General features: G+C 42.3%; 1 protein-coding gene, 1 pseudogene and 4 gene segments (V, D, J or C); all 6 read left to right on the top strand.

Moving 5' to 3' along the window:
• LOC117975706 (immunoglobulin heavy variable 4-61-like) overlaps positions 1-19557 on the top strand; it is a 25111-nt gene extending 5554 nt beyond the window's left edge. The window contains 1 exon segment of the V gene segment in view: positions 18911-19557. Coding sequence covers positions 18911-19557 — 647 coding nt within the window.
• On the top strand, positions 8133-9679 carry LOC117975708 (immunoglobulin heavy variable 3-30-like). The segment is given in 2 exon segments: positions 8133-8277; positions 8379-9679. Coding segments are annotated over 2 exon segments (375 nt in total).
• An 8501-nt stretch (positions 19558-28058) lies between the features above and the next one.
• On the top strand, positions 28059-30014 carry LOC117977988 (immunoglobulin heavy variable 4-30-4-like). The segment is given in 2 exon segments: positions 28059-29270; positions 29353-30014. Coding segments are annotated over 2 exon segments (693 nt in total).
• A 12414-nt stretch (positions 30015-42428) lies between these two features.
• Positions 42429-43212, top strand: LOC129393791 (immunoglobulin heavy variable 3-30-3-like; annotated as a pseudogene).
• A 9249-nt stretch (positions 43213-52461) lies between these two features.
• On the top strand, positions 52462-59987 carry LOC100970186 (uncharacterized). The gene is made up of 6 exons (XM_063596154.1): positions 52462-53118; positions 53201-53764; positions 54061-54217; positions 56730-56751; positions 58087-58200; positions 59775-59987. The coding sequence occupies exons 1-6, from the start codon at positions 53073-53075 to the stop codon at positions 59985-59987; spliced, it is 1116 nt and encodes a 371-aa protein (XP_063452224.1). The 5' UTR covers positions 52462-53072.
• Positions 59988-66712: 6725 nt separating this feature from the next.
• LOC100987802 (immunoglobulin heavy variable 3-30-like) lies at positions 66713-69999 on the top strand. The segment is given in 2 exon segments: positions 66713-66857; positions 66959-69999. Coding segments are annotated over 2 exon segments (375 nt in total).
• Positions 70000-72089: the final 2090 nt, after the last annotated feature.

The following is a 72089-nucleotide window of genomic DNA, read 5'->3' as shown; positions in this document are numbered from 1 at the left end:
TTCCTCTGCATCCAACAGTTTCACTTGGAGCCTCTCGACATTTATGTTTCTGTGGCCACCCCTGAGGTCTCTGGATTAGAAAAGTTTATTATAAGAAGAGGAAACATTCTCATTTATCCCAAAGCAGATGTAAGTAATGGAAGCAAAAAATGCACAGGAGGCCAGGTGGGGCTGTAGATACTGTCACCCCAGAATGTCAGTCTCACCACTAGTGCTGGAGAGGGATGGGAGTTTGATGGAGCTTCCCTAACAACTCTGTGGTCCAAGATAAGTCCAGCAAGACCATTGGTGCCTCCCAGAGCACAGTTGTCCATCAGGGATGTCCAGTGCTTCCCAGCAGCAGCCATGCCTCAGTGTCTCCACTGTGCACAGCCACTGTCTGGGAGGAGCTCCCAGGATGGGTGTCTTTGGCACACACCAGGTGGCGGGTGTTAAGAGTGCAGTGCAGCAGCTGGCTGCCCGGTCTATTGGTTTCCCTGATGCTGGAGAGATGGGAGGTACATTCACAGGACCAGCACCCTGTTTGTGAATTTTTATATAAAAACCCTGATTTGACTTCATTTTCTTGGAGGACATAGATAACTAAAAACAGAATCTGCAAAGAAATTGTAATTTTCAACTTTACCCCAAATTCATTGTTTCTTAATTCTGTGCAAGATCCAGACATATGATTGCCTTCCTCATGATAATTTATTCTATGTAAAACCGAAATCATTTTTTCTCCTATTCTTTGTTTCTGTTCAAGTACAGAGATCTTGAGCAAAGTAAGTTGGGTTCTTTCCACACACTAATCCTCACCTTCCCCAGAGAATGAGCAGAGATTGTCCTCACTCTGAGTCTAAGGGAGGAGCTGTTTCTGCACAACTCAGAGCCTGCAGAGACCCCCAGGTGCAGCTTCAGTGAGTCAGACATTTCTCCATGTGGGCGACCTCCACTGCCAGTGATTGCTGCTGAGGTCTAATTGTGGGTTAAGCATTAGGACACTCTTTAGGTGATCACATCTCAAGCCTATTCTGAAAATCATCATGAACAGAGATAGTTCAATGGCCATTCTCCTGACATAAGTTTCTCTTTATTACTTGGTTCCAAGTATGCAGAAAAATGTGACCCTATATTTGTCTGAATCCAACATCAGAATCCACTGCATTACGCTAGGAGACTCACTAATTGAACACAAGTGAGCTCATTATTCTCATAGAAATCTAAGTATTTGGAAATTTCAATGTGTTCTCCAGAACCTGTGCATGCCAACAACTGTGTTTCTCGGTGCACTCTTGGCCTGATGAAGCCCTCACAGACCCTCTCCCTCACCTGTGCCATCTCTGCATTCTCCATCACAACCAGTGTTTCCTTCTGGAGCTGCATCCATCAGCGCCCCCATGGGAGGTACTGGAGTGGATCGGGTGCATAGGTCATGGAGGGAGCACAAATTACTCGCCTCTTCTCAAGAGTCCAGTCACCATCTCCAGATCCATGTCCAAAAAGTAGTTCTTCTTACAGCTGAACTATGTGAGCAACAAACACATAGCCACGTATTTTAGAGCAAAAGACACACTGAGGAAACCACAGTGTGAACTCATATCCAAGCCTCCCTGTGGGGGTGCATAGGATGGACAGGATTACTCAGGACACCAGGGTCCCTTAGGACACCAAGGGGCACTCAAGACCATTGTAGAGGCATGCAGGTAGCCGGGGGCTCTCGGGAACCATGGGGGAAAATCAGGACACCAAAGGGTGCTTGGTACAGCGGGGGGCTCAGGATTATTGTGGGGATTCAGAAAGAGCAGGTTCAAGGCTCAACCTCAGGGCATGTGCAGCTGGTGTGAAAAGGGGCTGGATGAGGCGTTTTGTGTCACCATCATGTTTCACCACCAGACACCCTCCACTACATCTGTTCTAATGCATGTGTTTGTATGATTAGAAAATGATATTGATATAAATATATAACCATAGCTAGGTGTGTCAAGTTGTCCTCTCCATCTTATATCAGCCTTGTCTGTAAGGACTAATTCCCCATAATTACTTGAGAACCTCATAAATTGTGGTCAACCATGTAGGATTCCTCTCTTTTTCTGCCTTCCTTCCTCCCTCCTTCTCTCTCTCTCACACAGAAACGTATATACAGCCACCCCACAACACACATAAATCTATAACTTTTATTACCTGATATATTGAAAAGTAATCTAAAGTTACATAAAAATCAGTAGTTCACTGTCAATATTGTAGGAGAAGGGAAGGTCTAGGAAGGAGGAATTAGAGAACAAGAGGATATTTTGAGGGTAATTGACTTGTTATCTATGTGGATAATGATAATGTCTATGACCATATTTGTAAAATTGAACACTTCATGTGGAGATTATTATTTTTTTATTTAACCCCATGCCATTATTTTGCCGTATTCTAGCATTTCTCTAAAAATACAGAAATGTTCAGCACTCATTCATGTGTATATTCAGGAGTCTGTGACTGTTCATGTATTTTATTTATCTCTGTCTAATTGCTTTGATACCAAATTTTACCTAGTATAATTAGTACTACCTTTAGCCTGATTATAAGCCTCACTCCTCCATCATCTCCTTTTTTGCCACACAAGCTGAATCTAGTTTGGACTCACAGCAGCTTCTTCATTCAATGCCAGTGGGAGTTTCAAACCCTATCAACCCCCCTATAAACTGTCATTAAGAAAGTTTATCAAACTCCACCAGTCACGTGATATTAGTTCGTTTTCACAATGGTATAAAGAACTACCTGAGACGAGGAGTTTACAAAGAAAAGAGGTTTAGTTGACTCACAGTTCTGCATGGCTGGGGAGGCCACAGGAAACTTACAATCATGGTGGAAGGTGAAGGCGAAGCAAGGCACATCCCACAGCGCAGCAGGAGAGAGAGGGGGAAGTGACACACACTTTTAAACTATCAACTTTTGTGGGAACTCACTCACTATGATGAGAACAACATGGGAGAACTGCCCTCATGATCCAATAACCTCTCACCTGGTCCCTCCCTTGACATGTGGGGATTAGAATTTGAGATGATATTTAGGTGGGGACACAAAACAAATCTATATCACATGTCCAGCTGTGTCCTGGAGTTGTTTCAGGGATCCAGTGTGTCCTGTTGATAGAAACAGTGATCATCATTCTAACTGGTGTGAGATGGTATCTCATTGTGGTTTAGATTTGCATTTCTCTGATGGCCAGTGATGATGAGAATTTTTTCATGTGTCTTTTGGCTGCATAAATGTCTTCTTTTGAGAAGCATCTGTGACAAAAAAAGAAACAGTGACACCAAGCTCACACCATCCATTGTAGTTGAGAACATGCAAAGCCAAGAGATCTCAACTGAGATTTAGTGTTTGTGTCATGTCTGATGAAGTCATAAGCTCAGAGCAAGTGAATATGGAAAAGTGTATTATCTGCACAGTATAGGTGTCTGCTGAGTGCAGGGCAGGTCTCGCAGGAAAATCTAAAATGGCTTGAAAGAAGAGGAAAGGAGACTGGCTCAGGGTTTTTATAATGGTTTAGTGGTGGCGGCAGAGTGAGGCTTCCCACTCACAGATCGGGGTTTATAAGGTTTGAAACTCCCACTGGCATTGAATGAAGAAGCTCCTGTGAGTCCAAACTAGATTCACCTTGTGTTGCAAAAAAGGAGATGATGGAGGAGTGAGCCTTAAGTAATCAACAGGCATGCACCAAAAGATAGAGTGACAACTTATTCTAGGTAGCAAGAATAAAAATAATGAAAAAGAAATAAAATAAGGGTTCAGTATGGATGGACAAGACCCAGATCTACAGAAATGAGATGACTTTAGAAATATAAGGAAATAATAATGAGAAAAAGGAGGAGGGGATGGGGAATTAGGGTCCTGGCCTAATGTCTTGGGTGGAAGCTTCTCACAATCAAGGACTGTCAGCTTATTCTGCAGGTCTTAGGTGAGACGTCTGCTTCAAAACATCAGAAACTCCAGGCAATCAGTGAGGATGCTCAGTTTAACATCTCCTATTTGAGTAGATTTACAGTTGTGTGGAATTCTTAATTGATTCTTTTTTGTTTGTTTTTAGAGGCAGGCTCTCACACTGTTCCACAGCTTTAAGTACAGTTGTGTGATCATAGCTCACTGTAATTGTGAGCTCCGGACTCACGTAATCTTCCTGTATTAGCCTCCTGAGTATCTAGAATTAGAGGGGAACACCACCCCTCACCTGCTTATTCTTCAAAATATTTTTTCATAGAAATAGCCTCTCTTTATGTTGCCCAGGTTGGCTTGAATTTCCTGGTCTCATGGGATTTCCCTCACTTTGCTTCTGAAAGTGGTGTGATTATAGGGAAGATCCGCTGCATCTGTCCTGAATTGATTCTTTAGTTGTAAAACAAGAAGCCAATAATTAACTGCCTGACTGTTTTGTGCAGTGAGTTAGTTAAAAGTTTCTGATAAGATTCCTTCCAATATAATTCAAGAGCAGTATTTTCTGCTGATGTTCCTTTCAGTTTCCCTATTGAAGATCAGAAGACACTGTGGAAAAGATGTAGTAAAAAGGCAGTTTTAACTCTTCATGATTGGAGTGGATATCACACAGGAATCACTTTCAGTATTTTGTAACACATGCATGCAATAGGACAAAGATGATCTGTGGGGGTAAACTCTATAAACGTATGGGCCTTTTAGCTACCAAGTCATAGGGTAATAACTGATGGACCCTGAGGAGTGAACCATGATTCCATAGTGCTAAGTGGGAGAACCCTTGGCCAAGGGAGTTTACATTTTATTAAAATTGATAATTTTTATGTAGCGATGCCATTTTTTAAACATTCCCAGAAGATTGTGAGTGGGATTGACTCTGTCTTCTATGAACAATGACAGTGCCCTCCATGGTTAGATAATATTTTAAACTAGATTGAGCTAGAGTGGTTGCTGTATTGAATCACTATATTTTTTTAGTTTCATGTTAGCTTTTTGTGTGTTAGCATTTGCTTTAAAATGATATTAATCAGCCCTCTAGTAGGTAGAAATTCATCTGAGGGTTTCTTCCCTTGTTGTCCATCTCAACAGGATTTCCAGAAGACGTAAGAACCCTCTCTGTTTCTAAAAATATTCCCAGGCTGGGCGCTGTGGCTCATGCCTGTGAACTCAGCACTTTGGGAGGCCGAGGTGGGCGGATCACTTGAGGTTAGGAGTTTGAGACCAGCCTGGCCAGTATGGTGAAACCTCATCTCTACTAAAAATACAAAAATTCGCCGGGCATGGTGGTGTACACTCGTAATCCCAGCTACTTGAGAGGCTGAGGTGGGAGGATTGCTTGAACCCGGGAGGCGGGGGTTGCAGTGAGCCGAGATTGTGCCACTGCACTTCAGCCTGGGTGACACAGCGAGACTCCGTCTCAAACAAAACGACACAAAAAATTCCAAAGTTGTGCACCCTCTAAAAGCATATGTACTTAATTCTCATTTTTAATTTATTAAACAGCTCTAATAAGTTCAACGATTCCTGCCTTCTCAGTTGATTTCATAACACATAGAAGGATATATCCTAAATGAAAGTTTGTGTTCTTAATACAAATTACTGGTTAATAACCTTTACTTTTACTATTGAGGTATTATCCATCAATGTTAATCAGTGCTCTCAGTGGGACTCATCTAAAGAATATACAAAATGTTTTCCTGATCATGACATAAAATAGATGTGAACACATTCTTAGCATTCAGCCATGTCTCCTGTCTATCATGTTATAAACCACATGCTAACTTTGATTTTATTGGGACTTGTTCTTATTTCAAACTAGTTATTTTTTATCTTCATGCAGCTAGATTATTATGTGTGGCTATTTATTCCGAGAGTGATAAAGACAACATTAACAATTTTCACTGCAGGCATGTCTAGGCAATTCCCTGTGCACAATGACCCTGGGGCGTTGGAGATTCTATGGGGACTCTTCCCTACCTGCCTAGGAGAGTTCTCTGCCTTCTCCCTCTAGCATTTTCCTCTTTGAAGAAGTACATCTAACTGTCATTAGAATAGAGACAAAGACAAGTCTTACCTGCTTCCAGCTGACGGGGGATGCTGTTTGGGAAGATCTCTCTTGGAGGCCTGTCTAAGGGACCCCAGGAAAAGGGAGCCATTATCCCAGGCTTCAGTTGCATGAGCATTTGGAGTTTGATGGTCTGAAAATGAGAAAAGACAAATCGGTTTATTAGAAGACATGTATGAAAACCTAACAAGGTGGTCAAGGTGATAAGGACAGTTTGAAAAAAATTCCAAGGCTGCTGACATGCCCAGATAACTGCGGCTGTAGTTATGCCTGCTAAGATTTGGGTGCATAGGGCTTGGCTTTTGTTAGCTCCCTGGGATTTATTTTCCCAAACAAAGAAACCTCCAGGTTAGGAGCACCCTCTTCATTCCCATCACCTGGCATGATTTAAAGGATAATTGCTTAGAATTAAAATATTGATACAGATCTTTTATATTCCCCATCCCTTTTTCTTTCTTCTGGGCTGTAGCCTGAGATCATTGATTGGCGCTCAGGAATAAGCAGAGTTAGTCTAAAATGCAGGCAAATACTTAAACAACTGAGGAGATTAGAATTTAAAGATAAGTGTATGATATGTTTTGAAATATAATGTTTCTCTTTCCAGTTTTGGTTTTTGTCAGCAGCAAATAATGATGAGACTGAGTTGTTTGCAAAATAAACTTTAGTCTTAAACTTGGCCTGATTATTTGCATAAAGTACAGCAAGAATATTAATAATAATTCTGTAGGAAAAGCCTGCAAGCACCAGGAGTTTCACAGTCTAACACTATGAGCGCGTGCATCCTCACGCAACTCACTGAATATTTCCAAGTCAGCCTGTTCCGATGTTAAATGCCATCCAGTGGTATCTGCCCAGGTACACTAATACATGGGTCCTGCTTCTCTCTGCAGCCTCCTCTCTCCTCAGATTTCAGGTTTTGTTTATTGTTTGTTTTCTCTCTGATATCAACATAGATATGTTGAAAGTTTTCTTTTTTTATTTGTGGTTGTTCAGGTTTGTTGTTACTGAGGTCAGAATAAGATCATAGTTTACACATTTTTACATTCCCATGCCGAGTAGCTGCTTTTCTCTATCAGATCCATTAACTGAGAGAACAATCAGATTTTGTTACAGGTGAATGGTTAAATAGTTTGGCATATATTTATGTACTGGAATATAATGCAGCCTGAAATCAAGTCATGCCTCACTCATTGAAAAAAACATGGCTAAATTCTCAAAGAATTGTGCTGAGTGAAAGAAACTAAGGAATGAAGAGTATATTTTACATGATACATTTGTAGAAATTTTAGAAGATGCCACTATTATAAATTAACATGGAGAAGATTTAAATGTTTCTGAGAATATGCTATTGGGAGTAATGGGGTTGTGAGTTAAATTTCAGAGGAGTAAGAGAAAGATTTAGGGATTAATTTATTCAAAAGCTGACTGAAGTGCGCGTGAATGGTTGCAAACATAGGTCTACATTTTTCAAATCATTCACCATAAATTTGAATTACTTATTAATTACACTCGAATAAAGCAATAACAAAGAAACTGATGAGATAATATTTGACTGAATTGTAGCAATAAATAGATTGATATTAACACAAGGAATATAACTGACTTCCAAAAACATACACATGAACCATGGTTGACTCTGCGTATTTAGGTAAATCACAGAAAGTTGTCATAACAAATGGGGAATCCTGCAGACTTCACTAGGCATGGTCCACGCTGCCCTGGAGTTATCTCAGGGGAGCTGCCTCCTCCAGTGGTTAGAGCACAGGCCCAGGTAATGGGACTAATTGTTTTTAGATGTGTTATCTTAGACACTGCACAACTGCTGTGTTCTCTATGTAAATTATCTCCTGTAAAATATAACATTGAAGCCTGCATTAAATATATTGTGTATATATGTAAGAATAAAATAAAGTTATGAGAGCTAAGTGTTAATCAAGGCACAATCATATAATATATAACTATATTTTCCTGAATGATGCAATTATTACCAATCTCCCCCAGGACACTTCATCTGCCCTGAGCCCAGCCTCTCCTCAGATGTCCCACCCCAGAGCTTGCTATATAGTGGGGGACATGCAAATAGGGCCCTCCCTCTACTGATGAAAACCAGCCCAGCCCTGACCCTGCAGCTCTGGGAGAGGAGCCCAGCACTGGAAGTCGGAGGTGTTTCCATTCGGTGATCAGCACTGAACACAGAGGACTCACCATGGAGTTTGGGCTGAGCTGGGTTTTCCTTGTTGCTCTTTTAAGAGGTGATTCATGGAGAAATAGAGAGATTGAGTGTGAGTGAACATGAGTGAGAAAAACTGGATTTGTATGGCAGTTTCTGATTACGGTGTCCTTCTGTTTGCAGGTGTCCAGTGTCAGGTGCAGCTGCTGGAGTCTGGGGGAGGCGTGGTCCAGCCTGGGAGGTCCCTGAGACTCTCCTGTGCAGCCTCTGGATTCACCTTCAGTAACTATGGCATGCACTGGGTCCGCCAGGCTCCAGGCAAGGGGCTGGAGTGGGTGGCAGTTATATCGTATGATGGAAGTAATAAACACTATGCAGACTCCGTGAGGGGCCGATTCACCATCTCCAGAGACAATTCCAAGAACACGCTGTATCTTCAAATGAACAGGCTGAGAGCTGAGGACACGGCTGTGTATTACTGTGCGAGAGACACAGTGAGGGGAAGTCAGTGACAGCCCAGACACAAACCTCCCTGCAGGAACGCTGGGGGGGAATCAGCTGCAGGGGGCGCTCAGGAGCCACTGGTCAGAGTCAGCCCCGGAGGCAGGTGCAGATGGAGGCTGTTTCCTGTCAGGATGTGGGACTTTGTCTTCTTCTGACGGTTCCCCAGGGAACCTCTTAAATTTAGAAAACTGTGCCTAACAATGCACAATGTGTCTTCTCTATGCATATAAGGACCTTTTCTCCCTGGCACAAAATGCAGATTGACGCTGACACGGATGAAAATTCCTCAACCATGGTCACAACCATCAGAGTCCAGAGTAACCTCAGGGCTTCCCGGTGAGTCTTCTCCAGTCAGACCCAGGACAGGGACCTCAGTGAGATTCCCTGACTGGAACAGTCTTTACGGGTCCTGGTCACAGACAATAGAGAGGCTGAACCAGGGTCAGCGTCATGTAGAACCTCACAGATTTCACGTCTGATCCTTCTCCGGACACGAAAGTATGCAAATCAGTATCAGGAACGATCTGGTGCTTCTTTTGTTCCTAATCCATTTACTTTCTTTTTTCATCGTTTTTCTCCTTTTTCCATTTGTTTTTCCTGCTTTTTGCAAAAGGAAGATGTTTTCCCTGTGAGATGTAGGGGATGACATCTCACAGGGAATGGGGGATGGCTGGAACATCCAATATCCTCAGGGCCGACCATCAGTAAGTGCAGGTTGGAAGTCTCAGAAAGAGCTGAAGCTGCTTAATCACCGTGGAGTTTTACCTTCTCCAGTTCTGCTCTGATGGAAACAGGGCAAGCAGGTTATCAATGATAATCTACCTAACATAGAGTCAACCGATTCCAGTTTTAATAACGTCTGTTAAAATTCACACCACCACCTGGATTAGTGTTTTGTCAAATCAATACACAGTATTGTCCAGCCAAGTAGACCCAAAGACGGACCGTTACTCATGGAGAAAAACATTAACCTGAGTTCTAGGTTCTTACAGTGTTAAGGGTGTAAAACTGATTATTAAAAATGAGGCTATTTTTCTTTTTGCTGTTGAGTTGTAGAAGTTTCTTTCACATTTGGACATTAAACTTTTTCAGATATATGGCATATTATCCAATTCTGTAGGTTGTAGTTATTTTGTTGCTTTGCAGAATCTTTTTCATAATCTATTCCCACTTGTTCAATTCTGCTTTTTTTGTAGGTGATTTGAATGTAAAATCCAGAAAAAGATTGCTAATTTTTTGAGGGTTGAGAGTTTTAAAATTACAGGTATTACAGTTAGATATTTGAGGCATTTGGAGTGAATTTTTGTGTTTATTCTAACCTAAAATTCTTAATTCTTTTCATGGGAAAATCCAGTTTTCATACCACCCTCTTTGGAAGACACTACAATTTAGACATGTCATATTGATGGTTCTCATGCTAAAAATCAGCTCGTCATCAATATGTGGGTTTATGTCTAAGCTCTGTGTAGGTATTTATGCCAGAACTTTCTATGTTTTTAATAAATGTTGAGGCCTGGAAGTGAAATGCCTAAAGCTTTCTTCTTGCCTTGTTACAGATATTAGACCAAAATATTCTAACCTTTTACTATTGAGTGTAATAATAGCTGTGGCCTTTCTTAACGGCTTTTATTATGTTCAAGTTGTTTTCTTGTCTTCCTACTTTGTTCATAGTTTTTATAATGAAACTGATTTTTTCAAATTCTTTTTCTGTGTCTGATGAAATGTTACTGAGATATTTTTTCTTTAGTTTTTTAATGTGGTGTACCAAACTGATTGATTTGAGAATGTTGAATCAAGTATGCATCTCATGCAGAAGTTTGAGTTGGTCATGGTGTACGGTCTTCTAAAAAGCTTTGGAGCTCAGTTTACTATTGTTGGGGATTAATTCATGTCTACTAATGATATTGGTCTGTAGTTTTCTTTTATTGTGGTGCCTTTGTCTATTACTGGTAATACTATCATGGTAGCCTCATAGAAAGAGTTTAGAAGGTATATGGCAGACTACCTTTAAAATAGATTTTATCAGTGGAGAAATGGTGATAGTTTTTTCTTCACTTTTCTGTTGGGAAGAATTTTATGTTGTTTAAAAGATATTCAGAATGACTTAACCTGGTTTATGAGCTTTCCTTCTATTCCTTTCTTCCATTCTTTTTGAAGAACTGCTTGCCTTTCCTATTTATTTTTAAGTTTGTTTTTAGACTTATGCAATCCATTTTTCGGTGAAACTTGGTGGAATTTTTTCTAATAAATTAGAAAAAATACATCATTTAATTGACTATTTTATTCAGGTTGATTTGTTTAATATTTGCTAAAGGCCAGTTCTTTAAGCTATGACATGTAATAAATCCCAAATGGCAGTACCTCATTGTTTACTTAGGTTTTGTACTTATATTTTTCAGAGGAAGAACCACTACTGTAAATTGTAAATAGCCAAGACATAATTGTATTGTATGCAAATCTGTGACTGTTTACAGTGTCATCTCTGAGAAACAGATAAAGTTTATTTACTATATATATATAAAGAGTTAGGAAGGTGGACTCCTCACCAATTTTTGAAAGAGTTACAGAAGGGCTGGCATTACCTCTTTAAATGTTAAGGTTCATTTTATGATGTAACAGATAACCTATCATGGAGAATGTTCAATGTGTGCTTGAGAAGGATGTATATTACGTGACTCTTGGTTGGAAGGTTCTGTAAATATCATTCAGATAAATTTGTTCCATAGTGTTGTTCAAGTTCAGAGGCACATTAAGAATTTTCTTTCTGGATTTGTTATACATTATGGTCATGAGGTATTAAGGTCTTCTGTTATTTTTGTATTGTTTTCTATTTCTTTATATCTCTTACAGTTTGCTTAATGCAGTTATATTTGTATTTGTACACATGTGTAAAACCAAAAATCATAATTGCTAAATGAGTTTTATGGCACAGTCACATTATAAGTAATATTTTTCCAAATGCTACCATTGCCACTAAACTCCTCCTGGAGTCGGACGTCTGCTCTGGGCACTGCCTTCTTCTCAGGCGTCCCACACTGGAGCTTGCTATAGAGGAGGAGGCATGAAAAGAGGGTCCCTCTCCCGGTGAAAACAAGCCCAGACCTGACCCTGCAGCTCTGGGAGAAGAGCCACAGCCCTGGGATTCCCAGGGGTTTCCATTTGGTAATCAGGACTGAACACAGAGAACTCACTATGGGGTGTGAATTAAGCTGAATTTTTCTTGTTGGTATTTTAAAAGGTGACTCATAGGGAACTAGAGTGAGTGAGAGTGAGTGGATATGAGTGAGAGAAACAGTGGATATGTTTGGCAGTTTCTGACCAGGATTTGTGTGTATTTTCAGGTGTTCAGTGTGAGGTGGAGCTGATAGAGCCCATAGAGGACCTGAGACAACCTGGGAAGTTCCTGAGACTCTCCTGTGTAGCCTCTAGATTCGCCTTCAGTAGCTTCTGAATGAGCCGAGTTCACCAGTCTCCAGGCAAGGGGCTGGAGTGAGTAATAGATAGAAAAGATGATGGAAGTCAGATACACCATGCAGACTCTGTGAAGGGCAGATTCTCCATCTCCAAAGACAATGCTAAGAACTCTCTGTATCTGCAAATGAACAGTCAGAGAACTGAGGACATGGCTGTGTATGGCTGTACATAAGGTCCCAAGTGAGGAAACATCGGTGTGAGTCCAGACACAAAATTTCCTGCAAAAAGAAGAAAGGAATCTGGGCCAAAGGGGACACTCAGCACTCACAAAACAGGTGCAGCCCCAAGGCAGGTGCAGATGGAGGGAGGGTAAGGGCTGCTTTCCTTCAGGATCTGTGGTTTCCTCTGCTTCTAATATTTCCCCTCTGAGCCTCTGTACATTTATGTTTTGTGCCCATCATGAGGTCCCTGGATTAGAAAACTAATTTGAAAGAGGAAATATTCTCATATGTCCCAAAAACAGATGTAAGTTTTGGAGGCATAAAAATGCATAGGAGCCGGGTGAGTCTGTAGACACTGCCACCCCACAATGCCAGACCCACAACTAGTGCTGGAGAAGGGTGGGAGTTTGATGGAGCTTCCCTGATGACCCCGTGGTCCAAGCTAAGTCCAGCAAGGCCATTGGTGCCTCGCTGAGCACAGTTGTCCATCAGGGATCTCCCATGTGTCCCAGCAGCAGCCATGCCTCAATCTCTCCACTGTGCACAGCCATTGTCTGGGAGGAGCTCCCAGGATGGGTGTCTTTGGCACACCCAGGTGATGCGTGTTAGAGTGCAGTGCAGCAGCTGGCTGCCTGGTCTATTGGGCTCCTGGATATTGGAGGGATTGGAGGTGCATTCTCAGGGCCAGCATGCTGTTTGTCAATTTTTATATAAAAACCATGTGATTTAATTCATTTTCTCAGATGACATAGATAATTAATAACACAATCTGCAAAACGTTGTAATTTTCAACTTTACCCCAACTTCATTGTTTCTGAATTCTGTGCAGGATCCAGACATGGTACTGCCCTTCTTATGAGAAATTGTTCGACCCAAACTGAAACCAGTTGTTTCTCATATACTTTGGTTCTCCCCATGTGCAAAGATCTTGATTAGAGCAAGTTTGGTACTTTCCACACACTCACCCTCACCTCCCCAGATAAAGAGCAGAAGTTCTCCTTAGACTGAGTCTGAGGGAGGAGCTGTTCCTGTACCACTCAGGGCCTGCGGAGACCCCCCAGGTGCAGCTTCACTGAGTCAGGTGTTTCACTCCCTGTGATTGCTGCTCAGGTCTAATTGTGGCTCGGAATTAGGACAGTCTTCAGGTTATCACAGGTCAATCCTATTGTAAAAATCATCGTTATCGCACACCGTGGTAATAATTCAATGTTCATTTTTCTAAACAGCAGTTTCTCTTTTTTATTTGGTTGCAAGTTTGAGGAAAGGAACATGTGATAATACTTTTTAATCTAACCTCAAAATCTACTGAATTGTTCTAGGAGACTCACAAATTGGACAGGAGTGAGCTCTTTATGCTCATAACAAATGCATGTATTTGGGAATTTCACCATGTTGTCCAGAACCTCTTAACATCAACAACTGTGTTTCGCAATGCACTTCTGGCTTGAGATCCTCACAGACCCTCTCCCTCACCTGCACTGTCTCTGGATTCCCCATCATGACCAGTGTTTCCTACTAGAATTGTATCTGCTTGCCCCTAGAAGATGGACAGGAGTGGATCAGGTGCATGGGTTGTGAAGGGAGCACAAATTACAACCCACTTCTCAAGAGTCCATATCCACATCCAAGAAACAGTTCTTACAGCTGAGCTCTGTGCCCAGTGAACACACAACTACGCATTTTGAAGCAAAAGACACAATGAGGGGCCTTCATTGTGAGCCTAGACACAAACCTCCCTGCAGGGGTGAATAGGAGCAGCAGGGGGCATTCGGGGCAGTATGGGGGCTTAGGATGATTGTTGGGGGTGAGGATGAGCAGGATCAAGGCTCAGCATCAGGGCAAGTGCAACAGGGCAGAAAAGGGGCTGTAGATGTGGGTTGTTCTCACCATCATATTTCACCACCAGACACCCTCCACTACATCTCTTCTAATGTCTGAGTGTTGATATGATTAGAAAATGGCATTTATGTAAATACTAATATGTACCCATATGGAGGTGCATCCAGTTGTCCTCTCCATCTTATGTGGACATTGTCCATCAAGCACTAAGTCCCTGTATTTACTTGAGTACCTCACACATTATGGTCAAAACAGATAGGGTCTCTTTGGCATGGTCTCTCCTCCTGCCTTCTCTCTCTGTCACACAAAAACACGTGAACTGACACACACACAGAGCTTCCCAACTTTAATTATCTGATGTATTGAAGCAAATTGATTAGTGTGCAGCTTTTCTGCTTTGCCTGCTATTCATGTTATGTAAAAATAAGAACCATGTGTTTCTCAGCTTGTTATTTCTCTAAGCTAAGTAGCATCTTTGTTTATTATACCCAGAGACCAAAAGTGATCCAACTGTTATTCAGCATCTTAACTGGTAAACAAATTGTGGAAAATTCACTTACTGGAATAATACCCACTGTTACAATCAAGTACTGCTGGATGCACTCAACACCATGCTTAAAATAACAAGTACCTGAATAAGTAAAATAAGTCAAACAAACAAAAGTGCATACATACGATTCCACTTCTATAATTTCTATAAAGTAAAAATGAACTTAAAGTTACATAAAAAGATCTGTAGTTGACTGGGGACATGGTCCAAGAAGAGAAGGTATAGAAAGGAGAAACTACAGGAGAGCAAAAGGAAATTTCTAGGATAATTGATTTTTTCTCTGTTAGTAAAAGTGAGGATTATGTCACTATTTGTAAAATTGTACACTTTATGTAAAGATTCTTATTTGCTAATTTCACCTCATTAAAATATTGCAAATTTTAAAATGTCTAATTTGGTAGAAAAGGTAGTAGAGAGAGATGAATAAAATACATAAAATTCAGAGAGTCCTGAATACACACATGAATGGACCGTGGGTCTCACTGTACTTTGAGGGAGACACTAGAATACAAAAACATAATGACAGGATTTCAGTACATGAAAGGAGCTTCTCAGACCCCAGGAGGCATGTCCAACTGCATCCTGGAGTTAACTCAGGGAGCAGGCCTGCCCTTTGGAAGGAGCCATGACACCAAGCTCCCAGCATCCATTGTAGCCGACACCATGCCAATGCCAAGAGATCTCGACTAAAATTTTCTGTGGATGTTGAGTCTGATTATGCCACACACTCACACCAAGTGAGTATGGAAAGGATAGTTACCTGTATCCTTAAGGTGTCTGCTGAGAGCAGGGCAGGTCTCTCATTAAGGTCCAAAGTGGCTTGATAGGGCAGGGAAGGAGACTGGCTCAGGGTTGTTATCATGGTTTGGTGGGGAGCGGGGCAGAGCATCCTACTTGCAGGAAGGGTTTTGTGGGGTTTCAAGGTCAAATTGGCATCAAATGAGGGAGCTCCTGTGATTTCTGACTAGATTTACCTTGTATGCTTAAAAAAAGAGATGATGGAGGAAAGAGCCTGAAGTTCTCAGCAGTCAGGCCTAAACATATACTCTGATGACTTACTCTAAATAGCAAGTATACAAATGATGAGTAAGAAAAGAGACAAGACTCCAATATGGGTGGACAACAGCCAGGTCTGCAGAAAACGAGAAGACTGTTTATAAGCAAAGAATAATGAGGAGAATATGGAGGAGGATTCTGGTCCAATGTCTTGTGTGTAAGCTTTTCATGATTTGAGATCATCAGCTTATTCTGAAGGTCTTAGGTCACCTGTTTTCTTCAAAATATCAGAAGTGCCAGAGGATATGAGGATGCACAGTTTAACTTCCTCTATTGAGTAGCTTTACAATCATGTGAAATTCTTAATTAATTAATTCTTTTTTTTTTTTGAGATGGAGTCTCACTCTCTTGTGCAGGTTGGACTGCAGTGGTGTGATCATAACATAGCTCACAGTGATTTTAAATTCCTGGCTTATAGAATCCTCCCACCTCAACCTCCTGACTAGCAAGTAGCTAGGTTTCCAGGGCGCTTCATCTACACTTGGCCATTCTTGTCATTCTTTTTTTTTTTTTTTTTTCTTAGGTGGATTTTCCCTCTTCTTGCCCAGACTGGAGTGCAATGGTGCCATCTCAGCTCACTGCAATCTCCCCCTCCCAGGTTCAGGTGATTCTCCTACCTCACCCTCCAGAGTAGCTGGGATCACAGGCATGTGACACCATGCCCCGCTAATCTTGTATTTTTATCAGAGATGTCATTTCTCCATATTGGTCAGGCTGGTCTCAAACTCCCTACCTCAGGTGATCCTTCCACCTCAGCCTCCCAAAGTGCTGGAATTACAGGCGTGAGGCACCGCAACTGGCCTCTTCATTTTTATTCATATGTTCCTTCAGCAGCCACTATGTCTTCCCACTGATTTCTTCAGTTTCTGCCTTTTCCTTTTGAATAAGGCATTATTCCTAAGGGAAGACGGGAGGTGGGCCTGGACAGGGACTTGGTGCATTCCTCTCTCCCCTCCCAGTTCTTATTGGTTTCTCCAGTGTCTGTAGAACAGCAGTTTTGATGGCTTTACCTCCACAGATAATTTCTCTTGCAATGTAGTGCTGATGGGGAGGTGTGTCCGGATGCACTTCACCTATAGTTGCTGTTTTGCTTTCCCAGACAGCACCATCCCAAGGGGTAGAGGGTGGAGCATTTTGTGATGTATCCCCAGTACTGAAGAAAAAGGCTTCAATAGCAGGAGGAATTCCTCAACTGTATACACTCTGATAATTTAAACAATAACTTCTCTATCACACTCAAATTGAAACCATCCAATGAATATGTCTACTTTAATCGTGTGCTAACTTAAATGGCATTTGGCAGCCTCTGTCCCAGAAAAGATTATCATCTGCTCCTGTTTATTTCCCTGCAAGTCCTTATCTCTCTTCAGATTTCAGATATATTGTTTGTCCTATAACATCAAAAATTTGATGTATATGTGCTAATTTGCAGATCAGTAAGTTTATTAGCTGTTGTAAGAATAATAACATATTTTTATGGGGTGCTTACATCTCCAAGCTGAGAAGCACCTCTATGTGTAATACTAAGAAACTAGAAATGATACAAATATCAAGAAGATATATAGATAAAAAGTAATGGCATGCTAATTTACTGTAATAACATCCATCATGAGAATCAATACATTGTTGATGCTCAACATGTTTGCATCATAAGTAGTTATGTGCGACAAGCCACACAAATAGAACACATACGATATAATTCCTGTATAATTCTTGAAACTCAAAACTAAAGCATTAAATATGAAGGACTGACTCAGAATATGGTGGGGAAGAAAATATTTGGGAAGGAGGAATTGTAGAGGAACACAAGGAAACTTTTAAGTGTAATTTGTTTGTTCATTATTTGGATGGCTTTTGGGGATGCACAGGTGAGCGCGAGTGGAATTACATTTTGTTTTGTTTGTTTGTTTGTTTTTCTGAAGAGATGTGGTCCTTCTCTGTGACCCAGGCTGGAGTGTAGTGGTGGGATCATAGTTCAATGTAGCCTCGAACTTCTGGTCTCCAACAATACTCCTGCATCTGCCATCTAAGTAGCTGAAACTACCGTTGTGTGCCACCAGGCTTGGCTTGAGTACTTATTAAACTACACACTTTTAGCAATATTTAATGTATAGTAATAATGTCTCAATAAGACTATTACAAATCAATGAATGAATAATTTGTTCAGTACAGATTCATGGAAAAATAGACATTAACATGATGAGTGTCTGACATTTATGAAAATACAGCTGCATGAAATGTGCTTCTCTTTACATTCATTAGGTAAACACAATAGTGCATACACATCACACCGTGCTTTCATTACAGGAAGAAAGTTCTGAAAAAGTCACTGGGGTGAACCATATTGTGCTGGGCTAGGTTCAGGGAGCAGTGAGGCCCAGTGTTGTGACCTTCAACCATAGAATCCTAAAAAAAAAAAAAAAAAAAAAAAAAAAAAAAAAGAGGCTGCCCCAAAGTCCCCATCAGTTCCTGGACTCGCCATGTGTCTGGGCCGTATCAGTGCATCCGGAGCCCCCTGGTGGCTTTAGTGATTCCTTGCTTGCCGTGCTGAGGTCTCCCTGTAGATTATGTTGGGTTTTCTGAGGCCGTTTTGCTATTTAAGACCCACTCCCTGGGACAGAGCGATTCCCTCTCAACCTGATGGAGGTTCTGAACTACAAATAACGTTAAGTGAATCCTGGTGTGTCTGAACTCACGTGATTGTTACATTAAGCTGCTGTTGCAATCTGTTTCCTCACCTGGGAAAAGAGGAGCCAGGACATAGTGAGTTGAGGCCCCAGGAAGAGAACTGAATTCTCAGAGGGCACAGCCAGCATCCTCCTCCCAGGGAGAGTCTAAAAGACTGGGGCCTCCCTCATCCCTTTTCACCTGTCCATACAGAGGCACCACCCACATGCAAATCTCTTAGGCACCCAAGGGAAACCATCACACATTTCCTTAAATTCAGGGTCCAGCTCACATGGGAAATACTTTCTGAGAGTCCTGGACCTCCTGTGCAAGAACATGAAACACCTGTGGTTCTTCCTCCTGCTGGTGGCAGCTCCCAGATGTGAGTGTCTCAGGGATCCAGACATGGGGATATGGGAGGTGCCTCTGATCCCAGGGCTCACTGTGGGTCTCTCTGTTCACAGGGGTCCTGTCCCAGGTGCAGCTGCAGGAGTCGGGCCCAGGACTGGTGAAGCCTTCACAGACCCTGTCCCTCACCTGCGCTGTCTCTGGTGGCTCCATCACCAGTGGTTATTACTACTGGAGCTGGATCCGGCAGCCACCAGGGAAGGGACTGGAGTGGATTGGGTATATCTCTTATAGTGGGAGCACCAACTACAACCCATCTCTCAAGAGTCGAGTCACCATATCAGTAGACACGTCCAAGAACCAGTTCTCCCTGAAGCTGAGCTCTGTGACCGCCGCGGACACGGCCGTGTATTACTGTGCGAGAGGCACGGTGAGGGGAGGTGAGTGTGAGCCCAGACAAAAACCTCCCTGCAGGGAGGCGGAGGAGCGGGCGCAGGTGCTGCTCAAGACCAGCAGGGGGCGCGCGGGGCCCACAGAGCAGGAGGCCGGGTCAGGAGCAGGTGCCGGGAGGGCGGGGCTTCCTCATCTGCTCAGTGGTCTCCCTCCTCGCCAGGACCTCAGCTGTCCCCAGGACTCCTCTTTCTTTATTATCTGTGGTTCTTCTTCCTCACATCCTTGTGGTAGGAAAGGAAGGAGGAAGGCAAATTTTCCTCTTACAGTCAAAGTGTCACTAATTACTAGGAACTTTCCTACAAGTTCCTGAATGTCCCATTTTTCCTTCTTAATTAAAAAATGTATATATTCTAATACTTCTCACCATCTCTTGATTTGTGTCATCAGTTGAATTGTGCTGTCTTTGAAATTCAAATGCTGAAACCTTAAATCCAATTGATCTATATTGGAATTTTAAGGATGGAATTAAGGTTAAATGTGATCAGAAGTCTGAGATTCTAATGCAATAGATCTGTTGTCTTTATAAGAAGTGGAAGAGTCACCAGAGACCTCTCACTTTTCCTGTGCACGCAGAGAAGAGGCCATGTGGAGACATAGTGGACTAGAAGGTGCAAGCCAAGAAGAAGCCGCACCAAGAACCAACCCTGCCAGCACCTGGACCTTGGACATTCAGACTTCAGAATTGTGAGAAAATCAATATTTGTTGTTTAAGCCACCCACTCCTGTGGTCTTCTTATGAAGACCCAGACAGACTAATACCACATAACTCTGTTAGCTCCTGGAGGGAGAAGCAGCCCCCTGAGGCTGGGCACATCTCTCAGATTTCCACATGAAGTAGGCAGAAATAGTAGTTCTCATATAAAAATGTGTCATGGCCCTGTTGGCCATTTTTTTTTGACAGAGTCTGGCTCTGTGGCCAGGCTGGAGTGCAGTGGTGCAATCTCAGCTGACTACAACCCCCGTCTCCTGGGTTCAAGCAATTCTCCTTCCTCAACCTCCTGAGCAGCTGGGACTACAGGTGTCCACCACCATGCCAGGCTATTTTTTTTTTTGTATTTTTAGCAGAGACAGGGTTTCACTGTGTTAGGATGGTCTCAATCTCCTCACTGCATGATCTGCCTGCCTCGGTTTCCCAAAGTGTTCGGATTACAAGTGTGAGCCACCGCACCTGGCCCCTGTTGGCCATTTTTGGGGCAAGGTCTCTGAAACCAGCCCTGGTGCCTGTACCACAAAATTTTCTTTTATCTTTCATGTGGATGTAAGAAATGGACAATGAGGACCAGCTGCATGGAGACTGACCACTGAACGTCTTCTGCTGTCTCCTAAGTAAGTCACAGGAAAACACACCAACATCACCAACATAACTGTTTTCCTTCAACTTCCTCGAACGAACTATAGAAATGATCCCTTAAAGTATAGTCTATTCCTTCAACTTTCACAATTTGCACTGAATCCCTTCCTAAGTTAGGAGCTACAGGGGGCCTGAGTTTTGTTCCCTTTCTCCCAGTCTTCCCCAAGTATCAAGGACAGAATAGATTTAAATTAAATTTGGCCGTCCATGCCCCCAATACCACATCAGTTTCTAACATCCTTGTCATGTACCCATCCTTCTGCGGGCACCCCACATCAGGTTGCCCAGGAATGGCCAGAAGCTGGCATCACCTTATGGGCTGAGGCTACAAGTTATACAGACGTGTGATTTCAGTCACACACACTCTACTGCAGGACACACCTGTGTTCTGAGGAGCTCAGGCGCCTGCTGATCTCAGGTCTTCTCTAATAAATTACACACCTCTTATGAATGAAGGTCCAGATGGCCCCATCAGCTGCAGAGCAGTGGATTAAAGCTCATGGGTGGGTCAGTCAGGCAGAAGTCAGACAATGGGATAATAGAAGTCAGACAATAGTCACTGAGGTTCCCGGTGTATTTTAATGGAATAAAACAATATTAGCAACAAAGGGGCAGTAAAGAAGACTGACTCTTGAAGGTATTTAAGGACCAGGAACTTTATTTGGGGGGAAAGTGAGAGACACCTTTACATGGAAAGCCCTAAAGCACATACAGCAGCTGACAGAGTGGCCACTGTGCACATGAGGGCTGAGGAGACGGATGGTAGGTTACGTTGCTCCAAGATGTTCCTGGGTGTGTGATGGTTAGACTCCTCATGCATATAGAAATAAGAGCTGGACTCAGGGAGAAACAAGGGACATACCCCATAGAAAAGGAAGAAAAAAAACAGATGGGCACCCCTGGAGAGAGCTCATTAGATTTGGTAGGTTTGAGATGAAAATTACTTCCAAAGGTTTTGATATTCTAAGCTAAATATGAATCTCTTCAATAAAGTGAGAATTAAAAGAAGAATGGAGCTAGGAGTTGAGAGAGGAAACAAATTATGAGAGAGCAGAAAGCAAATCCACCAAAACTGTCACATGACAGAAATGGAAAATGGCATTTATGTAAATAGTAATGTATACCCACATGGAGGTGCATCCAGTTGTCTTCTCCATCTTATGTGGACCTTGTCCATCAAGCACTAAGTCCCTGTATTTACTTGAGTACCTCACACATTATGGTCAAAACAGGTAGGGTCTCTTTTTATCATGGTCTCTCCTCCTCCCTTCTCTCTCTGTCGCACAAAAACACATGAACTGACACACACACAGAGCTTCCCAACTTTAATTATCTGATGTATTGAAGCAAATTGATTAGTGTGCAGCTTTTCTGCTTTGCCTGCTATTCATGTTATGTAAAAATAAGAACCATGTGTTTCTCAGCTTGTTACTTCTCTAAGCTAAGTAGCATCTTTGTTTATTATACCCAGAGACCAAAAACGATTCAACTGTTATTCCGCAGCTTAACTGGTAAACAAATTGTGGAAAATTCACTTACTGGAATAATACCCACTGTTACAATCAAGTACTGCTGGATGCACTCAACACCATGCTTAAAATAACAAGTACCTGAATAAGTGAAATAAGTCAAACAAACAAAAGTGCATACTTACGATTCCACTTCTATAATTTCTATAAAGTAAAAATGAACTTAAAGTTACATAAAAAGATCTGTAGTTGACTGGGGACATGGTCCAAGAAGAGAAGGTATAGAAAGGAGAAACTACAGGAGAGCAAAAGGAAATTTCTAGGATAATTGATTTTTTCTCTGTTAGTAAAAGTGAGGATTATGTCACTATTTGTAAAATTGTACACTTTATGTAAAGATTCTTATTTGCTAATTTCACCTCATTAAAATATTGCAATTTTTTAAATGTCTAATTTGGTAGAGAAGGTAGTAGAGAGAGATGAATAAAATACATAAAAATCAGAGAGTCCTGAATACACACATGAATGGACCCTGGGTCTCACTGTACTTTGAGGGAGACACTAGAATACAAAAACATAATGACAGGATTTCAGTACATGAAAGGAGCTTCTCAGACCCCAGGAGGCATGTCCAACTGCATCCTGGAGTTAACTCAGGGAGCAGGCCTGTCCTTTGGAAGGAGCCGTGACACCAAGCTCCCAGCATCCATTGTAGCCGACACCATGCCAATGCCAAGAGATCTCCACTAAAATTTTCTGTGGATGTTGAGTCTGATTATGCCACATACTCACACCATGTGAGTATGGAAAGGATAGTTACCTGTATCCTTAAGGTGTCTGCTGAGAGCAGGGCAGGTCTCTCATTAAGGTCCAAAGTGGTTTGATAGGGCAGGGAAGGAGACTGGCTCAGGGTTGTTATCATGGTTTGTTGGGGAGTGGGGGAGAGACTCCTACTTGCAGGAAGGGTTTTGTGGGGTTTCAAGGTCAAATTGGCATCAAATGAGGGAGCTCCTGTGATTTCTGACTAGATTTACCTTGTATGCTTAAAAAAAGAGATGATGGAGGAAAGAGCCTGAAGTTATCAGCAGTCAGGCCTAAACACAGAGTCTGATGACTTACTCTAAATAGCAAGTGTACAAATGATGAGTAAGAAAAGAGACAAGACTCCAATATAGGTGGACAACAGCCAGGTCTGCAGAAAATGAGAAGACTGTTTATAAGCAAAGAATAATGAGTAGGAGGAGGACATGGAGGAGGATTCTGGTCCAATGTCTTGTGTGGAAGCTTTTCATGATTTGAGATCATCAGCTTGTTCTGAAGGTCTTAGGTCACATGTCTTCTTCAAAATATCAGAAGTGCCAGAGGATATGAGGATGCACAGTTTAACTTCCTCTATTGAGTAGCTTTACAATCATGTGAAATTCTTAATTAATTAATTCTTTTTTTTTTTTGAGATGGAGTCTCACTCTCTTGTGCAGGTTGGACTGCAGTGGTGTGATCATAACATAGCTCACGGTGATTTTAATTTCCTGGCTCATAGAATCCTCCCACCTCAACCTCCTGACTAGCAAGTAGCTAGGTTTCCAGGGCACTTCATCTACACTTGGCCGGTTCTTTTCATTCTTTTTTTTTTTTTTCTTTTTTTTAGGTGGATTTTCCCTCTTCTTGCCCAGACCGGAGTGCAATGGTGCCATCTCAGCTCACTGCAATCTCCCGCTCCCAGGTTCAGGTGATTCTCCTACCTCAGCCTCCAGAGTAGGTGGGATCACAGGCATGTGACACCATGCCCTGCTAATTTTGTATTTTTAGTAGAGATGACGTTTCTCCATGTTGGTCAGGCTGGTCTCAAACTCCCTACCTCAGGTGATCCTTCCACCTCAACCTCCCAAAGTGCTGGAATTACAGGCGTGAGGCACCACACCTGGCCTCTTCCTTTTTATTCATATATTCCTTCAGCAGCCACTATGTCTTCCCACTGATTTCTTCAGTTTCTTCTGCCTTTTCCTTTTGAATAAGGCTGTTACTCCTGAGGGAAGATGGGAGGTGGGCCTGGACAGGGACTTGGTGCATTCCTCTCTCCCCTCCCAGTTCTTATTGGTTTCTCCAGTGTGTGTAGAACAGTGGTTTTGGTGGCTTTACCTCTGCAGATAATTTCTCTTGCAATGTAGTGCTGATGGGGAGGTGTATCCGGATGCATTTCAGCTGTAGTTGCTGTTTTGCTTTCCCAGGCAGCACCATCCCAAGGGGTAGAGGCTGGAGCATTTTGTGATGTATCCCCAGTACTGAAGAAAAAGGCTTCAATAGCAGGAGGAATTCCTCAACTGTATACACTCTGAGAATTTAAACAATAACTTCTCTATCACACTCAAATTGAAACCACCCAATGAATATGTCTACTTTAATCGTGTGCTAACTTAAATGGCATTTGGCAGCCTCTGTCCCAGAAAAGATTATCATCTGCTCCTGTTTATTTCCCTGCAAGTCTTTATGTCTGTTCAGATTTCAGATATATTGTTTGTCCTATAACATCAAAAATTTGATGTATATATGCTAATTTGCAGATCAGTAAGTTTATTATTTGTTATAAGAATAGTAACATATTTTTATGGGATGCCTACATCTCCAAGCTGAGAAGCACCTCTATGTGTAATAGTAAGCAACTAGAAATGGTACAAATATCAAGAAGATACATAGATAAACAGTAATGGCATGCTAATTTATGGTAATAACATCCATCATGAGAATCAATACATTGTTGATGCTCAACATGTTTGCATCAGAAGTAGTTATGTGCGAGAAGCCACACAAATAAAACACATACTATATAATTCCTGTATAATAAATTCTTGAAACTCAAAACTAAGGTAATAAATGTGAAGGACTGACTCAGAATATGGTGGAGGAAGAAAATAATTGGGAAGGAGGAATTGTAGAGGAACACAAGGAAACTTTTAAGTGCAATTTGTTTATTCATTATTTGGATGGCTTTTGGGGATGCACAGGTGAGCACGAGTGGAATAACATTTTGTTTTGTTTGTTTGTTTGTTTTTCTGAAGAGATGTGGTCATACTCTGCGACCCAGGCTGGAGTGTAGTGGTGGGATCATAGTTCAATGTAGCCTCGAACTTCTGGTCTCCAACAATACTCCTGCATCTGCCATCTAAGTAGCTGGAACTACCATTGTGTGCCAGCAGGCTTGGCTTGAGTACTTATTAAACCACACACTTTTTGCAATATTTAATGTATAGTAATAATGTCTCAATGAGACTATTACAAATCAATGAATGAATAATTTGTTCAGTACAGATTTATGGAAAAATAGACACTAACATGATGAATGTCTGACATTTATGAAAATACAACTGCATGAAATGTGCTTCTCTTTACATTCATTAGGTAAACACAATAGTGCATACACATCACACCGTGCTTTCATTACAGGAAGAAAGATCTGAAAATGTCACTGGGGTGAACCACATTGTGCTGGGCTTGGTTCAGGGAGCAGTGAGGCCCAGTGTTGTGACCTTCAACCACAGAATCCTAAAAAATAATAAAAGAGGCTGCCCCAAAGTCCCCATCAGTTCCTGGACTCGCCATATGTCTGGGCCATATCAGTGCATCCGGAGCCCCCTGGTGGCTTTAGTGATTCCTTGCTTGCCATGCTGAGGTCTCCCTGTAGATTATGTTGGGTTTTCTGAGGCCGTTTTGGTATTTAAGACCCACTCCCGAGGGCTCTGTTCTGTTCCATTGATCTATATCTCTGTTTTGGTACTAGTACCATGCTGTTTTGGTTACTGTAGCCTTGTAGTATAGTTTGAAATCAGGTAGTGTAATGCCTCCAGCTTTGTTCTTTTGGCTTAGGATTGCCTTGGCGATGTGGGCTCTTTTTTGGTTCCATATGAACTTTAAAGTAGTTTTTTCCAATTCTGTGAAGAAAGTCATTGGTAGCTTGATGGGGATGGCATTGAATCTGTAAATTACCTTGGGCAGTATGGCCATTTTCACGATATTGATTCTTCCTACCCATGAGCATGGAATGTTCTTCCATTTGTTTGTATCCTCTTTTATTTCCTTGAGCAGTGGTTTGTAGTTCTCCTTAAAGAGGTCCTTCACATCCCTTGTAAGTTGGATTCCTAGGTATTTTATTCTCTTTGAAGCAATTGTGAATGGGAGTTCACTCATGATTTGGCTCTCTGTTTGTCTGTTGTTGGTGTATAAGAATGCTTGTGATTTTTGTACATTGATTTTGTATCCTGAGACTTTGCTGAAGTTGCTTATCAGCTTAAGGAGATTTTGGGCTGAGACAATGGTGTTTTCTAGATGTACAATCATGTCATCTGCAAACAGGGACAATTTGACTTCCTCTTTTCCTAATTGAATACCCTTTATTTCCTTCTCCTGCCTAATTGCCCTGGCCAGAACTTCCAACACTATGTTGAATAGGAGTGGTGAGAGAGGGCATCCCTGTCTTGTGCCAGTTTTCAAAGGGAATGCTTCCAGTTTTTGCCCATTCAGTATGATATTGGCTGTGGATTTGTCATAGATAGCTCTTATAATTTTGAAATACGTCCCATCAATACCTAATTTATTGAGAGTTTTTAGCATGAAGGGTTGTTGAATTTTGTCAAAGGCTTTTTCTGCATCTATTGAGATAATCATGTGGTTTTTGTCTTTGGCTCTGTTTATATGCTGGATTACATTTATTGATTTGCGTATATTGAACCAGCCTTGCATCCCAGGGATGAAGCCCACTTGATCATGGTGGATAAGCTTTTTGATGTGCTGCTGGATTCGTTTTGCCAGTATTTTATTGAGGATTTTTGCATCAATGTTCATCAAGGATATTGGTCTAAAATTCTCTTTTTTGATTGTGTCTCTGCCCGGCTTTGGTATCAGAATGATGCTGGCCTCATAAAATGAGTTAGGGAGGATTCCCTCTTTTTCTATTGATTGGAATAGTTTCAGAAGGAATGGTACCAGTTCCTCCTTGTACCTCTGGTAGAATTCATATCTACAACTATCTGATCTTTGACAAACCTGAGAAAAACAAGCAATGGGGAAAGGATTCCCTATTTAATAAATGGTGCTGGGAAAACTGGCTAGCCATATGTAGAAAGCTGAAACTGGATCCCTTCCTTACCCCTTATACAAAAATCAATTCAAGATGGATTAAAGATTTAAACGTTAGACCTAAAACCATAAAAGCCCTAGAAGAAAACCTAGGCATTACCATTCAGGACATAGGCATGGGCAAGGACTTCATGTCTAAAACACCAAAAGCAATGGCAACAAAAGACAAAATTGACAAATGGGATCTAATTAAACTAAAGAGCTTCTGCACAGCAAAAGAAACTACCATCAGAGTGAACAGGCAACCTACAAAATGGGAGAAAATTTTCGCAACCTACTCATCTGACAAAGGGCTAATATCCAGAATCTACAATGAACTCAAACAAATTTACAAGAAAAAAACAAACAACCCCATCAAAAAGTGGGCGAAGGACATGAACAGACACTTCTCAAAAGAAGACATTTATGCAGCCAAAAAACACATGAAAAAATGCTCATCATCACTGGCCATCAGAGAAATGCAAATCAAAACCACAATGAGATACCATCTCACACCAGTCAGAATGGCGATCATTAAAAAGTCAGGAAACAACAGGTGCTGGAGAGGATGTGGAGAAATAGGAACACTTTTACACTGTTGGTGGGACTGTAAACTAGTTCAACCATTGTGGAAATCAGTGTGGCAATTCCTCAGGGATCTAGAACTAGAAATACCATTTGACCCAGCCATCCCATTACTGGGTATATACCCAAATGACTATAAATCATGCTGCTATAAAGACACATGCACACGTATGTTTATTGCGGCATTATTCACAATAGCAAAGACTTGGAACCAACCCAAATGTCCAACAATGATAGACTGGATTAAGAAAATGTGGCACATATACACCATGGAATACTATGCAGCCATAAAAAATGATGAGTTCGTGTCCTTTGTAGGGACATGGATGAAATTGGAAATCATCATTCTCAGTAAACTATCGCAAGAACAAAAAACCAAACACCGCATATTCTCACTCATAGGTGGGAATTGAACAATGAGATCACATGGACACAGGAAGGGGAATATCACACTCTGGGGACTGTGGTGGGGTTGGGGGAGGGGGGAGGGATAGCATTGGGAGATATACCTAATGCTAGATGACGAGTTAGTGGGTGCAGCGCACCAGCATGGCACATGTATACATATGTAACTAACCTGCACAATGTGCACATGTACCCTAAAACTTAAAGTATAATTAAAAAAAAAAAAAAGAGCAGCAACATGTTTAGAGTGGTGTCTATAGACAGAACACTGCTGTTATATTTAAGGAAAATTGGGGCAAGGGGGCAGAAAAGATCAATATGACTAGTTAGAAGACTATTAAGGAGAACTTTGTATATGAATTATGGATGTAAGAATTAGAAAAAAAAGATGATCATGTTCAGAATTTTAGCTTTTTTACAATTGTAGTGGAAAAGAAAACTCCTAGAGTAATGAATCAATGGTATCCTACAAAAAGAGAGGTGCCAAAAATACCATGAAATATTATATTAAAAAATTCACACGAATAGGTAGTTATAATATGTAAAGACAGACTTCTTTTTATTTATCTAAAAGAAAATTTTTTATGGAAAAGATAAATATTCAAATAAAACATTCCACTTTTCATCACTAAAAAAAAAAAAAAAAAAAAAAAAGACCCACTCCCTGGGACAGAGTGATTCCCTCTAAACCTGATGGAGGTTCTGAGCTACAAATAACGTTAAGTGAATCCTGGTGTGTCTGAACTCACGTGATTGTTACATTAAGCTGCTGTTGCAATCTGTTTCCTCACCTGGGAAAAGAGGAGCCAGGACATAGTGAGTTGAGGCTCCAGGAAGATAACTGAATTCTCAGAGGGCACAGCCAGCATCCTCCTCCCAGGGAGAGTCTAAAAGACTGGGGCCTCGCTCATCCGTTTTCACCTGTCCATACAGAGGCACCACCCACATGCAAATCTCACTTAGGCACCCACAGGAAACCACCACACATTTCCTTAAATTCAGGGTCCAGCTCACATGGGAAATACTTTCTGAGAGTCCTGGACCTCCTGTGCAAGAACATGAAACACCTGTGGTTCTTCCTTCTGCTGGTGGCAGCTCCCAGATGTGAGTGTCTCTAGGATGCAGACATGGAGATATGGGAGGTGCCTCTGATCCCAGGGCTCACTGTGGGTCTCTCTGTTCACAGGGGTCCTGTCCCAGGTGCAGCTGCAGGAGTCGGGCCCAGGACTGGTGAAGCCTTCACAGACCCTGTCCCTCACCTGCGCTGTCTCTGGTGGCTCCATCACCAGTGGTTATTACTACTGGAGCTGGATCCGCCAGCCCCCAGGGAAGGGACTGGAGTGGATTGGGTATATCTATTATAGTGGGAGCACCTACTACAACCCGTCCCTCAAGAGTCGAGTCACCATCTCAGTAGACACGTCCAAGAACCAGTTCTCCCTGAAGCTGAGCTCTGTGACCGCCGCGGACACGGCCGTGTATTACTGTGCGAGAGGCACGGTGAGGGGAGGTGAGTGTGAGCCCAGACAAAAACCTCCCTGCAGGGAGGCGGAGGAGCGGGCGCAGGTGCTGCTCAAGACCAGCAGGGGGCGCGCGGGGCCCACAGAGCCCGAGGCCGGGTCAGGAGCAGGTGCCGGGAGGGCGGGGCTTCCTCATCTGCTCAGTGGTCTCCCTCCTCGCCAGGACCTCAGCTGTCCCCAGGACTCCTCTTTCTTTATTATCTGTGGTTCTTCTTCCTCACATCCTTGTGGTAGGAAAGGAAGGAGGAAGGCAAATTTTCCTCTTAGAGTCAAAGTGTCACTAGTTACTAGGAACTTTCCTACAAGTTCCTGAATGTCCCATTTTTCCTTCTTAATTAAAAAAATATATATATTCCAATACTTCTCACCATCTCTTGATTTGTGTCATCAGTTGAATTGTGCTGTCTTTGAAATTCAAATGCTGAAACCTTAAATCCAATTGATCTATATTGGAATTTTAAGGATGGAATTAAGGTTAAATGTGATCATAAGTCTGAGATTCTAATGCAATAGATCTCTTGTCTTTATAAGAAGTGGAAGAGTCACCAGAGACCTCTCACTTTTCCTGTGCACGCAGAGAAGAGGCCATGTGGAGACACAGTGGACTAGAAGGTGCAAGCCAAGAAGAAGCCGCACCAAGAACCAACCCTGCCAGCACCTGGACCTTGGACATTCAGACTTCAGAATGGTGAGAAAATCAATATTTGTTGTTTAAGCCACCCACTCCTGTTGTCTTCTTATGAAGACCCAGACAGACTAATACCACATAACTCTGTTAGCTCCTGGAGGGAGAAGCAGCCCCCTGAGGCTGGGCACATCTCTCAGATTTCCATATGAAGTAGGCAGAAATAGTAGTTCTCAAATAAAAATGTGTCATGGCCCTGTTGGCCATTTTTTTTTTTTGACGGAGTCTTGCTCTGTGGCCAGGCTGGAGTGCAGTGGTGCAATCTCAGCTGACTACAACCCCCGTCTCCTGGGTTCAAGCAATTCTCCTTCCTCAACCTCCCGAGCAGCTGGGACTACAGGTGTCCACCACCATGCCAGGCTATTTTTTTTTATTATTTTTAGCAGAGACAGGGTTTCACTGTGTTAGGATGGTCTCAATCTCCTCACTGCATGATCTGCCTGCCTCGGTTTCCCAAAGTGTTCGGATTACAAGTGTGAGCCACCGCACCTGGCCCCTGTTGGCCATTTTTGGGGCAAGGTCTCTGAAACCAGCCCTGGTGCCTGTACCACAAAATTTTCTTTTATCTTTCATGTGGATGTAAGAAATGGACAATGAGGACCAGCTGCATGGAGACTGACCACTGAACGTCTTCTGCTGTCTCCTAAGTAAGTCACAGGAAAACACACCAACATCACCAACATAACTGTTTTCCTTCAACTTCCTCGAACGAACTATAGAAATGATCCCTTAAAGTATAGTCTATTCCTTCAACTTTCACAATTTGCACTGAATCCCTTCCTAAGTTAGGAGCTACAGGGGGCCTGAGTTTTGTTCCCTTTCTCCCAGTCTTCCCCAAGTATCAAGGACAGAATAGATTTAAATTAAATTTGGCCGTCCATGCCCCCAATACCACATCAGTTTCTAACATCCTTGTCATGTACCCATCCTTCTGCGGGCACCCCACATCAGGTTGCCCAGGAATGGCCAGAAGCTGGCATCACCTTATGGGCTGAGGCTACAAGTTATACAGACGTGTGATTTCAGTCACACACACTCTACTGCAGGACACACCTGTGTTCTGAGGAGCTCAGGCGCCTGCTGATCTCAGGTCTTCTCTAATAAATTACACACCTCTTATGAATGAAGGTCCAGATGGCCCCATCAGCTGCAGAGCAGTGGATTAAAGCTCATGGGTGGGTCAGTCAGGCAGAAGTCAGACAATGGGATAATAGAAGTCAGACAATAGTCACTGAGGTTCCCGGTGTATTTTAATGGAATAAAACAATATTAGCAACAAAGGGGCAGTAAAGAAGACTGACTCTTGAAGGTATTTAAGGACCAGGAACTTTATTTGGGGGGAAAGTGAGAGACACCTTTACATGGAAAGCCCTAAAGCACATACAGCAGCTGACAGAGTGGCCACTGTGCACATGAGGGCTGAGGAGACGGATGGTAGGTTACGTTGCTCCAAGATGTTCCTGGGTGTGTGATGGTTAGACTCCTCATGCATATAGAAATAAGAGCTGGACTCAGGGAGAAACAAGGGACATACCCCATAGAAAAGGAAGAAAAAAAACAGATGGGCACCCCTGGAGAGAGCTCATTAGATTTGGTAGGTTTGAGATGAAAATTACTTCCAAAGGTTTTGATATTCTAAGCTAAATATGAATCTCTTCAATAAAGTGAGAATTAAAAGAAGAATGGAGCTAGGAGTTGAGAGAGGAAACAAATTATGAGAGAGCAGAAAGCAAATCCACCAAAACTGTCACATGACAGAGGCCAGAATGGAGCTGATGCAGCTACTTCACTATTCTGCAGACCTAGTTGACCATGTGGAGAAGGGGTTCGAACAAACGGGGACGTTCTCCAACCTTCCAAAACAACCTCCTTCTTATGCATATGCAGTAATCATGATTCTCAGGGTGGCCTTCCCAAATTTTCTCTTCTTACCTCTTCCCCCAGGGATAGAGTGTCTTTTCCAACCCACAGTGGTTTCTCTGCCATGTCCTCAGCTTCTCCTCCATTGTACTTAACCTGAAGATTAAGGATTTCATCTGGATGGAGTCTCCTGGGAATCGTCTGTTTTCTTTGGTTTCTGTTGACCACATCACAGGCCATAGGACTCAGGTTTTAGTGGATTTCCCCTGGAGACAGTGGAGGTGAATCCAGGCGTTCCACAGTCCTTACCGTTCTTCTCTTCCTGTCAGCACCGCAGGACAGCAGATAAGGGAGCTGACTGTGGATTTTTCAGATCCCCGGGAAAAAGCCTGCAAGGACTAATAGTTTCACATCTAACACCATTAGCACATGCATCCAAAATTAAAAAAAAATCCTCACTAAGTATTTCCAGGTTAGCCTGTTCCTCTCTCAGTGCCATCCCGTGGCACCTGCCCTGGGTTCAGTAACATCTGGGCCGCAGTCCTCTCTGCAAGCGTCTGCCTCCTCAGATTTCAGTCCTCTTGTTTGCTCCATGAAAGCAACTCAGATATGTTAAAAGGTTTTCTTCTTCATTTATTCATAATTTTTCAGCTTTCTTGTTAATGAGGAAAGAGTAAGATCATAGTTTCCTCATTTTTCACATTCCCATACTGAGTAACTGCTCTCTCTATGAAAGCCAGAAATTAAGGGAACAACTCAAGTATCCATATCCATTACAAGTGAATGTTAGACAATTTGACATATGATTATGAACTAAAGTACAACACAGGATTAGAATCAAGGCATCCTCATTCTCATAAAATCATGGGTACATTCACAAATAACTGCTGAGTGAAAGTAGCTAACAAATTAACAGTGCACTTCATAAACTTGTATTTGTATAAACTGCAGAAGGTACAGCTATTCTAAAGCAACAGAGAAGATTACATATTGGTGGGAATTGGGTTTTGAAAGTAATGGGGTGGTGAGATAAAATTACAGAGAAGTGACACAAAGATTTAGGTGTGAATTGTACACAAATTAATTGAAGCTCTGATTAAAGGGTTGCACACATGTTACCATTTTCCAAATTATGCAGTATATATTTGAATTATTAATTGTACTTAAGTAAAGCAGTAACAAAGAAACAAATGAATACATTTATTGAGGTGGAGCCAAAACTAGATGGGAATGAACACTCGAAACATCTCTGACTCTTGAAAGTACACAAGCATGAACACTGGTTCTCTCTATGTATTTCAGGTCAGTAGCAGAACACACTAAAAGAAAACAGAGATGTTTTCTGGCAGGGGTGGAATCCTGCAGACCTCACTAGGCATGTCTCACACTGCCCTGGAGTTGTCTCAGGGGAGCAGTCTCCTCTAGTGGTCAGAGGCACAGGCCGAGATAATGGGGCTAACTCAGTCCAGCTGTGTGACCTTGAATGCATTGTATAAACACTCTGTTCTGTGTGTAATTTATCTTCCTTAAAATGTGACGTTGACACTTGCATTAAATGTATTCTGTAAATATGTAAAAATGGGATAAGATGATGACTGGTAAATGATTATCAGGGCACAATCATATAAAATGATATTGTTCTGAATGATAAGATTACTACAAATCTCCCCCAGCGCACTTTATCTGCTCTGAGCCCTGCCCCTCCTCAGGATTCCCATCCCAGAGCTTGCTATACAGGAGGAGACACGCAAATAGGTTTCTCCCTCTGCTGATGAAAAGCAGCCCAGCCCTGACCCTGCAGCTCTGGGAGAGAAGCCCCAGCCCTGGGATTCCCAGGGGTTTCCATTTGGTGAACAGGTCTAAATGCAGAGGATTCACCATGGAGCTTGGGCTGAGCTGGGTTTTCACTGTTTCTGTTTTAAAAGGTGAACTAGAGAGATAGAGTGTGAGTGAATAAATTTGAGATAACCAGTGGATATGTCTGGCCGTTTCTGACCAGGATGTCTACGAGTTTGCAGGTGTCCAGTGTGAGGTACAGCTGGTGGAGTCCGAAGAAGACCCAAGACAACCTGGGGGATCCCTGAGCCTCTCCTGTGCAGACTCTGGATTAACCGTCAGTAGCTACTGAATGAGCTCAGTTTCCCAGGCTCCAGGGAAGGGGCTGGAGTGAGTAGTAGATATACAGTGTGATGGAAGTCAGATATGTTATGCATAATCTGTGAAGAGCAAATTCAGTATCTCCAAGGAAAATACCAAGAACTCACTGTATTTGCAAATGAATAGTCTGAGAGCAGAGGGCATGGCTGTGTATTACCATATGTAAGGTACCAGGTAAGAAGACATTGGTGTGAACACAGACACAGAGTTTCCTGCAATGATAAGGGAGGAGGCTGGGATAAAGTGGGCACTCAGAACCCAGAGAAAACAGGGGCAGCTCTAGGGCAGGTGCAGACGGTCGTCATGGGCTGCTTTCCTTCAGGGTCTGTGGCCTCCTCTGCATCTACCAGTTCCCCTCGGAGCCTCTCGACATTTATGTTGCTGTGGCCACCCCTGAGGTCTCTGGATTAGAAAAGTTTATTATAAGAAGAGGAAACATTCTCATTTATCCCAAAGCAGATGTAAGTAATGGAAGCAAAAAATGCACAGGAGGCCAGGTGGGGCTGTAGATACTGTCACCCCAGAATGTCAGTCTCACCACTAGTGCTGGAGAGGGATGGGAGTTTGATGGAGCTTCCCTAACAACTCTGTGGTCCAAGATAAGTCCAGCAAGACCATTGGTGCCTCCCAGAGCACAGTTGTCCATCAGGGATGTCCAGTGCTTCCCAGCAGCAGCCATGCCTCAGTGTCTCCACTGTGCACAGCCACTGTCTGGGAGGAGCTCCCAGGATGGGTGTCTTTGGCACACACCAGGTGGCAGGTGTTAAGAGTGCAGTGCAGCAGCTGGCTGCCTGGTCTATTGGTTTCCCTGATGCTGGAGAGATGGGAGGTGCATTTGCAGGGCCAGCACCCTGTTTGTGAATTTTTATGTAAAAACCCTGATTTTACTTCATTTTCTTGGAGGACATAGATAACTAAAAACAGAATCTGCAAAGAAATTGTAATTTTCAACTTTACCCCAAATTCATTGTTTCTTAATTCTGTGCAAGATCCAGACATATGATTGCCTTCCTCATGATAATTTATTCTATGTAAAACCAAAATCATTTTTTCTCCTATTCTTTGTTTCTGTTCAAGTACAGAGATCTTGAGCAAAGTAAGTTGGGTTCTTTCCACACACTAACCCTCACCTTCCCCAGAGAATGAGCAGAGATTGTCCTCACTCTGAGTCTAAGGGAGGAGCTGTTTCTACACAACTCAGAGCCTGCAGAGACCCCCCAGGTGCAGCTTCAGTGAGTCAGACATTTCTCCATGTGGGTGACCTCCACTGCCAGTGATTGCTGCTGAGGTCTAATTGTGGGTTAAGCATTACGACACCCTTTAGGTGATCACATCTCAAGCCCATTCTGAAAATCACCATGAACAGAGATAGTTCAGTGGCCATTCTCCTGACATAAGTTTCTCTTTATTACTTGGTTCCAAGTATGGAGAAAAATGTGACCCTATATTTGTCTGAAACCAACATCAGCATCTACTGCATTACGCTAGGAGACTCACTAATTGAACACAAGTGAGCTCGTTATTCTCATAGAAATGTAAGTATTTGGAAATTTCAGCGTGTTCTCCAGAACCTGTGCCTGCCAGCAACTGTGTTTCTCGGTGCACTCTTGGCCTGATGAAGCCCTCACAGACCCTCTCCCTCACCTGTGCCATCTCTGCATTCTCCATCACAACCAGTGTTTCCTTCTGGAGCTGCATCCATCAGCGCCCCCATGGGAGGTACTGGAGTGGATCGGGTGCATAGGTCATGGAGGGAGCACAAATTACTCCCCTCTTCTGAAGAGTCCAGTCACCATCTCCAGATCCATGTCCAAAAAGTAGTTCTTCTTACAGCTGAACTATGTGAGCAACAAACACATAGCCACGTATTTTAGAGCAAAAGACACAGTGAGGAAACCACAGTGTGAACTCATATCCAAGCCTCCCTGTGGGGGTGCATAGGACAGCCAGGGTTACTCAGGACACCAGGTTCCCTCAGGACACCAAGGGGCACTCAAGACCATTGTAGAGGCACGCCGGTAGCCGGGGGCTCTCGGGAACCATGGGGGAAAATCAGGACACCAAAGGGTGCTTGGTACAGCGGGGGGCTCAGGATTATTGTGGGGATTCAGAAAGAGCAGGTTCAAGGCTGTCATTAAGAAAGTTTATCAAACTCCACCAGTCATGTGATATTAGCTCGTTTTCACAGTGGTATAAAGAACTACCTGAGACGAGGAGTTTACAAAGAAAAGAGGTTTAGTTGACTCACAGTTCTGCATGGCTGGGGAGGCCACAGGAAACTTACAATCATGGTGGAAGGTGAAGGCGAAGCAAGGCACATCTCACAGTGCATCAGGAGAGAGAGGGGGAAGTGACACATACTTTTAAACTATCAACTCTTGTGAGAACTCACTCACTATGATGAGAACAACATGGGAGAATTGCCCTCATGATCCAATAACCTCTCACCTGGTCCCTCACTTGACATGTGTGGATTAGAATTTGAGATGATATTTAGGTGGGGAGACAAAACAAATCTATAGCAAATGTCTAGCTCTGTCCTGGAGTTGTTTCAGGGATCCAGTGTATCCTGTTGATAGAAACAGTGATCGCCATTCTAACTGGTGTGAGATGGTATCTCATTGTGGTTTAGATTTGCATTTCTCTGATGGCCAGTGATGATGAGAATTTTTTCATGTGTCTTTTGGCTGCATAAATGTCTTCTTTTGAGAAGTGTCTGTGAAAAAAAAGAAACAGTGACACCAAGCTCACACCATCAGTTGTAGCTGACAACATGCAAAGCCAAGAAATCTCAACTGAGATTTAGTGTGTGTGTCATGTCTGATGAAGTCATAAGCTCAGAGCAAGTGAATATGGAAAAGTGTATTATCTGCACAGTATAGGTGTCTGCTGAGTGCAGGGCAGGTCTCGCAGGAAAATCTAAAATGGCTTGAAAGAAGATGAAAGGAGACTGGCTCAGGGTTTTTATAATGGTTTAGTGGTGGCGGCAGAGAGAGGCTTCCCACTCACAGATTGGGGTTTATAAGGTTTGAAATTCCCACTGGCATTGAATGAAGAAGCTCCTGTGAGTCCAAACTAGATTCACATTGTGTGGCAAAAAAGGAGATGATGGAGGAGTGAGCCTTAAGTAATCAACTGTCATGCACCAAAAGATAGAGTGACAACTTATTCTAGGTAGCAAGAATAAAAATAATGAAAAAGAAATAAAATAAGGGTTCAGTATGGATGGACAAGACCCAGATCTACAGAAATGAGATGACTTTAGAAATATAAGGAAATAATAATGAGAAAAAGAAGGAGGGGATGGGGAATTAGGGTCCTGGCCTAATGTCTTGGGTAGAAGCTTCTCACAATCAAGGACTGTCAGCTTATTCTGCAGGTCTTAGGTGAGACGTCTGCTTCAAAACATCAGAAACTCCAGGCAATCAATGAGGATGCTCAGTTTAACTTCTCCTATTTGAGTAGATTTACAGTTGTGTGGAATTCTTAATTCTTTTTGGTTTGTTTTTAGGGACAGGCTCTCACACTGTTCCACAGCTTAAAGTACAGTTGTGTGATCATAGCTCACTGTAATTTCGAGCTCCGGACTCACGTAATCTTCCCATATTAGCCTCCTGAGTATCTAGAATTAGAGGGGAACGCCACCCCTCACCTCCTTATTCTTTAAAATATTTTTTCATAGAAATAGCGTCTCTTTATGTTGCGCAGGTTGGCTTCAATTTCCTGGTCTCATGGGATTTCCCTCACTTTGCTTCTGAAAGTGGTGTGATTATAGGGAAGATCCACTGCATCTGTCCTGAATTGATTCTTTAGTTGTAATACATGAAGCCAATAATTAACTGCCTGACTGTTTTGTGCAGTGAGTTAGTTAAAAGTTTCTGATAAGATTCCTTCCAATATGATTCAAGAGCAGTATTTTCTGCCGATGTTCCTTTCAGTTTCCCTATTGAAGATCAGAAGACACTGCGGAAAAGATGTAGTAAAAAGGCAGTTTTAACTCTTCATGATTGGGGCAGATATCACACAGGAATCCCTTTCCGTATTTTGTAACACATGCGTGCAATAGGACAAAGATGATCCCTTGGTGTAAAATCTATAAACGTATGGGCCTTTTAGCTACCAAGTCATAGGGTAATAACTGATGGACCCTGAGGAGTGAACCATGATTCCATAGTGCTAGTGGGAGAACCCTTGGCCAAGGGAGTTTACATTTTATGGAAACTGATAATTTTTATGTAGCGATGCCATTTTTTAAACATTCCCAGAAGATTGTGAGTGGGATTGACTCTGTCTTCTATGAACAATGACAGTGCCCTCCATGGTTAGATAATATTTTAAACTAGATTGAGCTGGAGTGGTTGCTGTATTGAATCACCATATTTTTTTAGTTTCATGTTAGCTTTTTGTGTGTTAGCATTTGCTTTAAAATGATATTAATCAGCCCTCTAGGAGGTAGAAATTCATCTGAGGGTTTCTTCCCTTGTTGTCTATCTCAACAGGATTTCCAGAAGACGTAAGAACCCTCTCTGTTCCTGAAAATATTCCAGGCAGGGCGCTGTGGCTCATGCCTCTAAACCCAGCACTTTGAGAGGCCGAGGTGGGCGGACCCCTTGAGGTTAGGAGTTTGAGACCAGCCTGGTCGGTATGGTGAAACCTCATCTCTACTAAAAATACAAAAATTCGCCGGGCGTGGTGGTGTACACTCGTAATCCCAGCTAGTTGAGAGGCTGAGGTGAGAGGATTGCTTGAACCCTGGAGGCGGGGGTTGCAGTGAGCCGAGATTGTGCCACTGCACTTCAGCCTGGGCGACACAGCGAGACTCCGTCTCAAACAAAACAAAACAAAAATTCCAAAGTTGTGCACCCTCTGAAAGCATATGTACTTAATTCTCATTTTTAATTTATTAAAAAGCTCTAATAAGTTCAATGTTTCCTGCCTTCTCAGTTGATTTCGTAACACATAGAAGAATATATCCTAAATGAAAGTTTGTGTTCTTAATACAAATTACTGGTTAATAACCTTTAGTTTTATTATTGAGGTATTATCCATCAATGTTAATCAATACTCTCAATGGGACTCTTACCTAAAGAATATACAAAATATTTTCCTGATCATGACATAAAATAGATGTGAACACATTCTTAGCATTCAGCCATGTCTCTTGTCTATTATATTGTAAACCACATGCTAACTTTGATTTTATTGGGAATTGTTCTAATTTCTTTCTTTTTCCCACTTCTCTGGTTTTTTTTTAACTATAAGTTTTAGGGTACATGTGCACAACGTGCAGGTTTGTTACATATGTATACATGTGCCATGTTGGTGTGCTGCACCCATTAACTCGTCATTTAACATTAGGTATATCTCCTAATGCAATCCCTCCCCCCTCCCCCCACCCCACAACAGGCCCCAGTGTGTGATGTTCCCCTTTCTGTGTCCATGTGTTCTCATTGTTCAATTCCCACCTAGGAGTGAGAACACGCAGTGTTTGGTTTTCTGTCCTTGTGATAGTTTGCTGAGGATGCTGGTTTCCAGCTTCATCCATGTCCCTACAAAGGACATGAACTCATCATTTTTTATGGCTGCATAGTATTCCATGGTGTATATGTGCCACATTTTCTTAATCCAGTCTAACATTGTTGGACATTTGGGTTGGTTCCAAGTCTTTGCTGTTGTGAATAGGGAATTGTTCTAATTTCAAACTAGTTAATTTTTATCTTCATGCAGCTAGATTATTATGTGTGGCTATTTATTCAGAGAGTGATAAAGACAACATTAACAATTTTCACTGCAGGCATGTCTAGGCAACTCCCTGTGCACAATGACCCTGGGGCGTTGGAGATTCTATGGGGACTCTTCCCTACCTGCCTAGGAGAGTTCTCTGCCTTCTACCTCTATCATTTTCCTCTTTGAAGAAGTACATCTAACTGTCATTAGAATAGAGACAAAGACAAGTCTTAACTGCTTCCAGCTGAGGGGGGATGCTGTTTGGGGAAGATCTCTCTTGGAGGCCTGTCTAAGGGACCCCAGGAAAAGGGAGCCATTATCCCAGGCTTCAGTTGCATGAGCATTTGGAGTTTGATGGTCTGAAAATGAGAAAAGGCAAATCGGTTTATTAGAAGACATGTATGAAAACCTAACAAGGTGGTCAAGGTGATAAGGACAGTTTGAAAGAAAATTCCAAGGCTGCTGACATGCCCAGATAACTGCGGCTGTAGTTATGCCTGCTAAGATTTGGGTGCATAGGGCTTGGCTTTTGTTAGCTCCCTGGGATTTATTTTCGCAAACAAAGAAACCTCCAGGTTAGGGGCACCCTATTCATTCCCATCACCTGGCATGATTTAAAGGATAATTGCTTAGAATTAAAATATTGATCCAAATTTTTTATATTCCCCATCACTTTTTGTTTCTTCTGGGCTGTAGCCAGAGATCATTGATTGGCGCTCAGGAATAAGCAGTCAGTCTAAAATGCAGGCAAATACTTAAACAACTGAGGAGATTAGAATTTAAAGACAAGTGTATGATATGTTTTGAAATATGATGTTTCTCTTTCCAGTTTTGGTTTTTGTCAGCAGCAAATAATGATAAGACTGAGTTGTTTGCAAAATAAACTTTAGTCTTAAACTTGGCCTGATTATTTGCATAAAGTGCAGCAAGAATATTAATAATAATTCTGTAGGAAAAGCCTGCAAGCACCAGGAGCTTCACAGTCTAACACTATGAGCACGTGCATCCTCACGCAACTCACTGAATATTTCCAAGTCAGCCTGTTCCGATCTTAAATGCCATCCAGTGGTATCTGCCCCAGGTACACTAATACATGGGTCCTGCTTCTCTCTGCAGCTGCCTCTCTCCTCAGATTTCAGGTTTTGTTTATTGTTTGTTTTCTCTCTGATATAAACTCAGATATGTTGAAGGTTTTCTTTTTTTTATTTGTAGTTGTTCAGCTTTGTTGTTAATGAGGTCAGAATAAGATCATAGTTTACACATTTTTACATTCCCATACCGAGTAGCTGCTTTTCTCTATCAAATCCATTAACTGAGAGAACAATCACATTTCGTTACAAGTGAACAGTTAAATAGTTTGGCATATATTTCTGTGCTGGAATCTAATGCAGCTTGAAATCAAGTCATGCCTCACTCATTGAAAAAAACATGGTTAAATTCTCAAAGAATTGTGCTGAGTGAAAGAAACTAAGGAATTGAGAGTAAATTTTACGTGATACATTTGTAGAAATTTTAGAAGATGCCACTATTATAAATTAACATGGAGAAGATTTAAATGTTTCTGAGAATATGCTATTGGGAGTGATGGGGATGTGAGTTAAATTTCAGAGGAATAAGAGAAAGATTTAGGGATTAATTTATTCAAACCTTGATTGAAGTGCTGAGTAAATGGTTGCAAACATAGGTCTACATTTTTCAAATCATTCACCATAAATTTGAATTATTTATTAATTACACTCGAATAAAGCAATAAAGAAACTGATGAGATAATATTTGACTGAATTGCAGCAATAAATACATCGATATTAACACAAGGAATATAACTGACTTCCAAAAACATACACACGAACCGTGGTTCACTCTGCGTATTTAGGTAAATCACAGAAAGTTGTCATAACAGATGGGGAATCCTGCAGACTTCACTAGGCATGGGCCATGCTGCCCTGGAGTTGTCTCAGGGGAGCTGCCTCCTCCAGAGGTTAGAGCACAGTCCCAGGTAATAGGACTAAATTTTTAGATGTGTTATCTTAGACACACTGCACAACTGCTGTGTTCTCTATGTAAATTATCTCCTGTAAAATATAACATTGAAGCCTGCATTAAATATATTGTGTAAATATGTAAGAATAAAAGAAAGTTATGAGAGCTAAGTGTTAATCAAGGCACAAGCATATAATATATAACTATATTTTCCTGAATGATGGATTTACTACCAGTTTCCCCCAGGACACTTCATCTGCCCTGAGCCCAGCCTCTCCTCAGATGTCCCACCCCAGAGCTTGCTATATCGTGGGGGACATGCAAATAGGGCCCTCCCTCTACTGATGAAAACCAGCCCAGCCCTGACCCTGCAGCTCTGGGAGAGGAGCCCAGCACTAGAAGTCGGCGGTGTTTCCATTCGGTGATCAGCACTGAACACAGAGGACTCACCATGGAGTTTGGGCTGAGCTGGGTTTTCCTCGTTGCTCTTTTAAGAGGTGATTCATGGAGAAATAGAGAGACTGAGTGTGAGTGAACATGAGTGAGAAAAACTGGATTTGTGTGGCAGTTTCTGATAACGGTGTCCTTCTGTTTGCAGGTGTCCAGTGTCAGGTGCGGCTGGTGGAGTCTGGGGGAGGCGTGGTCCAGCCTGGGAGGTCCTTGAGACTCTCCTGTGCAGCCTCTGGATTCACCTTCAGTAGCTACCACATGAACTGGGTCCGCCAGGCTCCAGGGAAGGGGCTGGAGTGGGTGGCATTTATATCGTATGATGGAAGTAATAAACACTATGCAGACTCCGTGAAGGGCCGATTCACCATCTCCAAAGACAATTCCAAGAACACGCTGTATCTTCAAATGAACAGCCTGAGAGCTGAGGACACGGCTGTGTATTACTGTGCGAGAGACACAGTGAGGGGAAGTCATTGTGCGCCCAGACACAAACCTCCCTGCAGGAACGCTGGGGGGGAATCAGCTGCAGGGGGCGCTCAGGAGCCACTGGTCAGAGTCAGCCCCGGAGGCAGGTGCAGATGGAGGCTGTTTCCTGTCAGGATGTGGGACTTTGTCTTCTTCTGACAGTTCCCCAGGGAACCTCTTAAATTTAGAAAACTATTCCTAACAATGTCTTTTCTATGCATATAAGGACCTTTTCTCCCTGGCACAAAATGCAGATTGACGCTGACACGGATGAAAATTCCTCAACCATGGTCACAACCATCAGAGTCCAGAGTAACCTCAGGGCTTCCCGGTGAGTCTTCTCCAGTCAGACCCAGGACAGGGACCTCAGTGAGATTCCCTGACTGGAACAGTCTTTACGGGTCCTGGTCACAGACAATAGAGAGGCTGAACCAGGGTCAGCGTCATGTAGAACCTCACAGATTTCACGTCTGATCCTCCTCCGGACACGAAAGTATGCAAATCAGTATCAGGAGCGATCTGGTGCTTCTTTTGTTCCTAATCCATTAACTTTCTTTTTTCGTCGTTTTTCTCCTTTTTCCATTTGTTTTTCCTGCTTTTTGCAAAAGGAAGATGTTTTCCCTGTGAGATGTAGGGGATGACAATTTTGGGGGATGGCTGGAACATCCAATATCCTCAGGGCCGACCATCAGTAAGTGCAGGTTGGAAGTCTCAGAAAGAGCTGAAGCTGCTTAATCACCGTGGAGTTTTACCTTCTCCAGTTCTGCTCTGATGGAAACAGGGCAAGCAGGTTATCAATGATAATCTACCTAACATAGAGTCAACCGATTCCAGTTTCAATAACGTCTGTTAAAAATTCACACCACCACATGGATTAGTGTTTTGTCAAATCAATACACAGTATTGTCCAGCTAAGTAGACACAAAGACGGACCGTTGCCCATGGAGACAAACATTAACCTGAGTTGTAGGTTCTTACAGTGTTAAAGGTGTAAAACTGATTATTTAAAATGAGGCTATTTTTCTTTTTGCTGTTGAGTTGTAGAAGTTTCTTTTACATTTGGACATTAAAACTTTTTTAGATATATGGCATATTATCCAATTCTGTAGGTTGTAGTTACTTTGTTGCTTTGCAGAATCTTTTTCATAGTCTATTCCCACTTGTTCAATTCTGCTTTTTTTGTAGGTGATTTGAATGTAATATCCTGAAAAAGATGCTAATTTTTTGAGGGTTGGGAGTTTTACAATTACAGGTATTTCAGTTAGATATTTGAGGCATTTGGAGTGAATTTTTGTGTTTATTCTAACCTAAAATTCTTAATTCTTTTCATGGGAAAATCCGGTTTTCATACCACCCTCTTTGGAAGACACTACAATGTAGCCATGTCATATTGATGGTTCTCATGCTAAAAATCAGCTCGTCATCAATATGTGGGTTTATGTCTAAGCTCTGTGTAGGTATTTATGCCAGAACTTTCTATGTTTTTAACAAATGTTGAGGCCTGGAAGTGAAATGCCTAAAGCTTTCTTCTTGCCTTGTTACAGATATTGGACCAAAATATTCTAACCTTTTACTATTGAGTGTAATAATAGCTGTGGCCTTTCTTAACAGCTTTTATTATGTTCAAGTTGTTCTCTTGTCTTCCTACTTTGTTCATAGTTTTTATAATGAAACTGTTTTTTTCAAATTCTTTTTCTGTGTCTGATGAAATGTTACTGAGATATTTTTTCTTTAGTTTTTTAATGTGGTGTACCAAACTGATTGATTTGAGAATGTTGAATCAAGTATGCATCTCAGGAAGAAATTTGATTTGGTCATGGTGTACGGTCTTCTAAAAAGCTTTGGAGCTCAGTTTACTATTGTTGGGGATTAATTCATGTCTACTAATGATATTGGTCTGTAGTTTTCTTTTATTGTGGTGCCTTTGTCTATTACTGGTAATACTATCATGGTAGCCTCATAGAAAGAGTTTAGAAGGTATATGGCAGACTACCTTTAAAATAGATGTTATCAGTGGAGAAATGGTGATAGTTTTTCTTCACTTTTCTGTTGGGAAGAATTTTATGTTGTTTAAAAGATATTCAGAATGACTTAACCTGGTTTATGAGCTTTCCTTCTATTCCTTTCTTCCATTCTTTTTGAAGAACTGCTTACCTTTCCTATTTATTTTTAAGTTTGTTTTTAGACTTATGCAATCCATTTTGAGGTGAAACTTGGTGGAATTTTTTCTAATAAATTAGAAAAAATAAGTCATTTAATTGACTATTTTATTCAGGTTGATTTGTTTAATATTTGCTAAAGGCCAGTTCTTTAAGCTATGACAGGTAATAAATCCCAAATGGCAGTACCTCATTGTTTACTTAGGTTTTGTACTTATATTTTTCAGAGGAAGAACCACTACTGTAAATTGTAAATAGCCAAGACATAATTGTATTGTATGCAAATCTGTGACTGTTTACAGTGTCATCTCTGAGAAACATAAAGTTTATTTACTATATATATATAAAGAGTTTGGAAGGTTGACTCCTCACCAATTTTTGAAAGAGTTACAGAAGGGCTGGCATTTCTTCTTTAAATGTTCAGGTTCATTTCATGATGTAACATATAACCTATCATGGAGAATGTTCAATGTGTGCTTGAGAAGGATGTATATTACGTGACTCTTCATTGGAAGGTTCTGTAAATATCATTCAGATAAATTTGTTCCATAGTGTTGTTCAAGTTCAGAGGCACATTAAGAATTTTCTTTCTGGATTAGCTAAACATTATGGTCATGAGGTATTAAGGTCTTCTGTTATTTTTGTGTTGTTTTCTATTTCTTTATATCTCTTACAGTTTGCTTAATGCAGTTATATTTGTATTTGTACACATGTGTAAAACCAAAAATCATAATTGCTAAATGAGTTTTATGGCACAGTCACATTATAAGTAATATTTTTCCAAATGCTACCATTGCCACTAAAGTCCTCCTGGAGTCTGACATCTGCTCTGGGCACTGCCTTCTTCTCAGGCGTCCCACATTGCAGCTTGCTATAGAGAAGGAGGGAGGGCCCCTCTCCTGGTGAAAACAAGCCCAGAGCTGACCCTGCAGCTCTGGGAGAAGAGCCACAGCCCTGGGATTCCCAGGGGTTTCCATTTGGTAATCAGGACTGAACACAGAGAACTCACTATGGGGTGTGAATTAAGCTGAATTTTTCTTGTTGGTATTTTAAAAGGTGACTCATAGGGAACTAGAGTGAGTGAGAGTGAGTGGATATGAGTGAGAGAAACAGTGGATATGTTTGGCAGTTTCTGACCAGGATTTGTGTGTATTTTCAGGTGTTCAGTGTGAGGTGGAGCTGATAGAGCCCGTAGAGGACCTGAGACAACCTGGGAAGTTCCTGAGACTCTCCTGTGTAGCCTCTAGATTCGCCTTCAGTAGCTTCTGAATGAGCCGAGTTCACCAGTCTCCAGGCAAGGGGCTGGAGTGAGTAATAGATAGAAAAGATGATGGAAGTCAGATACACCATGCAGACTCTGTGAAGGGCAGATTCTCCATCTCCAAAGACAATGCTAAGAACTCTCTGTATCTGCAAATGAACAGTCAGAGAACTGAGGACATGGCTGTGTATGGCTGTACATAAGGTCCCAAGTGAGGAAACATCGGTGTGAGTCCAGACACAAAATTTCCTGCAAAAAGAAGAAAGGAGTCTGGGCCAAAGGAGACACTCAGCACTCACAAAACAGGTGCAGCCCCAAGGCAGGTGCAGATGGAGGGAGGGTAAGGGCTGCTTTCCTTCAGGATCTGTGGTTTCCTCTGCTTCTAATATTTCCCCTCTGAGCCTCTGTACATTTATGTTTTGTGCCCACCATGAGGTCCCTAGATTAGAAAACTAATTTAAAAGAGGAAATATTCTCATATGTCCCAAAAACAGATGTAAGTTTTGGAGGCATAAAAATGCATAGGAGCCGGGTGAGTCTGTAGACACTGCCACCCCACAATGCCAGACCCACAACTAGTGCTGGAGAAGGGTGGGAGTTTGATGGAGCTTCCCTGATGACCCCGTGGTCCAAGCTAAGTCCAGCAAGGCCATTGGTGCCTCGCTGAGCACAGTTGTCCATCAGGGATCTCCCATGTGTCCCAGCAGCAGCCATGCCTCAATCTCTCCACTGTGCACAGCCATTGTCTGGGAGGAGCTCCCAGGATGGGTGTCTTTGGCACACACAGGTGATGGGTGTTAGAGTGCAGTGCAGCAGCTGGCTGCCTGGTCTATTGGGCTCCTGGATATTGGAGGGATTGGAGGTGCATTCTCAGGGCCAGCACGCTTTGTCAATTTTTATATAAAAACCATGTGATTTAATTCATTTTCTCAGATGACATAGATAATTAATAACACAATCTGCAAACAATTGTAATTTTCAACTTTACCCCAAATTTGTTGTTTCTTAATTCTGTGCAGGATCCAGACATGGTACTGCCCTTCTCATGAGAAATTGTTCGATCGAAACTGAAACCAGTTGTTTCTCCTATTCTTTGGTTTCTTCCACGTGCAGAGATCTTGATTAGAGCAAGTTTGGTACTTTCCACACACTCACCCTCACCTCCCCAGATAAAGAGCAGAAGTTCTCCTTAGACTGAGTCTGAGGGAGGAGCTGTTCCTGTACCACTCAGGGCCTGCGGAGACCCCCCAGGTGCAGCTTCACTGAGTCAGGTGTTTCACTCCCTGTGATTGCTGCTCAGGTCTAATTGTGGCTCGGAATTAGGACAGTCTTCAGGTTATCACAGGTCAATCCTATTGTAAAAATCATCGTTATCACACACCGTGGTAATAATTCAATGTTCATTTTTCTAAACAGCAGTTTCTCGTTTTTATTTGGTTGCAAGTTTGAGGAAAGGAGCATGTGATAATACTTTTTATTCTAACCTCAAAATCTACTGAATTGTTCTAGGAGACTCACAAATTGGACAGGAGTGAGCTCTTTATGCTCATAAAAAATGCATGTATTTGGGATTTTCACCGTGTTGTCCAGAACCTGTTAACATCGACAACTGTGTTTCGCAGTGCACTTCTGGCTTGAGATCCTCACAGACCCTCTCCCTCACCTGCACTGTCTCTGGATTCCCCATCATAACCAGTGTTTCCTGCTAGAATTGTATCTGCTTGCCCCTGGAAGGTGGACAGGAGTGGATCAGGTGCATGGGTTGTGAAGGGAGCACAAATTACAACGCACTTCTCAAGAGTCCATATCCACATCCAAGAAACAGTTCTTACAGCTGAGCTCTGTGCCCAGTGAACACACAACTACGCATTTTGAAGCAAAAACACAATGAGGGGCCTTCATTGTGAGCCTAGACACAACCCTCCCTGCAGGGGTGAATAGGAACAGCAGGGGGCATTCGGGGCAGTATGGGGGCTTAGGATGATTGTTGGGGGTCAAGATGAGCAGGATCAAGACTTAGCATCAGGGCAAGTACAACAGGGCAGAAAAGGGGCTGTAGATGTGGGTTGTTCTCACCATCATATTTCACCACCAGACACCCTCCACTGCATCTCTTCTAATGTGTCTGAGTGTTGATAAGATTAGAAAATGGCATTTATGTAAATAGTAATGTATACCCACATGGAGGTGCATCCAGTTGTCTTCCCCATCTTATGTGGACCTTGTCCATCAAGCGCTAAGTCCCTGTATTTACTTGAGTACCTCACACATTATGGTCAAAACAGGTAGGGTCTCTTTTTATCATGGTCTCTCCTCCTCCCTTCTCTCTCTGTCACACAAAAACACATGAACTGACACACACACAGAGCTTCCCAACTTTAATTATCTGATGTATTGAAGCAAATTGATTAGTGTGCAGCTTTTCTGCTTTGCCTGCTATTCATGTTATGTAAAAATAAGAACCATGTGTTTCTCAGCTTGTTACTTCTCTAAGCTAAGTAGCATCTTTGTTTATTATACCCAGAGACCAAAAGCGATCCAACTGTTATTCAGCAGCTTAACTGGTGAACAAATTGTGGAAAATTCATTTACTGGAATAATACCCACTGTTACAATTAAGTACTGCTGGATGCACTCCACACCGTGCTTAAAATAACAAGTACCTGAATAAGTAAAATAAGTCAAACAAACAAAAGTGCATACATGCGATTCCACTTCTATAATTTCTATAAAGTAAAAATGAACTTAAAGTTACATAAAAAGATCTGTAGTTGACTGGGGACATGGTACAAGAAGAGATGGTATAGAAAGGAGAACCGACAGGAGAGCAAAAGGAAATTTCTAGGATAATTGATTTTTTCTCTGTTAGTAAAAGTGAGGATTATGTCACTATTTGTAAAATTGTACACTTTATGTAAAGATTCTTATTTGCTAATTTCACCTCATTAAAATATTGCAAATTTTAAAATGTCTAATTTGGTAGAAAAGGTAGTAGAGAGAGATGAATAAAATACATAAAATTCAGAGAGTCCTGAATACACACATGAATGGACCATGGGTCTCACTGTACTTTGAGGGAGACACTAGAATACAAAAACATAATGACAGGATTTCAGTACATGAAAGGAGCTTCCCAGACCCCAGGAGGCATGTCCAACTGCATCCTGGAGTTAACTCAGGGAGCAGGCCTGCCCTTTGGAAGGAGCCGTGACACCAAGCTCCCAGCATCCATTGTAGCCGACACCATGCCAATGCCAAGAGATCTCCACTAAAATTTTCTGTGGATGTTGAGTCTGATTATGCCACACACTCACACCAAGTGAGTATGGTAAGGATAGTTACCTGCATCCTTAAGGTGTCTGCTGAGAGCAGGGCAGGTCTCTCATTAAGGTCCAAAGTGGCTTGATAGGGCAGGGAAGGAGACTGGCTCAGGGTTGTTATCATGGTTTGGTGGGGAGCGGGGCAGAGCATCCTACTTGCAGGAAGGGTTTTGTGGGGTTTCAAGGTCAAATTGGCATCAAATGAGGGAGCTCCTGTGATTTCTAACTAGATTTACCTTGTATGCTTAAAAAAAGAGATGATGGAGGAAAGAGCCTGAAGTTCTCAGCAGTCAGGCCTAAACACAGAGTCTGATGACTTACTCTAAATAGCAAGTATACAAATGATGAGTAAGAAAAGAGACAAGACTCCAATATGGGTGGACAACAGCCAGGTCTGCAGAAAATGAGAAGACTGTTTATAAGCAAAGAATAATGAGTAGGAGGAGGACATGGAGGAGGATTCTGGTCCAATGTCTTGTGTGGAAGCTTTTCATGATTTGAGATCATCAGCTTATTCTGAAGGTCTTAGGTCACCTGTCTTCTTCAAAATATCAGAAGTGCCTGATGATATGTGAAGATGCGCAGTTTAACTTCCTCTATTTGAGTAGCTTTACAATTGTGTAAAATTCTTAATTAATTAATTTTTTTTTGAGACGGAGTCTCACTCTCTTGTGCAGGTTGGACTGCAGTGGTGTGATCATAACAGAGCTCACGGTGATTTTAAATTCCTGTCTCATAGAATCCTCCCACCTCAACCTCCTGACTAGCAAGTAGCTAGGTTTCCAGGGCCCTTCATCTACACTTGGCCGGTTCTTTTCATTCTTTTTTTTTTTTTTTTCTTTTTTTTAGGTGGAGTTTCCCTCTTCTTGCCCAAACCAGAGTGCAATGGCGCCATCTCAGCTCACTGCAATCTCCCCCTCCCAGGTTCAGGTGATTCTCCTACCTCAGCCTCCAGAGTAGCTGGGATCACAGGCATGTGACACCATGCCCCGCTAATTTTGTATTTTTGGTAGAGATGACGTTTCTCCATGTTGGTCAGGCTGGTCTCAAACTCCCTACCTCAGGTGATCCTTCCACCTCAGCCTCCCAAAGTGCTGGAATTACAGGCGTGAGGCACCACACCTGGCCTCTTCATTTTTATTCATATATTCCTTCAGCAGCCACTATGTCTTCCCACTGATTTCTTCAGTTTCTGCCTTTTCCTTTTGAATAAGGCTGTTACTCCTGAGGGAAGATGGGAGGTGGGCCTGGACAGGGACTTGGTGCATTCCTCTCTCCCCTCCCAGTTCTTATTGGTTTCTCCAGTGTCTGTAGAACAGTGGTTTTGGTGGCTTTACCTCTGCAGATAATTTCTCCTGCAATGTAGTGCTGATGGGGAGGTGTGTCTGGATGCACTTCAGCTGTAGTTGCTGTTTTGCTTTCCCTGACAGAACCATCCCAAGGGGTAGAGGCTGGAGCATTTTGTGATGTATCCCCAGTACTGAAGAAAAAGGCTTCAATAGCAGGAGGAATCTCTCAACTGTATACACTTTGAGAATTTAAACAATAACTTCTCTATCACACTCAAATTGAAACCACCCAATGAATACGTCTACTTTAATCGTGTGCTAACTTAAATGGCATTTGGCAGCCTCTGTCCCAGAAAAGATTATCATCTGCTCCTGTTTATTTCCCTGCAAGTCTTTATGTCTGTTCAGATTTCAGATATATTGTTTGTCCTATAACATCAAAAATTTGATGTATATATGCTAATTTGCAGATCAGTAAGTTTAGTATTTGTTATAAGAATAGTAACATATTTTTATGGGGTGCTTACATCTCTAAGCTGAGAAGCACCTCTATGTGTAATAGTAAGCAACTAGAAATGGTACAAATATCAAGAAGATACATAGATAAACAGTAATGGCATGCTAATTTATGGTAATAACATCCATCATGAGAATCAATACATTGTTGATGCTCAACATGTTTGCATCATAAGTAGTTATGTGCGACAAGCCACACAAATAAAACACATACTATGTAATTCCTGTATAATAAATTCTTGAAACTCAAAACTAAGGTATTAAATGTGAAGGACTGACTCAGAATATGGTGGGGAAGAAAATATTTGGGAAGGAGGAATTGTAGAGGAACACAAGGAAACTTTTAAGTGTAATTTGTTTATTCATTATTTGGATGGCTTTTGGGGATGCACAGGTGAGCACGAGTGGAATAACATTTTGTTTTGTTTGTTTGTTTGTTTGTTTTTTCTGAAGAGATGTGGTCCTACTCTGCAACCCAGGCTGGAGTGTAGTGGTGGGATCATAGTTCAATGTAGCCTCGAACTTCTGGTCTCCAACAATACTCCTGCATCTGCCATGTAAGTAGCTGGAACTACCGTTGTGTGCCAGCAGGCTTGGCTTGAGTACTTATTAAACCACACACTTTTTGCAATATTTAATGTATAGTAATAATGTCTCAATAAGACTATTACAAATCAATGAATGAATAATTTGTTCAGTACAGATTTATGGAAAAATAGACACTAACATGATGAATGTCTGACATTTATGAAAATACAACTGCATGAAATGTGCTTCTCTTTACATTCATTAGGTAAACACAATAGTGCATACACATCACACCGTGCTTTCATTACAGGAAGAAAGATCTGAAAATGTCACTGGGGTGAACCACATTGTGCTGGGCTTGGTTCAGGGAGCAGTCAGGCCCAGTGTTGTGACCTTCAACAACAGAATCCTAAAAAATAATAAAAGAGGCTGCCCCAAGGTCCCCATCAGTTCCTGGACTCGCCATGTGTCTGGGCCGTATCAGTGCATCCGGAGCCCCCTGGTGGCTGTAGTGATTCCTCGCTTGCCGTGCTGAGGTCTCCCTGTAGATTATGTTGGGTTTTCTGAGGCCGTTTTGCTATTTAAGACCCACTCCCTGGGACAGAGCGATTCCCTCTCAACCTGATGGAGGTTCTGAACTACAAATAACGTTAAGTGAATCCTGGTGTGTCTGAACTCACGTGATTGTTACATTAAGCTGCTGTTGCAATCTGTTTCCTCACCTGGGACAAGAGGAGCCAGGACATAGTGAGTTGAGGCTCCAGGAAGATAACTGAATTCTCAGAGGGCACAGCCAGCATCCTCCTCCCAGGGAGAGCCTAAAAGACTGGGGCCTCCCTCATCCCTTTTCACCTGTCCATACAGAGGCACCACCCACATGCAAATCTCACTTAGGCACCCACAGGAAACCATCACACATTTCCTTAAATTCAGGGTCCAGCTCACATGGGAAATACTTTCTGAGAGTCCTGGACCTCCTGTGCAAGAACATGAAACACCTGTGGTTCTTCCTTCTGCTGGTGGCAGCTCCCAGATGTGAGTGTCTCAAGGCTGCAGACATGGAGATATGGGAGGTGCCTCTGATCCCAGGGCTCACCGTGGTTCTCTCTGTTCACAGGGGTCCTGTCCCAGGTGCAGCTACAGCAGTGGGGCCCAGGACTGGTGAAGCCTTCGGAGACCCTGTCTCTCACCTGCGCTGTCTATGGTGGCTCCATCAGCAGTAGTGATTACTACTGGGGCTGGATCCGCCAGCCACCAGGGAAGGGACTGGAGTGGATTGGGCATATCTATTATAGTGGGAGCACCTACTACAACCCATCTCTCAAGAGTCGAGTCACCATCTCAGTAGACACGTCCAAGAACCAGTTCTCCCTGAAGCTGAGCTCTGTGACCGCCGCGGACACGGCCGTGTATTACTGTGCGAGAGGCACGGTGAGGGGAGGTGAGTGTGAGCCCAGACAAAAACCTCCCTGCAGGGAGGCGGAGGAGCGGGCGCAGGTGCTGCTCAGGACCAGCAGGGGGCGCGCGGGGCCCACAGAGCCCGAGGCCGGGTCAGGAGCAGGTGCCGGGAGGGCGGGGCTTCCTCATCAGCTCAGTGGTCTCCCTCCTCGCCAGGACCTCAGCTGTCCCCAGGACTCCTCTTTCTTTATTATCTGTGGTTCTGCTTCCTCACATCCTTGTGGTAGGAAAGGAAGGAGGAAGGCAAATTTTCCTCTTAGAGTCAAAGTGTCACTAATTACTAGGAACTTTCCTACAAGTTCCTGAATGTCCCATTTTTCCTTCTTAATTAAAAAAAATATTCTAATACTTCTCACCATCTCTTGATTTGTGTCATCAGTTGAATTGTGCTGTCTTTGAAATTCAAATGCTGAAACCTTAAATCCAATTGATCTATATTGGAATTTTAAGGATGGAATTAAGGTTAAATGTGATCATAAGTCTGAGATTGTAATGCAATAGATCTGTTGTCTTTATAAGAAGTGAAAGAGTCACCAGAGACCTCTCACTTTTCCTGTGCACGCAGAGAAGAGGCCATGTGGAGACATAGTGGACTAGAAGGTGCAAGCCAAGAAGAAGCCGCACCAAGAACCAACCCTGCCAGCACCTGGACCTTGGACATTCAGACTTCAGAATGGTGAGAAAATCAATATTTGTTGTTTAAGCCACCCACTCCTGTTGTCTTCTTATGAAGACCCAGACAGACTAATACCACATAACTCTGTTAGCTCCTGGAGGGAGAAGCAGCCCCCTGAGGCTGGGCACATCTCTCAGATTTCCATATGAAGTTGGCAGAAATAGTAGTTCTCATATCAAAATGTGTCATGGCCCTGTTGGCCTTTTTTTTTTTTTTGACGGAGTCTCGCTCTGTGGCCAGGCTGGCGTGCAGTGGTGCAATCTCAGCTGACTACAACCCCCGTCTCCTGGGTTCAAGCAATTCTCCTTCCTCAACCTCCTGAGCAGCTGGGACTACAGGTGTCCACCACCATGCCAGGCTATTTTTTTTGTGTGTATTTTTAGCAGAGACAGGGTTTCACTGTGTTAGGATGGTCTCAAATCTCCTCACTGCATGATCTGCCTGCCTCAGTTTCCCAAAGTGTTGGGATTAAAAGTGTGAGCCACCGCACCTGGCACCTGTTGGCCATTCTTGGTGCAGTGTCTCTGAAACCAGCCCTGCTGCCTGTACCACAAAATTTTCTTTTATCTTTCATGTGGATATAACAAATGCACAATGAGGACCAGCTGCATGGAGACTGACCACTGAACATCTTCTGCTGTCTCCTAAGTAAGTCACAGGAAAACACACCAACATCACCAACATAACTGTTTTCCTTCAACTTCCTCGAACGAACTATAGAAATGATCCCTTAAAGTATAGTCTATTCCTTCAACTTTCACAATTTGCACTGAATCCCTTCCTAAGTTAGGAGCTACACAGGGTCTGAGTTCTGTTCCCTTTCTCCCAGTCTTCCCCAAGTATCAAGGACAGAATAGATTTAAATTAAATTTGGCCGTCCATGCCCCCAACACCACATCGGTTTCTAACATCCTTGTCATGTACCCATCCTTCTGCGGGCACCCCACATCAGGTTGCCCAGGAATGGCCAGAAGCTGGCATCACTTTATGGGCTGAGGCTACAAGTTATACAGACGTGTGATTTCAGTCACACACACTCTACTGCAGGACACACCTGTGTTCTGAGGAGCTCAGGCGCCTGCTGATCTCAGGTCTTCTCTAATAAATTACACACCTCTTATGAATGAAGGTCCAGATGGCCCCATCAGCTGCAGAGCAGTGGATTAAAGCTCATGGGTGGGTCAGTCAGGCAGAAGTCAGACAATGGGATAATAGAAGTCAGACAATAGTCACTGAGGTTCCCAGTGTATTTTAATGGAATAAAACAATATTAGCAACAAAGGGCCAGTAAAGAAGACTGGCTCTTGAAGGTATTTAAGGACCAGGAACTTTATTTGGGGGGAAAGTGAGAGACACCTTTACATGGAAAGCCCTAAAGCACATACAGCAGCTGACAGAGTGGCCACTGTGCACATGAGGGCTGAGGAGACGGATGGTAGGTTACGTTGCTCCAAGATGTTCCTGGGTGTGTGATGGTTAGACTCCTCATGCATATAGAAATAAGAGCTGGACTCAGGGAGAAACAAGGGACATACCCCATAGAAAAGGAAGAAAAAAAACAGATGGGCACCCCTGGAGAGAGCTCATTAGATTTGGTAGGTTTGAGATGAAAATTACTTCCAAAGGTTTTGATATTCTAAGCTAAATATGAATCTCTTCAATAAAGTGAGAATTAAAAGAAGAATGGAGCTAGGAGTTGAGAGAGGAAACAAATTATGAGAGAGCAGAAAGCAAATCCACCAAAACTGTCACATGACAGAGGCCAGAATGGAGCTGATGCAGCTACTTCACTATTCTGCAGACCTAGTTGACCATGTGGAGAAGGGGTTCGAACAAACGGGGACGTTCTCCAACCTTCCAAAACAACCTCCTTCTTATGCATATGCAGTAATCATGATTCTCAGGGTGGCCTTCCCAAGTTGCCTGTTCTTACCTCTTCCCCCAGGGGTAGAGTGTCTTTTCCAACCCACAGTGGTTTCTCTGCCATGTCCTCAGCTTCTCCTCCATTGTACTTAACCTGAAGATTAAGGATTTCATCTGGATGGAGTCTCCTTGGAATCGTCTGTTTTCTTTGGTTTCTGTTGACCACATCACAGGCCATAGGACTCAGGTTTTAGTGGATTTCCCCTGGAGACAGTGGAGGTGAATCCAGGCGTTCCACAGTCCTTACCGTTCTTCTCTTCCTGTCAGCACTGCAGGGCAGCAGATAAGGGAGCTGACTGTGGATTTTTCAGATCCCCGGGAAAAAGCCTGCAAGGACTAATAGTTTCACATCTAACACCATTAGCACATGCATCCAAAATTTAAAAAAAATCCTCAATAAGTATTTCCAGGTTAGCCTGTTCCTCTCTCAATGCCATCCCGTGGCACCTGCCCTGGGTTCGGTAACATGTGGGCCCCAGTCCTCTCTGCAGGTGTCTGCCTCCTCAGATTTCAGTCCTCTTGTTTGCTCCATGAAAGCAACTCAGGTATGTTAAAAGGTTTTCTTCTTCATTTATTCATAATTTTTCAGGTTTGTTGTCAATGAGGAAAGAGTAAGATCATAGTTTCCTCATTTTTCACATTCCCATACTGAGTAACTGCTCTCTCTCTGTGAAAGCCAGAAATTAAGGGAACAACTCAAGTATCCATATCCATTACAAGTGAATGTTAGACAATTTGACGTATGATTATGAACTAAAGTACAACACAGGATTAGAATCAAGGCATCCTCGTTCTCATAAAATCATGGCTGCATTCACAAATAACTGTGCTGAGTGGAAGTAGCTAACAAATTAACAGTGCACTTCATAAACTTCTATTTGTATAAACTGCAGAAGGTACAGCTATTCTAAAGCAACAGAGAAGATTACATATTTGGTGAGAATTGGGTTTTGAAAGTAATGGGGTGGTGAGATAAAATTACAGAGAAGTGACACAAAGATTTAGGTGTGAATTGTACACAAATTAATTGAAGCTGTGATTAAAGGGTTGCACACATGTTACCATTTTCCAAATTATGCAGTATATATTTGAATTAATTATTAATTGTACTTAAATAAAGCAGTAACAAAGAAACAAATGAATACATTTATTGAGGTGGAGCCAAAACTAGATGGGAATGAACACTCGAAACATCTCTGACTCTTGAAAGTACACAAGCATGAACACTGGTTCTCTCTATGTATTTCAGGTCAGTAGCAGAACACACTAAAAGAAAACAGAGATGTTTTCTGGCAGGGGTGGAATCCTGCAGACCTCACTAGGCATGTCTCACACTGCCCTGGAGTTGTCTCAGGGGAGCAGTCTCCTCTAGTGGTCAGAGGCACAGGCCGAGATAATGGGGCTAACTCAGTCCAGCTGTGTGACCTTGAATGCATTGTATAAACACTCTGTTCTGTGTGTAATTTATCTTCCTTAAAATGTGACGTTGACACTTGCATTAAATGTATTCTGTAAATATGTAAAAATGGGATAAGATGATGACTGGTAAATGATTATCAGGGCACAATCATATAAAATGATATTGTTCTGAATGATAAGATTACTACAAATCTCCCCCAGCGCACTTTATCTGCTCTGAGCCCTGCCACTCCTCAGGATTCCCATCCCAGAGCTTGCTATACAAGAGGAGACACGCAAATAGTTTTCTCCCTCTGCTGATGAAAAGCAGCCCAGCCCTGACCCTGCAGCTCTGGGAGAGAAGCCCCAGCCCTGGGATTCCCAGGGGTTTCCATTTGGTGAACAGGTCTAAATGCAGAGGATTAACCATGGAGCTTGGGCTGAGCTGGGTTTTCACTGTTTCTGTTTTAAAAGGTGAACTAGAGAGAGAGAGTGTGAGTGAATAAATTTGAGATAACCAGTGGATATGTCTGGCCGTTTCTGACCAGGATGTCTACGAGTTTGCAGGTGTCCAGTGTGAGGTACAGCTGGTGGAGTCCGAAGAAGACCCAAGACAACCTGGGGGATCCCTGAGCCTCTCCTGTGCAGACTCTGGATTAACCGTCAGTAGCTACTGAATGAGCTCAGTTTCCCAGGCTCCAGGGAAGGGGCTGGAGTGAGTAGTAGATATACAGTGTGATGGAAGTCAGATATGTTATGCATAATCTGTGAAGAGCAAATTCAGTATCTCCAAGGAAAATACCAAGAACTCACTGTATTTGCAAATGAATAGTCTGAGAGCAGAGGGCATGGCTGTGTATTACCATATGTAAGGTACCAGGTAAGAAGACATTGGTGTGAACACAGACACAGAGTTTCCTGCAATGATAAGGGAGGAGGCTGGGATAAAGTGGGCACTCAGAACCCAGAGAAAACAGGGGCAGCTCTAGGGCAGGTGCAGACGGTCGTCATGGGCTGCTTTCCTTCAGGGTCTGTGGCTTCCTCTGCATCCAACAGTTTCACTTGGAGCCTCTCGACATTTATGTTTCTGTGGCCACCCCTGAGGTCTCTGGATTAGAAAAGTTTATTATAAGAAGAGGAAACATTCTCATTTATCCCAAAGCAGATGTAAGTAATGGAAGCAAAAAATGCACAGGAGGCCAGGTGGGGCTGTAGATACTGTCACCCCAGAATGTCAGTCTCACCACTAGTGCTGGAGAGGGATGGGAGTTTGATGGAGCTTCCCTAACAACTCTGTGGTCCAAGATAAGTCCAGCAAGACCATTGGTGCCTCCCAGAGCACAGTTGTCCATCAGGGATGTCCAGTGCTTCCCAGCAGCAGCCATGCCTCAGTGTCTCCACTGTGCACAGCCACTGTCTGGGAGGAGCTCCCAGGATGGGTGTCTTTGGCACACACCAGGTGGCGGGTGTTAAGAGTGCAGTGCAGCAGCTGGCTGCCCGGTCTATTGGTTTCCCTGATGCTGGAGAGATGGGAGGTACATTCACAGGACCAGCACCCTGTTTGTGAATTTTTATATAAAAACCCTGATTTTACTTCATTTTCTTGGAGGACATAGATAACTAAAAACAGAATCTGCAAAGAAATTGTAATTTTCAACTTTACCCCAAATTCATTGTTTCTTAATTCTGTGCAAGATCCAGACATATGATTGCCTTCCTCATGATAATTTATTCTATGTAAAACCGAAATCATTTTTTCTCCTATTCTTTGTTTCTGTTCAAGTACAGAGATCTTGAGCAAAGTAAGTTGGGTTCTTTCCACACACTAATCCTCACCTTCCCCAGAGAATGAGCAGAGATTGTCCTCACTCTGAGTCTAAGGGAGGAGCTGTTTCTGCACAACTCAGAGCCTGCAGAGACCCCCAGGTGCAGCTTCAGTGAGTCAGACATTTCTCCATGTGGGCGACCTCCACTGCCAGTGATTGCTGCTGAGGTCTAATTGTGGGTTAAGCATTAGGACACTCTTTAGGTGATCACATCTCAAGCCTATTCTGAAAATCATCATGAACAGAGATAGTTCAATGGCCATTCTCCTGACATAAGTTTCTCTTTATTACTTGGTTCCAAGTATGGAGAAAAATGTGACCCTATATTTGTCTGAATCCAACATCAGAATCCACTGCATTACGCTAGGAGACTCACTAATTGAACACAAGTGAGCTCATTATTCTCATAGAAATCTAAGTATTTGGAAATTTCAATGTGTTCTCCAGAACCTGTGCATGCCGACAACTGTGTTTCTCGGTGCACTCTTGGCCTGATGAAGCCCTCACAGACCCTCTCCCTCACCTGTGCCATCTCTGCATTCTCCATCACAACCAGTGTTTCCTTCTGGAGCTGCATCCATCAGCGCCCCCATGGGAGGTACTGGAGTGGATCGGGTGCATAGGTCATGGAGGGAGCACAAATTACTCGCCTCTTCTCAAGAGTCCAGTCACCATCTCCAGATCCATGTCCAAAAAGTAGTTCTTCTTACAGCTGAACTATGTGAGCAACAAACACATAGCCACGTATTTTAGAGCAAAAGACACACTGAGGAAACCACAGTGTGAACTCATATCCAAGCCTCCCTGTGGGGGTGCATAGGATGGACAGGATTACTCAGGACACCAGGGTCCCTTAGGACACCAAGGGGCACTCAAGACCATTGTAGAGGCATGCAGGTAGCTGGGGGCTCTCGGGAACCATGGGGGAAAATCAGGACACCAAAGGGTGCTTGGTACAGCGGGGGGCTCAGGATTATTGTGGGGATTCAGAAAGAGCAGGTTCAAGGCTCAACCTCAGGGCATGTGCAGCTGGTGTGAAAAGGGGCTGGATGAGGCGTTTTGTGTCACCATCATGTTTCACCACCAGACACCCTCCACTACATCTGTTCTAATGCATGTGTTTGTATGATTAGAAAATGATATTTATATAAATATATAACCATAGCTAGGTGTGTCAAGTTGTCCTCTCCATCTTATATCAGCCTTGTCTGTAAGGACTAATTCCCCATAATTACTTGAGAACCTCATAAATTGTGGTCAACCATGTAGGATTCCTCTCTTTTTCTGCCTTCCTTCCTCCCTCCTTCTCTCTCTCTCACACAGAAACGTATATACAGCCACCCCACAACACACATAAATCTATAACTTTTATTACCTGATATATTGAAAAGTAATCTAAAGTTACATAAAAATCAGTAGTTCACTGTCAATATTGTAGGAGAAGGGAAGGTCTAGGAAGGAGGAATTAGAGAACAAGAGGATATTTTGAGGGTAATTGACTTGTTATCTATGTGGATAATGATAATGTCTATGACCATATTTGTAAAATTGAACACTTCATGTGGAGATTATTATTTTTTTATTTAACCCCATGCCATTATTTTGCCGTATTCTAGCATTTCTCTAAAAATACAGAAATGTTCAGCACTCATTCATGTGTATATTCAGGAGTCTGTGACTGTTCATGTATTTTATTTATCTCTGTCTAATTGCTTTGATACCAAATTTTACCTAGTATAATTAGTACTACCTTTAGCACTGATTATAAGCCTCACTCCTCCATCATCTCCTTTTTTGCCACACAAGCTGAATCTAGTTTGGACTCACAGCAGCTTCTTCATTCAATGCCAGTGGGAGTTTCAAACCCTATCAACCCCCCTATAAACTGTCATTAAGAAAGTTTATCAAACTCCACCAGTCATGTGATATTAGTTCGTTTTCACAATGGTATAAAGAACTACCTGAGACGAGGAGTTTACAAAGAAAAGAGGTTTAGTTGACTCACAGTTCTGCATGGCTGGGGAGGCCACAGGAAACTTACAATCATGGTGGAAGGTGAAGGCGAAGCAAGGCACATCCCACAGCGCAGCAGGAGAGAGAGGGGGAAGTGACACACACTTTTAAACTATCAACTTTTGTGGGAACTCACTCACTATGATGAGAACAACATGGGAGAACTGCCCTCATGATCCAATAACCTCTCACCTGGTCCCTCCCTTGACATGTGGGGATTAGAATTTGAGATGATATTTAGGTGGGGACACAAAACAAATCTATATCACATGTCCAGCTGTGTCCTGGAGTTGTTTCAGGGATCCAGTGTGTCCTGTTGATAGAAACAGTGATCATCATTCTAACTGGTGTGAGATGGTATCTCATTGTGGTTTAGATTTGCATTTCTCTGATGGCCAGTGATGATGAGAATTTTTTCATGTGTCTTTTGGCTGCATAAATGTCTTCTTTTGAGAAGCATCTGTGAAAAAAAAAAAGAAACAGTGACACCAAGCTCACACCATCCATTGTAGTTGAGAACATGCAAAGCCAAGAGATCTCAACTGAGATTTAGTGTTTGTGTCATGTCTGATGAAGTCATAAGCTCAGAGCAAGTGAATATGGAAAAGTGTATTATCTGCACAGTATAGGTGTCTGCTGAGTGCAGGGCAGGTCTCGCAGGAAAATCTAAAATGGCTTGAAAGAAGAGGAAAGGAGACTGGCTCAGGGTTTTTATAATGGTTTAGTGGTGGCGGCAGAGTGAGGCTTCCCACTCACAGATCGGGGTTTATAAGGTTTGAAACTCCCACTGGCATTGAATGAAGAAGCTCCTGTGAGTCCAAACTAGATTCACCTTGTGTTGCAAAAAAGGAGATGATGGAGGAGTGAGCCTTAAGTAATCAACAGGCATGCACCAAAAGATAGAGTGACAACTTATTCTAGGTAGCAAGAATAAAAATAATGAAAAAGAAATAAAATAAGGGTTCAGTATGGATGGACAAGACCCAGATCTACAGAAATGAGATGACTTTAGAAATATAAGGAAATAATAATGAGAAAAAGGAGGAGGGGATGGGCAATTAGGGTCCTGGCCTAATGTCTTGGGTGGAAGCTTCTCACAATCAAGGACTGTCAGCTTATTCTGCAGGTCTTAGGTGAGACGTCTGCTTCAAAACATCAGAAACTCCAGGCAATCAGTGAGGATGCTCAGTTTAACATCTCCTATTTGAGTAGATTTACAGTTGTGTGGAATTCTTAATTGATTCTTTTTTGTTTGTTTTTAGAGGCAGGCTCTCACACTGTTCCACAGCTTTAAGTACAGTTGTGTGATCATAGCTCACTGTAATTGTGAGCTCCGGACTCACGTAATCTTCCTGTATTAGCCTCCTGAGTATCTAGAATTAGAGGGGAACACCACCCCTCACCTGCTTATTCTTCAAAATATTTTTTCATAGAAATAGCCTCTCTTTATGTTGCCCAGGTTGGCTTGAATTTCCTGGTCTCATGGGATTTCCCTCACTTTGCTTCTGAAAGTGGTGTGATTATAGGGAAGATCCGCTGCATCTGTCCTGAATTGATTCTTTAGTTGTAAAACAAGAAGCCAATAATTAACTGCCTGACTGTTTTGTGCAGTGAGTTAGTTAAAAGTTTCTGATAAGATTCCTTCCAATATAATTCAAGAGCAGTATTTTCTGCTGATGTTCCTTTCAGTTTCCCTATTGAAGATCAGAAGACACTGTGGAAAAGATGTAGTAAAAAGGCAGTTTTAACTCTTCATGATTGGAGTGGATATCACACAGGAATCACTTTCAGTATTTTGTAACACATGCATGCAATAGGACAAAGATGATCTCTGGGGGTAAACTCTATAAACGTATGGGCCTTTTAGCTACCAAGTCATAGGGTAATAACTGATGGACCCTGAGGAGTGAACCATGATTCCATAGTGCTAAGTGGGAGAACCCTTGGCCAAGGGAGTTTACATTTTATTAAAATTGATAATTTTTATGTAGCGATGCCATTTTTTAAACATTCCCAGAAGATTGTGAGTGGGATTGACTCTGTCTTCTATGAACAATGACAGTGCCCTCCATGGTTAGATAATATTTTAAACTAGATTGAGCTAGAGTGGTTGCTGTATTGAATCACTATATTTTTTTTAGTTTCATGTTAGCTTTTTGTGTGTTAGCATTTGCTTTAAAATGATATTAATCAGCCCTCTAGTAGGTAGAAATTCATCTGAGGGTTTCTTCCCTTGTTGTCCATCTCAACAGGATTTCCAGAAGACGTAAGAACCCTCTCTGTTTCTAAAAATATTCCCAGGCTGGGCGCTGTGGCTCATGCCTGTGAACTCAGCACTTTGGGAGGCCGAGGTGGGCGGATCACTTGAGGTTAGGAGTTTGAGACCAGCCTGGCCAGTATGGTGAAACCTCATCTCTACTAAAAATACAAAAATTCGCCGGGCATGGTGGTGTACACTCGTAATCCCAGCTACTTGAGAGGCTGAGGTGGGAGGATTGCTTGAACCCGGGAGGCGGGGGTTGCAGTGAGCCGAGATTGTGCCACTGCACTTCAGCCTGGGTGACACAGCGAGACTCCGTCTCAAACAAAACGACACAAAAAATTCCAAAGTTGTGCACCCTCTAAAAGCATATGTACTTAATTCTCATTTTTAATTTATTAAACAGCTCTAATAAGTTCAACGATTCCTGCCTTCTCAGTTGATTTCATAACACATAGAAGGATATATCCTAAATGAAAGTTTGTGTTCTTAATACAAATTACTGGTTAATAACCTTTACTTTTATTATTGAGGTATTATCCATCAATGTTAATCAATGCTCTCAGTGGGACTCATCTAAAGAATATACAAAATGTTTTCCTGATCATGACATAAAATAGATGTGAACACATTCTTAGCATTCAGCCATGTCTCCTGTCTATCATGTTATAAACCACATGCTAACTTTGATTTTATTGGGACTTGTTCTTATTTCAAACTAGTTATTTTTTATCTTCATGCAGCTAGATTATTATGTGTGGCTATTTATTCCGAGAGTGATAAAGACAACATTAACAATTTTCACTGCAGGCATGTCTAGGCAATTCCCTGTGCACAATGACCCTGGGGCGTTGGAGATTCTATGGGGACTCTTCCCTACCTGCCTAGGAGAGTTCTCTGCCTTCTCCCTCTAGCATTTTCCTCTTTGAAGAAGTACATCTAACTGTCATTAGAATAGAGACAAAGACAAGTCTTACCTGCTTCCAGCTGACGGGGGATGCTGTTTGGGAAGATCTCTCTTGGAGGCCTGTCTAAGGGACCCCAGGAAAAGGGAGCCATTATCCCAGGCTTCAGTTGCATGAGCATTTGGAGTTTGATGGTCTGAAAATGAGAAAAGACAAATCGGTTTATTAGAAGACATGTATGAAAACCTAACAAGGTGGTCAAGGTGATAAGGACAGTTTGAAAAAAATTCCAAGGCTGCTGACATGCCCAGATAACTGCAGCTGTAGTTATGCCTGCTAAGATTTGGGTGCATAGGGCTTGGCTTTTGTTAGCTCCCTGGGATTTATTTTCCCAAACAAAGAAACCTCCAGGTTAGGAGCACCCTCTTCATTCCCATCACCTGGCATGATTTAAAGGATAATTGCTTAGAATTAAAATATTGATACAGATCTTTTATATTCCCCATCGCTTTTTCTTTCTTCTGGGCTGTAGCCTGAGATCATTGATTGGCGCTTAGGAATAAGCAGAGTTAGTCTAAAATGCAGGCAAATACTTAAACAACTGATGAGATTAGAATTTAAAGATAAGTGTATGATATGTTTTGAAATATAATGTTTCTCTTTCCAGTTTTGGTTTTTGTCAGCAGCAAATAATGATAAGACTGAGTTGTTTGCAAAATAAACTTTAGTCTTAAACTTGGCCTGATTATTTGCATAAAGTACAGCAAGAATATTAATAATAATTCTGTAGGAAAAGCCTGCAAGCACCAGGAGTTTCACAGTCTAACACTATGAGCACGTGCATCCTCACGCAACTCACTGAATATTTCCAAGTCAGCCTGTTCCGATGTTAAATGCCATCCAGTGGTATCTGCCCAGGTACACTAATACATGGGTCCTGCTTCTCTCTGCAGCCTCCTCTCTCCTCAGATTTCAGGTTTTGTTTATTGTTTGTTTTCTCTCTGATATCAACATAGATATGTTGAAAGTTTTCTTTTTTTATTTGTAGTTGTTCAGGTTTGTTGTTACTGAGGTCAGAATAAGATCATAGTTTACACATTTTTACATTCCCATGCCGAGTAGCTGCTTTTCTCTATCAGATCCATTAACTGAGAGAACAATCAGATTTTGTTACAGGTGAATGGTTAAATAGTTTGGCATATATTTATGTACTGGAATATAATGCAGCCTGAAATCAAGTCATGCCTCACTCATTGAAAAAAACATGGCTAAATTCTCAAAGAATTGTGCTGAGTGAAAGAAACTAAGGAATGAAGAGTATATTTTACATGATACATTTGTAGAAATTTTAGAAGATGCCACTATTATAAATTAACATGGAGAAGATTTAAATGTTTCTGAGAATATGCTATTGGGAGTAATGGGGTTGTGAGTTAAATTTCAGAGGAGTAAGAGAAAGATTTAGGGATTAATTTATTCAAAAGCTGACTGAAGTGCGCGTGAATGGTTGCAAACATAGGTCTACATTTTTCAAATCATTCACCATAAATTTGAATTACTTATTAATTACACTCGAATAAAGCAATAACAAAGAAACTGATGAGATAATATTTGACTGAATTGTAGCAATAAATAGATTGATATTAACACAAGGAATATAACTGACTTCCAAAAACATACACATGAACCATGGTTGACTCTGCGTATTTAGGTAAATCACAGAAAGTTGTCATAACAAATGGGGAATCCTGCAGACTTCACTAGGCATGGTCCACGCTGCCCTGGAGTTATCTCAGGGGAGCTGCCTCCTCCAGTGGTTAGAGCACAGGCCCAGGTAATGGGACTAATTGTTTTTAGATGTGTTATCTTAGACACTGCACAACTGCTGTGTTCTCTATGTAAATTATCTCCTGTAAAATATAACATTGAAGCCTGCATTAAATATATTGTGTATATATGTAAGAATAAAATAAAGTTATGAGAGCTAAGTGTTAATCAAGGCACAATCATATAATATATAACTATATTTTCCTGAATGATGCAATTATTACCAATCTCCCCCAGGACACTTCATCTGCCCTGAGCCCAGCCTCTCCTCAGATGTCCCACCCCAGAGCTTGCTATATAGTGGGGGACATGCAAATAGGGCCCTCCCTCTACTGATGAAAACCAGCCCAGCCCTGACCCTGCAGCTCTGGGAGAGGAGCCCAGCACTGGAAGTCGGAGGTGTTTCCATTCGGTGATCAGCACTGAACACAGAGGACTCACCATGGAGTTTGGGCTGAGCTGGGTTTTCCTTGTTGCTCTTTTAAGAGGTGATTCATGGAGAAATAGAGAGATTGAGTGTGAGTGAACATGAGTGAGAAAAACTGGATTTGTATGGCAGTTTCTGATAACGGTGTCCTTCTGTTTGCAGGTGTCCAGTGTCAGGTGCAGCTGCTGGAGTCTGGGGGAGGCGTGGTCCAGCCTGGGAGGTCCCTGAGACTCTCCTGTGCAGCCTCTGGATTCACCTTCAGTAACTATGGCATGCACTGGGTCCGCCAGGCTCCAGGCAAGGGGCTGGAGTGGGTGGCAGTTATATCGTATGATGGAAGTAATAAACACTATGCAGACTCCGTGAGGGGCCGATTCACCATCTCCAGAGACAATTCCAAGAACACGCTGTATCTTCAAATGAACAGGCTGAGAGCTGAGGACACGGCTGTGTATTACTGTGCGAGAGACACAGTGAGGGGAAGTCAGTGACAGCCCAGACACAAACCTCCCTGCAGGAACGCTGGGGGGGAATCAGCTGCAGGGGGCGCTCAGGAGCCACTGGTCAGAGTCAGCCCCGGAGGCAGGTGCAGATGGAGGCTGTTTCCTGTCAGGATGTGGGACTTTGTCTTCTTCTGACGGTTCCCCAGGGAACCTCTTAAATTTAGAAAACTGTGCCTAACAATGTCTTCTCTATGCATATAAGGACCTTTTCTCCCTGGCACAAAATGCAGATTGACGCTGACACGGATGAAAATTCCTCAACCATGGTCACAACCATCAGAGTCCAGAGTAACCTCAGGGCTTCCCGGTGAGTCTTCTCCAATCAGAACCAGGACAGGGACCTCAGTGAGATTCCCTGACTGGAACAGTCTTTACGGGTCCTGGTCACAGACAATAGAGAGGCTGAACCAGGGTCAGCGTCATGTAGAACCTCACAGATTTCACGTCTGATCCTTCTCCGGACACGAAAGTATGCAAATCAGTATCAGGAACGATCTGGTGCTTCTTTTGTTCCTAATCCATTTACTTTCTTTTTTCATCGTTTTTCTCCTTTTTCCATTTGTTTTTCCTGCTTTTTGCAAAAGGGAGATGTTTTCCCTGTGAGATGTAGGGGATGACATTTTTGGGGGATGGCTGGAACATCCAATATCCTCAGGGCCGGCCGTCAGTAAGTGCAGGTTGGAAGTCTCAGAAAGAGCTGAAGCTGCTTAATCACCGTGGAGTTTTACCTTCTCCAGTTCTGTTCTGATGGAATCAGGGCCAAGCAGGTTATCAATGATAATCTACCTAACATAGAGTCAACCGATTCCAGTTTTAATAACGTGTGTTAAAATTCACACCACCACCTGGATTAGTGTTTTGTCAAATCAATACACAGTATTGTCCAGCCAAGTAGACCCAAAGACGGACCGTTACTCATGGAGAAAAACATTAACCTGAGTTGTAGGTTCTTACAGTGTTAAAGGTGTAAAACTGATTATTAAAAATGAGGCTATTTTTCTTTTTGCTGTTGAGTTGTAGAAGTTTCTTTCACATTTGGACATTAAACTTTTTCAGATATATGGCATATTATCCAATTCTGTAAGTTGTAGTTATTTTGTTGCTTTGCAGAATCTTTTTCATAATCTATTCCCACTTGTTCAATTCTGCTTTTTTTGTAGGTGATTTGAATGTAAAATCCAGAAAAAGATTGCTAATTTTTTGAGGGTTGAGAGTTTTAAAATTACAGGTATTACAGTTAGATATTTGAGGCATTTGGAGTGAATTTTTGTGTTTATTCTAACCTAAAATTCTTAATTCTTTTCATGGGAAAATCCAGTTTTCATACCACCCTCTTTGGAAGACACTACAATTTAGACATGTCATATTGATGGTTCTCATGCTAAAAATCAGCTCGTCATCAATATGTGGGTTTATGTCTAAGCTCTGTGTAGGTATTTATGCCAGAACTTTCTATGTTTTTAATAAATGTTGAGGCCTGGAAGTGAAATGCCTAAAGCTTTCTTCTTGCCTTGTTACAGATATTAGACCAAAATATTCTAACCTTTTACTATTGAGTGTAATAATAGCTGTGGCCTTTCTTAACGGCTTTTATTATGTTCAAGTTGTTTTCTTGTCTTCCTACTTTGTTCATAGTTTTTATAATGAAACTGATTTTTTCAAATTCTTTTTCTGTGTCTGATGAAATGTTACTGAGATATTTTTTCTTTAGTTTTTTAATGTGGTGTACCAAACTGATTGATTTGAGAATGTTGAATCAAGTATGCATCTCATGCAGAAGTTTGAGTTGGTCATGGTGTACGGTCTTCTAAAAAGCTTTGGAGCTCAGTTTACTATTGTTGGGGATTAATTCATGTCTACTAATGATATTGGTCTGTAGTTTTCTTTTATTGTGGTGCCTTTGTCTATTACTGGTAATACTATCATGGTAGCCTCATAGAAAGAGTTTAGAAGGTATATGGCAGACTACCTTTAAAATAGATTTTATCAGTGGAGAAATGGTGATAGTTTTTTCTTCACTTTTCTGTTGGGAAGAATTTTATGTTGTTTAAAAGATATTCAGAATGACTTAACCTGGTTTATGAGCTTTCCTTCTATTCCTTTCTTCCATTCTTTTTGAAGAACTGCTTACCTTTCCTATTTATTTTTAAGTTTGTTTTTAGACTTATGCAATCCATTTTTCGGTGAAACTTGGTGGAATTTTTTCTAATAAATTAGAAAAAATACATCATTTAATTGACTATTTTATTCAGGTTGATTTGTTTAATATTTGCTAAAGGCCAGTTCTTTAAGCTATGACATGTAATAAATCCCAAATGGCAGTACCTCATTGTTTACTTAGGTTTTGTACTTATATTTTTCAGAGGAAGAACCACTACTGTAAATTGTAAATAGCCAAGACATAATTGTATTGTATGCAAATCTGTGACTGTTTACAGTGTCATCTCTGAGAAACAGATAAAGTTTATTTACTATATATATATAAAGAGTTAGGAAGGTGGACTCCTCACCAATTTTTGAAAGAGTTACAGAAGGGCTGGCATTACCTCTTTAAATGTTAAGGTTCATTTTATGATGTAACAGATAACCTATCATGGAGAATGTTCAATGTGTGCTTGAGAAGGATGTATATTACGTGACTCTTGGTTGGAAGGTTCTGTAAATATCATTCAGATAAATTTGTTCCATAGTGTTGTTCAAGTTCAGAGGCACATTAAGAATTTTCTTTCTGGATTTGTTATACATTATGGTCATGAGGTATTAAGGTCTTCTGTTATTTTTGTATTGTTTTCTATTTCTTTATATCTCTTACAGTTTGCTTAATGCAGTTATATTTGTATTTGTACACATGTGTAAAACCAAAAATCATAATTGCTAAATGAGTTTTATGGCACAGTCACATTATAAGTAATATTTTTCCAAATGCTACCATTGCCACTAAACTCCTCCTGGAGTCGGACGTCTGCTCTGGGCACTGCCTTCTTCTCAGGCGTCCCACACTGGAGCTTGCTATAGAGGAGGAGGCATGAAAAGAGGGTCCATCTCCCGGTGAAAACAAGCCCAGACCTGACCCTGCAGCTCTGGGAGAAGAGCCACAGCCCTGGGATTCCCAGGGGTTTCCATTTGGTAATCAGGACTGAACACAGAGAACTCACTATGGGGTGTGAATTAAGCTGAATTTTTCTTGTTGGTATTTTAAAAGGTGACTCATAGGGAACTAGAGTGAGTGAGAGTGAGTGGATATGAGTGAGAGAAACAGTGGATATGTTTGGCAGTTTCTGACCAGGATTTGTGTGTATTTTCAGGTGTTCAGTGTGAGGTGGAGCTGATAGAGCCCATAGAGGACCTGAGACAACCTGGGAAGTTCCTGAGACTCTCCTGTGTAGCCTCTAGATTCGCCTTCGGTAGCTTCTGAATGAGCTGAGTTCACCAGTCTCCAGGCAAGGGGCTGGAGTGAGTAATAGATATAAAAGATGATGGAAGTCAGATACACCATGCAGACTCTGTGAAGGGCAGATTCTCCATCTCCAAAGACAATGCTAAGAACTCTCTGTATCTGCAAATGAACAGTCAGAGAACTGAGGACATGGCTGTGTATGGCTGTACATAAGGTCCCAAGTGAGGAAACATCGGTGTGAGTCCAGACACAAAATTTCCTGCAAAAAGAAGAAAGGAATCTGGGCCAAAGGGGACACTCAGCACTCACAAAACAGGTGCAGCCCCAAGGCAGGTGCAGATGGAGGGAGGGTAAGGGCTGCTTTCCTTCAGGATCTGTGGTTTCCTCTGCTTCTAATATTTCCCCTCTGAGCCTCTGTACATTTATGTTTTGTGCCCATCATGAGGTCCCTGGATTAGAAAACTAATTTGAAAGAGGAAATATTCTCATATGTCCCAAAAACAGATGTAAGTTTTGGAGGCATAAAAATGCATAGGAGCCGGGTGAGTCTGTAGACACTGCCACCCCACAATGCCAGACCCACAACTAGTGCTGGAGAAGGGTGGGAGTTTGATGGAGCTTCCCTGATGACCCCGTGGTCCAAGCTAAGTCCAGCAAGGCCATTGGTGCCTCGCTGAGCACAGTTGTCCATCAGGGATCTCCCATGTGTCCCAGCAGCAGCCATGCCTCAATCTCTCCACTGTGCACAGCCATTGTCTGGGAGGAGCTCCCAGGATGGGTGTCTTTGGCACACCCAGGTGATGCGTGTTAGAGTGCAGTGCAGCAGCTGGCTGCCTGGTCTATTGGGCTCCTGGATATTGGAGGGATTGGAGGTGCATTCTCAGGGCCAGCATGCTGTTTGTCAATTTTTATATAAAAACCATGTGATTTAATTCATTTTCTCAGATGACATAGATAATTAATAACACAATCTGCAAAACGTTGTAATTTTCAACTTTACCCCAACTTCATTGTTTCTGAATTCTGTGCAGGATCCAGACATGGTACTGCCCTTCTTATGAGAAATTGTTCGACCCAAACTGAAACCAGTTGTTTCTCATATACTTTGGTTCTCCCCATGTGCAAAGATCTTGATTAGAGCAAGTTTGGTACTTTCCACACACTCACCCTCACCTCCCCAGATAAAGAGCAGAAGTTCTCCTTAGACTGAGTCTGAGGGAGGAGCTGTTCCTGTACCACTCAGGGCCTGCGGAGACCCCCCAGGTGCAGCTTCACTGAGTCAGGTGTTTCACTCCCTGTGATTGCTGCTCAGGTCTAATTGTGGCTCGGAATTAGGACAGTCTTCAGGTTATCACAGGTCAATCCTATTGTAAAAATCATCGTTATCGCACAC

The sequence above is a fragment of the Pan paniscus genome, chromosome 15 (assembly GCF_029289425.2).
Source record: "Pan paniscus chromosome 15, NHGRI_mPanPan1-v2.0_pri, whole genome shotgun sequence".
In the NCBI taxonomy this organism is placed as follows: domain Eukaryota; kingdom Metazoa; phylum Chordata; class Mammalia; order Primates; family Hominidae; genus Pan; species Pan paniscus.
Note: the sequence above shows the minus strand (reverse complement) of the source record. Positions and strands in the feature narration are given on the sequence as shown.

Coding starts and splice junctions, on each gene's coding strand:
- LOC100970186 (XM_063596154.1), top strand. CDS start 53,073: ATGAAACACCTGTGGTTCTTCCTTCTGCTGGTGGCAGCTCCCAGAT. Junction 56,752..58,086: donor TTGTTGTCAATGAGGAAAGA/GTAAGATCATAG, acceptor GTTTCTGACCAG/GATGTCTACGAGTTTGCAGG. Junction 58,201..59,774: donor GTGCAGACTCTGGATTAACC/GTCAGTAGCTAC, acceptor TTATTCTCATAG/AAATCTAAGTATTTGGAAAT.